Below are 72,089 nucleotides of genomic sequence, written 5' to 3'. Positions count from 1 at the left end.
CCCACTAAATAATCAAGTAGAACCCTGACTTGTGTCATTTTAGAGGACCAAGATGAGACTATGTCCTATGTACTGAAGGTTTGACATGCGGCACTCCCCTTTATTTCTCATTGTCTTTGAACCAAGTGTGACATGGTCCACTTCATTTCAACTTGACTTTTGCTAGATAAGTTGTTAGGTAACCTTAGCATTGAAAAAGAAACCTTCGTGTTCAGGTCAATCGTCATGGGTATAGATGGAGTTTCCCCTGAATAAGAAACCTTATTTCAAGTCGATCCTTGTCGTGGGTATAGAAAGAGTTTCCCTCACACAATAAGCTCAACTGATATCTAGGTGAAAACTTTGTGATAAACTCAAGAGATAGAAAGTGAGAGAGGGAAATAAGATAGAATAGGGAGAGAGAGAGAGAGAGAGAGAGAGAGAGAGAAAAGAGCATTAGAGAGATGGGAGAGCCAAGGAGAATATAAGAAGGGGAACCAATAAGGAGAGAAAAGAAGCATCCATCCTTCTCACACAACATCCCATCCTCCCACTCTATCCATTGATAAAGAGCCTATTAGTACTCAAAAACCAAGGATTTCCTGCACAAGAGGAAAAGCTTAAGGCAAGCTAAGGCTTCAAGATAGGAGACAACTCTTTGAAAGGACTCTAGTGTTTCCTAGACCCTTTTTCCACTTTATGATTTATTTCTAGTTGTAATGAGTTCATGGGTCATGGCTTCAATTCCTTAGTACCTAAGCTAGTTTCTATTGTATATAAACATTGCAACAATCATTGATTAAAGTGAATGTTGTTCATGGGTTTGAAAGGAAGAGAGTCTATGCATGGATTGTGCATGATAAAGTGTTGAATCATTTAAGAAAATAGCCTTTTATACAAAGAAAAACTAGAGATGTGTCATTTTAACATGTGATCTAAGTACTATGAAGAGGAGCTTGTATCACTCTATGTGATTGCACTCGAAGGAAGAATGCACTCTAAGGAAGCATAAGTTGTTGTGGATTGCATATTATTTTTCAAAGTATTCAAAGGACATTGTTTTGGTTTTGTCTTTTTAAGAGAAGTCTTATTGTCTTAGGAAAGAGATGGCCTTCCTAGTCAATATAAGTTGGTTGATTCATACAAAATATTCAAAGAGATGGCCTTTCTAGCCAATATAAGTTGGTTGATTCACATGGAATATTCAAAGGTACTATTTAATTGATGTTATGGAAAATGAATGTTTCGCTAGGCTAATGATATGATAGGCTGGTTGTCTTGGTTGCGTATTCTAAAAAGGTTAAAAGAAAGGATTCTACTAGAGCTTCCCCAAGGCTAGTTATGAAACCCCACACCAAGGGGGTTGATTTTATCACTTTGGATAGCTTGGAATGTCGGCCATGATTGTAAGAGGTTTCTCCATAGCGAGGCATTAGTTAGGATGTGGTAAAGTTGCTGGGGGGTTCGCGCTAGTAAATTCCTTATAAACTTAGGAATTGCATAACCTCTTTGTGACCTAGAGCGATATTCCAGGGAAGCCTTAGTAGAATCTTGGTGGGATTGAGCCTCTAAGTTATTACTTCCATGTGGACAGAAGGAGAAATTATAATACTCCTATATGGGTAGGAAAAGAAATCATAATAAGAAGATGAATAAAGGAATTGTTTGGAACTTCTTGATAAAGGTTTGTTTGAGTGTTGTGATATAAATTACGTGAATGAAACTAGTAACCAAAAAGCCTTATTAAGCAAGGTGCCTTTATGTATTGAAACTTAAATATGGCAGGTAATTAGACAACTAAATATGGTTTGTCTTATAAAGGGAGGTGGAAGGGTGTGATCGTTGATGGATTCATTCCTAAGGTAGGGTGGTCTCAATTAGCATAGAGCTTTCTTAGAAGCAATGATCGATAGGAATTTATAGGATGCCTAACCAAATAATCAAGTAGAACCCTGACTTGTGTCATTTTAGAGGACCAGGATGAGACTATGTCCTACGAATAGAAGGTTTGACATGCTGCACTTCCCTTTGTCTCTCATTGTCTTTGAACCAAGTGAGATGGTCCACTTCGATTCAAGTTGACTTTTAAATGCAATTGCTTAAAGAGTGATGCTAGATAATTTGTTAGGTAACCTTAGCATTGAATAAGAAAACTTGGTTAAGGTAAATCCTCATGGGTATAGATGGAGTTTTCCCTTGAGTAAGAAACCTTAATTCAAGTCAATCCTCGTGGGTATAGAAAGAGTTTCCCCTACATGATAAGCTCAAGTGATATCTAGGTGAAAAACTTTGTGATAAACTCAAGAGGTATAAGGACAATGAGAGAGGAAAAGAAGACATAATAGAGAGAGAGAGAGGGAGAGAGAGAGAGAAAATATCATTAGAGAGATGGGAGAGCTGGTGCATAAATCGGATGATGTATGCGTACGTAGTGAGTGCCAGGAGGTCCCCAAGAATAAAGAAGTTTACTTTTCGCTCAAAAACCAAGAGAGAAAATTTGCACGACATGAAGCAAGAAGAATAATTGGGTACAATCTCCCCCCATGCCTTGTGTGAGCGCTCCACAAAGCATGTATTTAATATATTATTCATCTCCAAGCTAAAAAATAGCCCAAATTTACAATTAGCACGCTTTAGCTTTTGTGTTTTCTTTTGTCCAAATAAAGAATAAAGCAGTTGGGCGCCCAAAGAGTCGGGCTGTGCCCAAATACAATGTCCAATAACGAATATTTAAATCATGCGCCCATGCACATACAAAATAATAAATATATGTCAAGTGCTTTAATAAATAAGCACGTCAAAATAAATATTGGCGCCATGCCTAAGATGCGTGCCCATCAAAAATGATAATTTCTTCTAAATAACTTGAATACACGCTATCCAATGCTTCCCAGCGCCACCGCCACATGCTCTACACATCAACTGAAGCATTCACAATTGTTAGAAAATAATAAAATTAAATCGACAAAAGTGAATACCTAGCAGTCTTTAGCTACAAAATAAATAAATTGGTTAGAACTTAGTCCTAACCTTAATTTATTACGAGTGCGCACTCTAAACTCATAAACGTCCATTAATTTAAATATGTATTTTGCGGAGTCACCCACTATAGAATCACCCACTGCACATTAATTAACGAGATGCCGAAAAGGACATGCATCCCTATCAACTTTTTGCACAAGGAATCCACCTTGTGTATGAGCCCCGGCAATAAATATAATTTTACGGAATCCACTGCAAAACCTCACGAAATCCACTGTGGAATATGCCTCCTGGCATCAAGAGCCAAGGAGAAGATAAGTACGGAAATCAATAAGTAGAGAAGAGAAGCATCCATCCTTCTTGCACAACATCCCATCCTTTCACTCTATCCATTGATAAAGAGCTTATTAGTACCCAAATCCCAAGGATTTCATGCATTAGATGCAAAGTTCAAAGAAGGTAAGAATTGGCAAGGAGACAACTCTTTGAAAGGACTGTGGTGTTTCCTAGCCCCTTCTTCCACTCTATGATTTATTGTTAGTCATAATGAGTTCATAGGTCATGGCTTTGATTCCTTAATACCTAAGCTAGTTTGCTAGTGTATATAGACATTGGAATGATCACTCATTAAAGTAAATGTTATTTATGGGCTTAAAAGGAAAAGAGCCTATGCATAGATTGTGGATGATGAATCATTTATGAAAATCACTTTTGATGTAAAGAAAAGACTAGCGATGTGTTATTTTAACATGTGATCTAAGTACTAGGGATAGCATGTATGATTTTATGTGATTGCACTCTAAGGAAGAATAAGTTATTGTGGACTGCATCTTCTTTTGTGCAAAGTATTCAAACGACATTGTTTTGATTTTGTCTTTTTAAGAAAATGCCTATTGTTTTATGATGGGAGCTCAAATGGGCCGGCACTGGCTATGGCACTAGCCGGACCTCATGCTCATAATAGACAAACGCACCCACACCACCTCGCGAGCCACGAGCGTCTATCTGCTGCTAAAGGACGAACTGTCCTAAAGCCTAATCTATGCGTTTATATTTTTGTAGTCCAACGTTTCCCTTTATATAAACTCCACAGAGGGAGAACCCATACACATTGGCAATAAATGCCATGATAATCACATACATGGGAGGCAACCTCTCGGTGGAATCACCGCGGCCCCACTGCAGCTCTCCTACATCGCAGGGATTAGCCCCTTGATGCGCTGCTCAACATATAGAACAAATGAACAAACTCCACTCTTTCATTTTGAACGTATTCCAGGAGATACCATGTGTCCTTACTAAATAATTCCCCAAGAAATGAACATCTATCCTACGGCTTAGGTTGTCTCTCCACACTCAAGCGTGGGTCGTCATAATCGAAAACAGATGCTATGTATCCAGTCTTTTGTATTCTGATACCATGGTTGACATGCACATGCAAAAGTGGATGATCCTAAAGTGCTCAAACATAATTTTCAATCAGAAACCTGTGGTGCACCTTTCCAATGCTCATTCACTAACCTGTTGCGGTGATGTAAGGATATCACCGAGACAACACTCGTACTACTATCCTCTTAATTAAAATACACAAACTCTATGTCATGATATACATCAGAAAATCAGCAACAATCAGCACGCAAATTGCACCATTCAAACATCCTAACCCCCTACGTTTAGATATTGCTTTCGTTGCATAGGTGTAGAGGTTCATTTTGTCATGTTTTGATGTATGAAAAGCGGTAAATCACAAACTTTGACAAGGAGATAGGGCAAACTGAGGCTAAACCTCATGCTTTGTCACTACCATATATCCACAAACAATCATTATATTTTTCCTTATTTTTGTGAAGCATATTTCTATTTTTTCCTTATTTTCCCTATTTTCTTGATTTATTTGTCAATAAAATATGCTATTTTCTATTTTTTCTTATTCCAATCACTTTAGCATACTAACATTCAATTTATTTTTCATTTCCCCCCCATAGGAACACATTTCACCCACCCGAAACGACGAAACTATCATTTTACCGCTTAAAAACCGCATTTCGGGTTTTACGGGAATTAAATAGCGCATGTAAATAATTACAAAATCAAAATTTTTTGATAAACAACAATTAATCATGATGTAACTAGCACTCAAACAAATTTTCATCCAATAAGAATATCATTACCATCATAAAATACCAAAAATCCTTCATTTTCTTCATAAAAATGGTCATACCGTGTTTTTACGAAACCCGAGACGCATTAAATGACTGCATGACTAGTGGACGGAGCCTCCATTGCTCTCAATCCAATGTTGCACATCAATCTTCAGTATCTCCATCAATCTCCATCACCGTTTGCTTCAATCTCCTTTCCGATTTCTCCTTCAAGATAGTGCGCATGAACAACCCATAGAGAGGAGAGAGAGGGAGGAGAGAGAAAGACTAGATTCTGATCTCCTCATTCAGCCAGCCATATCTCACGCGAAGACTGGCGATATGATCATGAAGGAGAAGTTGCCGGGTATTGTCTGATCCATGGGGTACTTGCAGCCCAAAATCGAGTTGGGGGGGGAGGGGTCCCGATTTTTTCGCCACCATTTTCTGATCAGCGTGCTGCCACCATATCCGTGAAAAAAAATGAGGGGGGGGGGGGGGGGGTGCCCCCTCCCAAAGGGCACCCCCTTTTGGTCCTAATTTTGTTGTCCACCTTTTCAGATCTTTGCCAATTTTTGGCCTCTTGCGCGTCCGGACTCTGTTTCGACCTCTGAAAAATCTTGCGTGTCCATTGTGGCATCCCGCACTGATTGGTAGCTCCCAGTATCCTGCACGGCAGTCGAAAAAATTATCAAAAATCAGCAAGTGTCGCTCGGGCGCCTTTTAAAATCTGTATTTCACTTGGTGCTTCAAATCGTCCTAGCTGCAGCTGCCGCCTTCGATGTCGTATATTTTTCCCCTAAATTCCAGATTTTTTGGCAAATTTTAGGCACATCGCGGGCTCAAAAATCCGCTCTCATTGGCGACCATGGGATAGGGCGACTCAGCCCGTCGAATCCCACAATAGGTCTGCACAAAACAACCAAAGGAAGCATCAAGCTGATACAAAATAGATATATATTAAACCATAGCACAATGCTCACCCTACCTCCTGACAAAACCAAGGCATGAAATCCACAAGGAGTAGGCCTAACATAATCTGATCGAAGGTCCGAAGCTAGTCACTAATTGAATGCTCCAACACGGCCAAGCTAAAAAGAACTATCAAAGAGGTTGCCCTAAGTGGTGGTCTGAACTACCAACCTAACTAAGGACAACACAACCAGGAGCTCCTACTAGGCAAGGACTCCTATAGCCTAGTCAAGAAGTATTTTCTTTTAGCACATTTCTTCTTTTAGGTTTTTATTTTTCCCCCCATACTCGGGCGTGTAAAAAGGAGGGAGCTGAGCGTAGTGACCCAAGGAGAACAGGGCATCGGTCTCGGGTCCTGTCTCGGTACCCAAGAACCTACCAAGCCTTCGCCAGGCGACACTTAATCCTTTCTTGACACTCACTTTTATTTTCGCTCCAACCTTCCTTACTTTCTTCTTTTCCAGCGAGATGCCATCCCTAGGAAGCCAAGGCATCGGCCCCGGGCCTGACTCGTCCCTAGGAACCTACCAAGCCTTCACAAGGCGATGAGCAACTGTTTCCAAATTTTCCTTTCTTTCCTTTTCTATTTTTATAGGGGTTGGAACCCCTTTTTACACACCTTTGTATATATTTATTTTCTTTGAGATATTCATGTTTTTATTTTCCCTATCTATCATCATCATTTTCCTTCGGCAGGCTTCTCTAACTGCCTCTCAACTAACAAGAACTCCTAGAACGGCTGCCTAGTAGGCTAGCAGAACAGGGTTAATAGGACTGCTTTCTAAAACAGGTCTTTCGATGCTTGGCAATGACTTTACAGGAGGCAACGACTACTCAGCCCTCCCTCAGACATACCTAACCTAAACCTGGGACTTCATGCCTTGGATACCGGTCCCCAACAAGAAAAAAAACTCCCCTACAAGTACATAGACACATATAGCATAAAAACACGTTACTCATAAATGAGAGATATCACCTGGATAGGGCCACGAGAAGTCTCCGCGCGACATAGGCTCCTTCCAAGCTCTTCTTTGAACCTGTCTGGCACAAGACTAAAACAAGAAACCATTAACCGCACCTGTACTAAACAGACGACCGGCCCTCTTGGCCTAATGAGATAAATCACTTCACTATAAAAACTGATCTGCCCTCTTGGCCTAAGGAAATAAATCATTAAAACCTCGCAAAACTGGCCCTCTTGGCCTAACGAGATCAAACAGAATAGCACCTACACATCCCTCCCCGAAATAGTACAGATATACAATAATATCCTCCTTTCCAAAACCCTTTTACTAACAATCACCGAATACCACCTTGCTTGGCAATATGCAGTCCCATAATCAAGGCTTTATACTCTGCCATGTTGTTAGTGAATCCTACCCCGAGATAAGCAGCTAACTTTATCATAACTCTACGTTGGGGATCTCGGATTACTACTTCAACACTCCCTTTTTTATTAGGGCCCCTGGACGCTTCGACAAAATATAATGTGTACGTCCACAATGGGTTTACACAGCCTGCCATCACGAACTTCTCTATTCGTAATTATGATAGTCAAAATTTAGCATGTTTAGAGGATGAACTGACGGCTCCATCCCACCTTCTTTATTAAACTCAATAGGGATACTTGTCAACATTCGTAAGTAGTTTTGGCAGAAGACTTTGATCTCCCACACAAAGGTTCTGTCTTCTTGCTTAATCACTTTGTATCCTTTGCTCCACCAGATAAGTTTCCCCTAATGGTATCTCTGCTCTAGATATGAGTGCTCCAAATAAGGAATTAATTGCCCCATCAACTAGCTTTAAGCTCTTTTGCAGGTCTCAAATCAGCCCCAGCATGGACCTGCAATGCATTTCTCTGTGTTAGCATACTTAGAAATAATAAGGTTTAATCTTATTAAGATTAACCTTATTTTAAAATTCTACTCCCTGCAGATCAGCTAGTAGAGTCGTAGACCTATTTTTTCCTATCCTGACAATCTTGTAGGGGCCATCCCATCTAGGTTCCAGCTTCCTTGGAAACAGCTCCCTACGCACATCGTAGTACATAACTAATTGCCCTTTTTTAAAGGTATACTTCTTTGCTTTAAGGTCGTGCAACTGCTTCATCCGACATTTAGCTACCTCCTGGTGTAATAAGCTCTACAATTTCAGCTCATCCAGGTGGGCTATGGTCGTGATACATTCAAAGAGTGCATCCTCGTCTCCCAACAAGTGGTTAATTGCAAACCATATGGTTGGCAACTCGATTTCGAGGGGTAACACACACTCTTCCCCATAAACTAATTTAAATGGAGTATGGCCGGTAGCTCGCTTGAACGTTGTATTGTACGCCCATACAACCACATACAACTTCTTGTCCCAGTCTCATTTCTTCTCAGAGACTATTTTAGACAAGATACCCACAAGCTGCTTATTAGTACTTTCGACTTGCCCGTTGGCTTGCAGATTATAGGGGGTCGTTTTGTTGTGCTTGATTTGCCAAGCGTCAGGCTTTTGATCACTTTATTCAAAAAGTGGATTCCACGGTCCGACACTAGTTTCTTCAATTGACCGAAACGGCAGATAATCTGCTCTAAAAGAAAACTTGCAGTCTCTTTTGCATTGTCCTGCCTCGTCGCCTGTGCTTCTGACCATTTTGTGAAATAATCAGTTGCTAATATAATGTACCTCTTCTGAGTAGTAGACGACAGGGTGATAGGACCCACAAAGTCAATGCCCCACTTTTCAAATGGAAGGATAGCCATGATAGGCGTAAGTGGGCGTTTCCTATTCTCTCTGCTGTCATGTCTTTGACAGGTATCACATCTCTTAACGTACTCAAAGGAATCTTGGAAGATGGACGGCCACCAATATTCAGCTCTTAAAGCTTTCTGTGCCGTCAACCGTCCAGCGAAGTGCCCTCCACATGCAGAGTCATGGCACTCTTCCAAGATGAAAGGAACCTCGTCAGGCATCACACATCGGTGATAGATATCATCAACACCCAGCCGATATAGTGTTCCTGCGATCAAGGAAAACTTCAAAGCCTGTTGTCTGATTTTTCTCTTTTCAGATTTTGATAAGCTAGCTCCAGTCTCTCCCATTGATAGATAATGCGTGATAGCAACATACCAAGATGGGATACAAGCTGTATCGATTTTAAACATTTCTTCGATATCACTTCCTTCAGCCAAAGTCTCTTTCGGCTCCCCGAAATCCACAAGGCATTCCACAATACCTTGCAACCTTGGTGGCTTACTCTTAATCTCATAATCGAACTCCTGCAAAGTGATTAACCACTTTGCGAGACGATCAGGCGGTTGCAGCTTGTTCATAAGCAATCTAAGCCCTTCCGCCTTCGTATAGAAAACTACCTTCTCATAGAGGATGTAGTGCCTGAATTTTTTAGTCGCAAAGACCATCGCAAGCACAACTTCTCCATGTAGGTGTATTTGATTTCTGATACACCCAATTTTCGACTAGCAAAAGCTATTGAATGATACCACTTTTCCTCCCAGATTTGGGCTAAACAGCAGTTGATACTATGCATGGTGGCTGCTGAAAATATGTAAAATACCTCGCCTCTTTTAGGTGCTTTTAAAAATGGTGCTTTTACAAGCTTCTGTTTCACATCCTCGAAAGCTACCTTACAAGGGTCACTCCATACAAATAGACAGCTAAAGGATAATAAGTTCGTTAATGGCAATGTCCTTTCTGCCAAGGCATTTATAAACCTCCGATAGTACCCTACCAATGATAGAAAGCTATGTACCTCTTTCGGAGTGTGTGGTGGACTCATAGCGACTATAACCTTGATCTTTTCAGGGTCAGTTGCGATCCCTACTGAACTGACCACATGGGCTAGCAATAGCCCATAAGGCACTCCAAAGACACACTTCCATGGGTTAAGAGCGATACAAAATTGTCTACAGCGCTCAAAACACTTTCTTAAGATAATCAACATCCTTTCCCTTACAGTGGCTGCCCCTAGGTCATCGATAAATACTTTCAACTCATCTGGGGAGATGTCACCAAAGGTCTTGTCTGCTGTTCTCTTTGCCATGATCCAGGTGCATTGCACAATCCAAAGGCCATCACATGGTATGCAAAAGTACCAAAGATAGTAATGAAAGTTGTTTTCAACTTGTCCTCTTCTGCAATTGCTATCTGGTTGTATCCTGCAAAGCAATCCATAAACGAATATATTTCCCTACCCACTAATTGATCCAAAATCTGGTCAATAAATGGAAATGGGTAGTAATCCTTAACCGTCTGCTTATTCAGCTCTCTAAAATCTACACATAGTCGGATCTGGTTGTTTTTCTTCTTCCTGATGACAAATGGTGAACACCATTCTATGTGCTGTATAGGGAAGATTAAACCAGTTTTCCGTAACTTCTGTAACTCCTCAAATAGTCCGTCCCTCAATTCAAAAGGCATACGCCTTACCTTTTGACGCATAGGACGACTGCCTTCTTTTACAGGAATAGTATGAACAGCCAGGCTGGGAGGAATGCCTCTCAGCTCGTCATAACTCCAAGCAAAGATGTCGCAGAATTCTCGGATCAAGGACACATAGTCCTCCCTTTTTGCTGAACTGAGCATGGAACCAAATTTAATTGGCCGCGAATCATTCGGCGTGCCAAGGTCCAACTCAATCACATCCGCATCTCTTATCCTATCTTGCGGCTCTATCAGCTCATTTAGAGTTATCTAATAAATATCCTCTGTAATGGACCCCTCTTTAGATTCATCACTGGATAGTCTCACTACTAGATGGATCATCTGCTGTCTCTAATCCAGTAGAGGATAAAGGAGCTCTATCACTTTGAGGAGACTCAGGGTAAGCATCGACTATTACTCGATTAGCACCTCTACCTAGAACCACTCGACTGGCGGGTATATCGACTTGACAATTTGTTCGTAAGATCCAAGGCCTACCTAGCAAAACTCGATAGCTCAGACGTCCTGCAAATCTTATCACCCTAAAGTCCAAGAAGCATCTACACTTGCCACTGTAACATGGACTTTTTTGTCTCTCCACACTCAAGCATGGGTCATCATAATCGAAAATAGGTGCTATGCATCCAGTCTTTTGTATTCTGATACCATGGTTGACATGCACATGTAAAAGTGGATGATCCTAAAGTGCTCAAACATAATTTTCAATTAGAAATGTGTGGTGCACAACCAGGCTTTCCAATGCTCATTCACTAACCCGTTGCGGTGATGTAAGGATAGCACCGAGACAACACTCGTGCTACTATCCTCTTAATTAAAATACACAAACTCTATGTTATGATATGCATCAGAAAATCAGCAACAATCAGCACACAAATCGCACCATTTAAACATCCCAACCCCCTATGTTTAGGTATTGCTTTCGTTGCATAGGAGTAGAGGTTCATTTTGTCATGTTTTAATGTATGAAAAGCAGTAAATCACAAACTTTGACAAGGAGATAGGACAAACTGAGGCTAAACCTCATGCTTTGTCACTACCATACATCCACAAACAATCATTATATTTTTCCTTATTTTTGTGAAGCGTATTTTTTTCATTTTTTTCTATATTTTCTTGATTTATTTGCCAATAAAATATGCTATTTTCTGATTTTTCTTTTTCCAATCACTTTAGCATACTAACATTCAATTTATTTTCCATTTTTCCCCCATAGGAACACATTTCACCCACCCGAAACGACAAAACTATCATTTTACCGCTTAAAAACCGCATTTCGGGTTTCACGGGAATTAAATAGTGCATGTAAATCATTGCAAAATCAAAATTTTCTGATAAATAGCAATTAATCATGATGCAAACAGCACTCAAATAAATTTTCATCCAATAAGAACATCATTACCATCATAAAATACCAAAAACCCTTCATTTTCTTCATAAAAATGGTAATACCGTGTTTTTACGAAACCCGAGATGCATTAAATGACTGCATGACCAACAGACGGAGCCTCCATTGCTCTCAATCCAATGCTGTAGATCAATCTTCAGCATCTCCATCAATCTCCATCACCGTTTGCTTCAATCTCCTTCCCGATTCCTCCTTCAAGATAGTGTGCATGAACAACCCATAGAGAGGAGAGAGAGGGAGGAGAGAGAAATACTAGATTATGATCTCTTCATTCCGCTAGCCATATCTCCCACGAAGACCGGCGATATGATCAGGGAGGAAGGAGAAGTTATCGGGTATTGTCTAATCCATGGGGTACTTGCAGCTCAAAATCGAGTTGGGGGGGGTCTCGATTTTTTCACCACCATATTCTGATCAGCATGCTGCCGCCATATCCATGAAAAAAATTGGGGGGGGGGGGGGATGCCCCCTCCCAAAGGGCACCCCCTTTTGGTCCTAATTTTTTTGTCCACCTTTTCAAATCTTGGCCAATTTTTGGCCTCTTCCGCGTCCGGACTCTGTTTCGACCTCTGAAAAATCCTACGCGTCCGTCTCGGCATCCCGCACTGACTGGCAGCTCCCAGAATCCCGCACGGCAATCGAAAAAATTATCAGAAATTGTCACTCGGGCGCCTTTTAAAAGCCGTATTTCGCTTGGAGCTTAAAATCGTCCTAGCTGCAGCCGCCGCCGCCTTCAATATCGAATATTTTTCCCCTAAATTTTGGATTTTTTGGCAAATTTTAGGCACATCCCGAGCTCAAAACTCTGCTCTCATTTTAGGAAGGAAATGGCCTTCCTAGCCAATATATGTTGGTTGATTCATATGGAATATTCAAAGTGATTATCTGATTGAAGTTATGGAAAAAGAATGTTTTTCTAGCTAATGATATGACAACCTGGTCACCTTGGTTGTGTATTTTAAAAAGGTTTTAAAAAAGGATTCTACTAGACCTCCCCCAAGGCTAGTCATGGAACCCTACACCAAGGGAGTTGATTTTATTACTTTGGAGAGCTTGAATTGGCCATGATTGCGAGAGGTCTCTCCATAGGGAGGAGTTAGGTAGCATGTGTCAAAGGTGCCAGAGGGGGGGTGGGGGGTGGGAGGTTCTCACTGGTAAATTCCCTATACACTTCGAAATTGCCTAATCCGTTTGTGACCTAGAGCGATATTCCTTGGAAGTCCTGATAGAATGCTGGTGGGATTGAATCTTCAGGTTGTTACTTCCATATGAGTAGAAGGAGAAATTGTGATACTCTATATGGGTAGGAATGTTGAGAAATACGCAATCACAATCTTATGATAGCCTCTTTGTATAGAAAAGTAATACAAGGATCATGCAATAGCTTAGAAGAATGTACTTGACAATCATTTGAATATGAATGCTATTGTACTTTGTACTTTCAATCTTGTCCATGTCTACTCAAGATTGTGTTTATGAGTCCAAGCTAATCTATCTTGGAACCTAATTCAATTGAGTAATACACTAAGTCATCATCTTGGAACTTAATTCACTTGAGTAATACTCTAAGTCATCATGCTTCTTGTCCATGAATTCCAACCACCATAGCTAAACCTTGCTCAAGGATCCATGTTTCTCAACAAGGAAAAGAAACCATAATAAGAATATGAATAAAGGAATTGTTTGGAACCTCTTGATAAAGGAATGTTTGAGTGTTGTGATATAAATTACGTTAATCCAGTGACCTAAAAGCTCTATTAAGTGAGGTGACTTTAAGTGTTGAAACTTAAATGTGGTAGGTAATTAGACAACTAAAGATGATCCATCTTATAAAGGGAAGCAGGAGGGTGTGATTCCCAATGGATTCATTCCTAAGGTAGGGTGGTCTCAATTAGCATAGAGCTTTATTTCAAGTAATGATGGATAGGAATTTATATGATGACCCACTAAATAATCAAGTTGAACCCTAACTTGTGTCATTTTGGAGGATGAGGATGAGACTATGTCTTATGGACCCAAGGTTTGACATGCTGCACTCCCCTTTGTTTCTCATTCTCTTTGAACCAAGTGCAACATGGTCCACTTTGATTCAAGTTAAATGCAATGGCTTAAAGACTACTAATGCTAGAGAAAATATTAGGTGACCTTAGCATTGAATAAGAAATCTTAGTTCAGGTCAATCCTCATGGGTATAGATGGAGTTTTCCTTGATTAAAGGCTGATGCTAGATAAGCTATTAGGAAACCTTAGCATTGAATAGAAAACCTTAGTTCTAATCAATCCTCATGGGTGTAGATGGAGTTTTCCTTGATTAAGAAACCTTAGTTCAAGTCGATCATCACAGGTGTAGATGGAGTTTCCCCTACAAGGTAAACTCAAGCAAAGCCTAAGCGACCATATTTGTGATAAACTCAAGAGATAGAAAAAAAATGAGAAAGGGAAAGAATGTAGAATAGGGGGAGATAGAAAGAGAACACAACATTAGAGAGATGAGCGAGCCAAGGAGAAGATAAGAAGGGAAACCATTTAGGAGAGAAGAGGAGCATATATGCTTCTTTCATAACATCCCATCCTAACACTCTATCTATTGATTAAGATCCTACTACTACTCAAAACCCAAGGATTCCCTGCACAAGAGGCAATGCTTAGACAAGGCTAAGGCTTCAAGCTAGGAGATAGCTCTTTGAAAGGAATCTAGTGTTTCCTATTCCCTTTCTTCTCTCCATGATTTATTTCTAGTCATAATGAGTTCATAGGTCATCATGGCTTTAATTTGTTAGTACGTTAGCTAGTTTGCTATTATATACAAACATTCAAATGACCACTTATTAAAGTGAAGGTTATTCATGGGTTTAAAAGCAAGAGAGTATATGCTTGGATTGTGCATGATAAAGTGTTGAATCATTAAAATAGCTTTTGATGTAAAGAAAAAACTAGAGATGTGTTATTTTAACATGTGATCTCAGTAGTACTAGGGAGAGTAGCATGTATCACTTTATGTGATTGCACTCTAAGGAAGAATAAGTTGTTTTGGATTATATCTTCTTTTACAAAGTATTCAAAGGACATTGTTTTGGTTTTGTCTATTTAAGAAAAAGCTTATTATTTTAGGAAAGAAATAGTATTCCTAGCCAATATAAGGTGGTTGATTCATATGGAATATTCAAAGTGATTATTGCATTGATATTATAGAAAATGAATGTTTTTCCAATTGGTGATGTCATAGGCTAGCCACGTTGGTTGTGTATTCTAAAAAGGTTAAAAGAAAGGATCCTGCTAGACCTCCCCCAAGGCTAGTTATAGAATCCTATACCAAGGGGGTTGATTTTACCGCTTTCAAGAGCTTTGGATTGGTCAAGATTGCAAGAGGCCTCTCCATAGGGAGGAGTTAGGTAGGAGGTGGTAAAGGTACCAAGGCAAGGAAATTCTCGCCTAGTAAATTCCTTATATAGTTAGGAATTGCCTAACCCCTACATAACCTAGAACAATATTCCTAGGAAGCCTTGATGGAATCTTGATGGGATTGAACTTTCTAGTTGCTACTTCCATGTGGGGAGAAGGAGAAATTCTAATACTCCTATATGGGTGGAAAAAGAAACTATAATAAGAAGATGAATAAATGATTTGTTTGGAACTTCTTGATAAATGAATTTTTGAGTGTTGTGATATAAATTACATAAACAAATTGTAACGTACCCACCTTGATTATGTGATGGATAATGCTTTAGCAGTTACCGATAGTTTACCTTCCGGTCGTCGCCATCCATACTCTAACCAGAATGATCGACGGTTAGTTAACCCTAGGTCTAGCCCAGAGGGGAAGCATCCTGTCGTTACCCACAGAGGACCGATCTGAAGGTTCCTAATTGACCTAACATTCACCTATCAACAACTAGCCCACATCTGGAGGTGTCCTTCGAGAGGCTTCTTATTCGGAAGGAGCGATTGCCATTACCCCTGGTTCATGGAGTACAACACTTTTTTCCAGTAGCAGATTAACGATTTATGAAATCCCTCGTAGTGCTTTGGCACATCAGTAGTACCTTTTCCCTAAGATAATTTATAGTTCGGGTTCTGAGACCAAACCCTAGGTGAGTCAACGAATCCGCCCTTCCTACAGTTTCTTCCTAGTGTTTGTTTTTAGGGAAACCTCTCGGCTAACCAAGACCACCCTGCCATAGGGCTAGATTCATCGAGAATCCATCCACCCACTTCACTCTATGGAAGGTCTTAGTTATCTAATTACCTACCACATTACGTGAAACATATAAAAATGGCTTCATTAATTTTAAAAAATCCTTTTATGCATAGTTGTTTGTTTATGTAATTTACTCATGGAGATATAATTAGAATAAAACAAATTCATTGATTATGTTCCATAATGTGTGTTCTCCCTCCTATATAGGAGAAAAATTACAATTTCATGTGCTCCCTTATCCGACGCATCTGTATGTCACCAAGATCAAATCCACCTATAGCTAGCATTTTTAGGTGTCCTAAGTAGAACTTGGGCCATACAAGGGACCAAGTAGTTCCTAGGTGTGTAAAGGATTTACTAGCAAGAGCCCCCTTGGCACCTTAACCACCTCCTACTTAATACGATCCTTGCTGGGAGACCTCTCTCACCATCGGAGCCGATCCATGCTTCCGCAACAGTAAAAACATCTCCTCTTGGTATGGGGATTCAGACCTATCCTTGGGCTATAGGGCTCCTCAATTTTTATCTGTCCCAATACTTAATTCAATGAGAATCTAATCTAGAAAATCACAAACAAGATTGATGTCTATAAGCAGTTATGACTTCAATCAATCATGCAACTTTTAAGTGATTATTAGTCTTGTAGCAATTGACCTTTGAAATTCATGCAGTGTGCACTTCCCCTAGGGTATCTAGATTTTGGGGTCTCTAACCTCTTAGTTTAAGGTTTATAATGACATTCTTGTAACCAAGTTTCTTGGCCTTAAGTCTGTTTCTTCAACTTAGAGATATTTGTGGTCCTAAAATCTTCTACCAAAGCTTCTAGATTAAACTATATCATTGACTAATTTCTTTGGCGTTTGTTCTTAATAAATCCGTCTTGAAAAATTCCTCATGATTTCTCTTGAGTTCTAGAATTTTGTAGTTTCCCTAATAGTTTCTAGCCTATAAGATGTTCTAATAATTTAGTAAGTGAATACTCTAAGATCGTAGTATTTCTTAAGAGACTTATCTTATTTCTATTGAATTCCTAAAGAAATTTTTAGAAAAAACTTGTGGTATTGAAATTGGTAAAGGGTTGTTATTCGTGCCCATGACTCCATTAGTGACTCCCGAACTCGCAACTCCAATTGTTGCTTCCACGTTAATAGGGTCATTCATGATTTGCACTTTTGAATTCTTTTTCTTCGGGGCCATGACAAAAATATGATTTGTAGAAGAACATGGCAGTAATACCAGCTAGCAAAGGTGTAAGACTCACAATGATGATAATGGTTATTACAAGATTCGATGATGAAGGCCTCATGGATGGTTCTTCTTGCTTCATGGAGAGCAATACTTCTCTCTCTCTCACCTTGGCAAGCAAGAGTAAGAACAATGATAACTCTTTCTTTAGTATAGAGCAAGAGCGAGAGAATAGGTATGATCTCTCTCTCTCTAATAGACAGAATAGGGATGAGAGTAGAGGTATGAATTCTAACCAGATTGATAGAATAGGATAAAGTTCTTCAGTGTCTTCTCTTTTTGGATTAGAGTAGAAGAGGATGAGAGACCTTCAACATATCCCCTTCCTTGGGTTGAATGGAATGATGCCTCTTCATCTCATAGAATAGAGTCTCCTCCTTCTCGATCAGTGTATTGTCCTCATCAAGATTGCTCTTGTCTCTCCTCCTAGTTATCCCCAAGTTTTGCAAGGGGGTAAAAGAGAGGATCCTTGATTTTTAGCATTTTTCAATGACATCATCGATGACAAAGGGAGAACGCTTTCTTTTAGCGCTTCTGATGACATGCTCCATTTTGGTAGTGCGAAGATAAACATTTATGAATATATGGGCGAGCACTGTGTGGCAGGTCATTGGGTGGCCATCACTCCAAGGTGGCAACTAAGGCGGCGACCAAGGCATAGACCTTGGCATCTTGGGCTTGACATACTTGGAAACAAGCTACAAAGGCTTCGTTGGCTGTGTGCAAGAAGCTCCCACTAGCTTGTAGGAAAATCTTCCCGAGAGGTCACCCATCTCAGTAGTGTCATCACCCAAGTGCACTTAACTGCCAAGTGACTATCCACAAGGCTAGTTCTTTTTGTTGTTATATACTACAAACTTAGTTTTAATACGCTAGTCTTGGAGGGTCTGCCAAGTCTTTATTCCATGAACTGGCATATTATACCTCATTAATAATAATGATTATCTTCATAATGAGAGTTAGTTTCACACATTAAAATAAACTAAGTAATGGGGACATTACATGAATCCAATGACCTAAAAGCCTTATTAAGTAAGATGCATTTATGTGTTGAAATTTAAATGTGGTAGGTAATTAGACAACTAAATATGATCCATCTTATAAAGGGAAGTAGGAGAGTGTGATCATCGATGGATTGATTCTTAAGGTAGGGTGGTCTCAATTAGCATAGAGCTCTCTTTCAAGTAATGATCAATAGGAATTTATATGATGACCCACTAAATAATCAAGTAGAACCTTGACTTGTGTCATTTGAGAGGACCAGGATGAGGCTATATCCTATGGACCCAAGATTTAACCTGATACACTCCCCTTTTTTTCCTCATTCTCTTTGAACCAAGTGGAACATCGTTTGCATCAAGTTGACTTTTAAATTCAATGGCTTAAAGATTGATGCTAGATAAGCTATTAGGTGGCCTTAGCATTGAATAATAAACCTTAGTTTGGGTCAATCCTCATGGGTATAAATGGACTTTATTTTGAATAAGAAACCTTAGTTCTAGTTAGTCCTCATGGCTATAGATAGAGTTTCCCTTACACACGTGATAAACTCAAGTGATACCCAAGTCACAAACTTTGTGATAAACTCAAGAGATAGAAAGAAAATGAGAGAGGGAAATAAGATAAAATGGGGGGAGAGAGAGAGAGAGAGAGAGAGAGAGAGAGAGAGAGAGAGAGAGAGAGAGAGAGAGAGAGAGAGAGAGAGAGAGAGAGAGAGAGAGAGAGAGAGAGAGAGAGAGAGAGAGAGAGAGAGAGAGAGAGAGAGAGAGAGAGAGAGAGAGAGAGGCATTAGAGAGATGGGAGAGCCAATGAGAAGATAATAAGGGGAACCAATAAGGAGAGAATATAAGCATCCATCCTTCTCACACAACATCACATCCTCCCACTCTATCCATTGAAAAAGAGCCTATCAACATTGAAAAGAGGGAAAGCTTAAAGAAGGCTAAGGCTTCAAGCTAGGAGAGAGCTCTTTGAAAGGAATCTAGTGTTTCCTAGTCCCTTTTTCCACTTTATGATTTATTGCTTGTCGTAATTAGTTCATAGGTCATAGATTTAATTCCTTAGTATCTAAGCTAGTTTACTATTGTATACAAACATTGGAACGATTACTCATTAAAGTGAGGGTTATTCATGGGTTTAAAAGGAAGAGAGCTTATGCATGGATTGTGCATGATAAATTGTTAAATGGTTTTGGAAAATAGCTTTTGATGTAAATAAAATACTAAAGATGTGTTGTTTTAACATGTGATCTAAGTACTAGGGAGAATAGCATGTATCACTTTATATGATTGCACTCTAAGAAAGAATAAGTTGTTGTGAATTACATCTTCTTTTGCAAAGTATTCAAAGAACATTGTTTTGGTTTTGTCTTTTAAGAAAAAACTTATTGTTTTAGGAAAGAGACTGCCTTCCTAAGCAATATAAGTTGGTTGATTAATATGGAATATTCAAAGTGATTATTGGATTGATGTTATGGAAAATGAATGTTTTTCTAGCTCATGATGTGATAGGCTGGTTGCCTTGGTTGCATATTCTAAAAAGGTTAAAAGAAAGGATTCTACTAGAGCTTCCCCAAGGCTAGTTACGAAACCCTACACCAAGGGGGTTGATTTTACCTCTTTGGAGAGCTTGGACCCGGCCATGATTGCGAGAGGTCTCTCTATAGGGAGGAGTTATGTAGGAGGTCGTAAAGGTGTCGGGGGGGAGGCACTTTCTGGCTTTGAAATTCCTTATACACTTAGGAGTTGCCCAAACTCCTATGTGACCTACAATGATATTCTTGGGAAGCATTGATAAAATCTTGGTGGGATTGAAACTTCAGGTTGTAGCTTCCATCTGGGTAGAAGGAGAAATTGTACTAATCATGTATGGGTGGAAGAAGAAACCATAATAAGAAGATGAATAAAGGAATTGTTTGGAACTTCTTGACAAATGACTATTTGAGTGTTGTGATATAAATTACGCGAACGAATCGAGCGACCTAAAAGATCTATTAAATGAGGTGACTTTATGTGTTGAAACCTAAATGTGATAGGTAATTAGACAACTAAAGATGATATGTCTTATAAAGGGAAATAGGAGGGTGTGATTCCTGATGGATTCATTCCTAAGGTAGGGTGGACTCAATTATCATAGAGCTTTATTTCAAGTAATGATGGATAGGAATTTATATGATGATTGACTAAATAATCAAGAAGAACCCTAACTTGTGTCATTTTGGAGGATAAGGATGAGATTATGTCCTACAGATAGATAAGGTTTGACATGCTCCACTCCCCTTTGTTTCTCATTCTCTTTGAACCAAGTGCCACATAGTCCACTTTAGTTCAATTTGACTTTCAAATGCAATGGCTTAAAGACTAATGTTAAATAAGCTATGAGGCGACCTTAGCATTGAATAGAAAACCTTAGTTTAGGTCAATCCTCATGGGTAGAGATGGAGTTTTTGCTGAATAAGAAACCTTAGTTCAAGTTGATCCTTGTGGGTATAGATAGAGTTTGCATTTGCAAGATAATCTCAAGTGATACCTAGGTGACAAACCTTGGTATATTCCAAAGGATTTTTTGATGGCATTGCCTAGGGCTACCAAATTGTGCTGACAAGGGTGATTTAGTCAGGCACATCACATGTGTGCATCACATGTTGTGTAGGATTGACTACCAAATCCTGCCAAAAATAGTTACTTAGTTACGTAGCTCAAGCATAGTATCATAGAAAAACCTAATGATGTTTTTTATGAATTTGAGGAAAAGGGATCTAAAGACATCCTAAAGAGATGTTCTAAATATTGTGATCTTAGTTGCCATCAAGTATCTTTTTTAACTATGAGCACTGATCTCTAAGAAAAGAAATTTCTCTTCAAGAAAATTAAGTCGCTTGTGTTCACTGAAAAAGGATCCAATGTTAAGAAAAATGTTGAAGTTTACATCAAAACCCTTGAAGTTTGTTTTGATGCGATAAGAACAAGTGTAATTAACAAGGCTATGATTAACAAGCTTAAAGTGATAACTAAGGTATGCTTATGACAAAAATAATACTACTGAGACAATACTACCATCAAAATTCTTATAAGTTGGGAAGATATCAAGAAGACCGTAAGATAAAGATACTTGTCAGCTCCCTATTGTATCATCAAGATGAATGAGGTTTTTTTCATTGCGCTATCTAGGATTAAGCTTAGAGGTCCTAATTCCTAGCTTGTGATACTTCAAAAATATGCACCATCAATGAATCTTTTACCCAATAGGTGGTCAAATTCTACCATGGATTGAAACAACCTTTGGATACTTGTCTAGAGTCCCTAAGACTTAGAAGGCACTTTTATAAAAGCCAATGCTTTGATCAGGCCTAATGGAGATCAATTTCTTAGAGATAACTACCTCATACTAGATGTCGAAGAAGAGTATGATTATTCAAAGGGCTAAGGAAAAAAGTGCCACAACTGCAGTGAGGTAGGACACATTCAAAAGAGATGCCCAAATCACCAGTGCTTCCTTTATAATGAGCTAGGGTGTATCCAAGTTCATTACCCTAATTTAGATCAAGAAGATGAGGAACCAATATAGAAACAAAGCCACATAAGTTCAACATTCGGCTTTCCTTAGGAATTAGAAGATAATGAAGACCTAGAGTCCACTAAAATCCTAAAAGATCATTAGGATCCCTAAATCTTTTGAATGTGCAATAAAACTTGTATTAAACATTTTCTTGCAATGGTATGATATCATGAAGTATTGCAATAAAAGTAACATTGAAATCATTGTATCACTTTGCACTTTGAGTCCTTGTGTAATCAAAGCATCACAATCAAAGCATGGTGGATCCTAAGCCATAGGTCCTATGATACAACTTATTCTAGAAAACAAGATCCTAGCTTCTTTCAAGATGAGGATATGTCCATTTCTCTAAGGGGGAGAGGATATAATGTCCTTGCCCTTGCCATGTGAAGGAGGGCTTGAAAAGGGGGGACTAAAATTTCTAAAAAATCTTACCTTACATGTCCTAATCTATTGCCACTGTCTCACCACCATGCACTCTCACATCCACCAACCACCACTATAATGCATCATAGATGCAACTTTGCCATGTCATGTAGTTCGAAACATGCGGCCAGCCATCATTGAGGATGAGAGAGAGGAGTCGACAGCATTGAGGGTAACAAGGAGAGGAAGGAATACCCCCCATTTCCAAAGGCTATAAAAGAGTCTTATTCACACAACTACTAAGGCAACCATTATCAAGAGAAAAGCATTGTGTGTGTGTGTGTGTGTGTGTAGATGATTTTGAGAGCCAATGTATACTTTCATGTTATAGAATATGTGGCGAAACTTGTATTTTAGACTTTCGAAGGTGTGGCGATTTGTTCTCTAAATCAAAGATATCCTATAATTGGTTGGCAAATATTTTTTGTGAAAATAATAAAGTAATAAAATGTTTAAAGTGTTATTTTTGAACTCAAGATGGTAAAGTTTTCTTAATAATAACGCAGAAAAACATTGATTGAAAGATAGTTCACCCAATGATAATGTTATTGCAAAGAAAATAGTATAACTAAAGCAAGGTGAATCAAGTCAATACACATTGATTAAAGCTTAACTTTCCTATGAGAAAATACCTATAAATAATGTATTGATGAGCCACAATGCAACATTCACTTGGATTGTTTATACAAAAGCTTCGCCAAAGAGCAACTCTTTTCCTTTAGCACCTATTTTCAGCTCATCAAACCACTCACCATGTGGTGTCATATGATTTGAGGCACCATAATCTATATACCAAACATCATCAGACTTTCATTGGTGCTTGCCTTTTTTGCATATATAAGTCATGGCAAAAAATCTCTCACCAATCTCACGCTCTGCACGACTAGAAGATACACAGTGTCCCTACTGTCTACCCTTTTGATCAACTTACTTTTTCCAATACTCTTTTGCAATGTGGCCATGCTTGCCACAATAATGGATATCTTTATCCTTATTAGCATTTTCATGAGTAGACTAAGTATACCAAGATTTTCTGCCCCCCTAGACTAAGATCGCCCCCTCGCACAGGAGTATCCACCATCGCTACTAGCAAATCCATGCTGACTCTGCCCATACAAAGATGCATGTTGTTGGGTTCCCTTGTGCCATGGCTAGAATCTTTGCCACGATGACCATGGCCTCTCTCATTAGAGTGAAAAGCTACATCTCTATTTTTAAAGTTACTTGAGATCGTAGTTAATCCCAATTTCACTTCTTCATGGATAAGGAAGGATACCAATTCATTAAGGTCAAGCATTTCAACCTGACTAAAATTGACATATCGAAGGACTTGTATTCAGGCCACCCTAGACTATTTAGGGTCATAGCCATCGAATCCTTATCATCTACCTCAATCTCAATGGATGCTAGGGTTGATCCACAAGAGTTTTTATCTCAAGCGCATAATTTTGAATGGACCATCCTTTCTTGTCCATCGTGTTAAACTTTTGCTTCAACTATATTTTTCTTGCACTAGTAGTAATACCATAGTATCTCATCAAAATATCCCATGCATCCTTCGGTGAGGTGAAAATAATTTTTTACATAACCATAGCATAAAAAATAAATAGGGATAGCCAATGCAATATCCTTTGAGCTCTCTCAATCCATGCTCAATGTGCCCTAAGTTGATCTGGAGTTGCATTCATATTGGGGAGTTTGGGCTCAGTCTCTATACCTATAACCAAGTCCCAGTAACCCTTGTTGATGAGAAAGTTCTTTATGTGAACTTTCGAGATAGCATAATTGTTATTATCGAGTTTCTCACAAGCATACCCAATCATGAAGATGAAAACCTTTATAGGAGAGAGAATCCTCATGAAACCCAAGATGTAGAGAGAACTTCCAAAATCAAGGTGACACTCAATAGGTAAAGGTAAACCTTGATCACCAATGAAAAACTTCTTAGGAAACCCGATAGCTAGAGGTAAACATTGATAAAAACGAAACTCTGAATCCTCACAAAACCCAATATTCAAAGAGAGCATCTAAAATCAAGGTGACACTCAATAGGCACATGTAGTCCCTGATCAAAGAGAAACTCCTTAGGAAACCCAATAAGCATGAGGGATAACCAAAATTCAAGATTACACTCAACAAGCTCTCAAGGAAGCAAAGTAGTCATAAGCGACACAAGGCACACTATTCAAGGACTCAAATTCTCCAAAGTCTAGCATCCTAACCTTAGATGACAAGACTCACTAAGTTAGAAACTTTAGTGTGAGCAAACAAGGGGACTTTATCCATGCATTATCTAGTTAGTCACCCTAATAAAATGTTGATCTTTTCTGGCAAGGCGATAAGAACTCTAATCAATGGTCATGCCCTTGAGCACCTATTATAGAAGTAAAAGACAAAAATTTTGTGAAAAAGATGGTCACTTAGCAAATAAATGCACTAAGAAATAAAAAAGTCCCAAAAATACTTCAATCTCTTGATTCCCAAAGCTCCATTCCTACTACTTGCGAAGAATTTGTGTCAATCCATAAAGTTGACATCAGGACCTATGAGTTTTTGAATATTCCCAATAGAAGAGTGCTAAGAGAGTCCAAGAAAGCCATGGATGCAAATGCCCACATTGAAGAGCTAATTGGGGTTAAATCCAAAATAGACAAGGAAGAAAAGAACAAAGAAAAAAAAGGGCAAAGGATGGAGAGAGAGAGAGAGATGTAGGAGGAGGAGGAGATGGAAGATGACAGTCAAAGAAAGGAAGAAAACACTTTACCAAGCTTAGGGGATCTAGAGAAAGAGAATGCAAGAAGACTAAATTAGATACCAAGGTAGGTGGTGGTTGATGTTGGAGTGCTAGAAGGCAAGTCATAGTACATTACAATTTCCTAGACAATGCAATATTCTTTCACACGAAGGACAAGGAGATAATGACACAATTATGGTGGTACACTTGATGTATGCTTAAATTTCATCATGTTCCTTTGCATAATATTATCCATTGAGGGCTTTGTGAGAAACATCTTGGAAATTTTCAAGTTTTACTAATCACTAAGATATTTAGATGTTGTGTTTAACACCTTAAAATCTCATTAGGTTGACCTTGTGGGAGCTCTCGCTCAATCGCTAGGATGACCCACGGACTGCTTATTGCTTCAAGCATTCCAAGCCGAGAAATAATGGCTACCTCTCACATAGCCGATGCGCCATCCATATCTACGGGTGTAGTGAGCTTACCTCCATGCCGATTGAGTTACCTCCTCTCTCGCGCACCCCGGTAGCTCCACGATCCAAGTGCAGGCTTCAAGAAAGCTCCATCCTCAAGCTCCACGCTCCAAGCTCCACTGCCGCAAGAAGAGAAGAGAAGAGAAGAGAAGAGAAGAGAAGAGAAGAGAAGAGAAGAGAAGAAAAGAAAAGAGAAGAAGAGAGGAGAAGATGGAGAGCTTCTCCTCCCTGGCCCCTCACCCTCACACACTCACTCCCTCACACTCTCATGCTCCCTCTCTCAAGCACAAGCTCAAGAAGAAGAAGAAGAAGAAGAAGAAGAAGAGAGCTCCTTTTGGCCACACACAAGAATGAGCTTCTCATTCACTTTTCAACTTTATATACAAACCCCTAAATCCATCTTGGGCGGTCATCCCCTTATCCCCTTTTTTACATGACCTAGGCCCTTTTTCCCATTGTCCTCCTATCTTCCTAGCCTCCTTCCTACCGCCCATCTACCTTTATAAATTGCATGGGTGAGAGCTTGGTGCTTTTAAAATCATGGTGCACCTTGCGCTTTTTTACAAAAGTATAGACTCACACTTTTTCTCGTGAGTCTTCTTCCTCGATTTAGGACTTTTCTGCACTTCTTGTGTTTCTAGATTCTTCTTGGTGCACCTTCACCTTCCGTTTCTCTTTTGCCTTGGACTTGTCTCCTGCTTCAGATTTTCCAGATTTTCCACCTTTGTTCATTTGAGGGTTAACATACTTTATCACTTAGATGTATAAGATGGTTAAAATTTATCAAGTGAATTAGGAACACAATAGTGTGCAATAGTTGACCCAGATTCCATGGCACATAGGCACACTATGGGGTTTGGTGCACACTTTTGTGCCTAGGATTTATGCTTTTGTTTGCTGATTTCAACATGGATCCTCTAATTTCTACAAAGACAAATGAAAATCGTATGGGCTTCTAGTTTCTACAAAGAAAAATGCAAATCATATGGACTTTTTCTTGGAGGAGTTAAACCTTGAGGAAGTCTAGTATGCCATTATTCCTTATAATCGGGGTAACGTGAATGTTTGTGTAATGCTTTGCTAACATGTTCGAATTGAAAATTGATTTGGAATATCTAACTTTTATATTTTAACTCATGCTGATCATATTTGAGTACTTCTATCTTGGACCTAAAACTCACAACAATTCGTTCGGTAAATTTCTTGCATGGTTTCCATGAAGATGTTAGACTACTTTATACATAAATTTATTTGTGGTTTTGAAGTTTTTGCCAAAATTCTAGAAGTATAATGATAAAATTTTGTCATAGATTTTCAAATAGATCCCTTATTACTCTACAGGAAAAGCTCCTCTCATTGGAAGGGGAAAGCTCCTCTCATTGGAAGGGAAGACAAAATTTCTTAGCCTCCTTCAAGTCCCTCGGTGTTGAGGGTTGATATGATTGTGTTCCTGGCTATTTTTTGTTGAACTTTTGGGTGATTTTTGTATGATTTGAATGAAAATTAACTAGTTTGGAAGTGAGAGAGTTTTGGATAAGATTGAATAGGTTTGAGAAGCTCATGATGTTTTTCAATGGTTATATGATGTGCCAAAAGGTTCTGTTGAGTGCCTGATAGGTTCTATTTAGCTTCTATTTTGTTTTGATTTCTTTCTGCGTGAGAGGTTGGAATGGTGATTGATAGATTTTAAGGTTGGTTGGAAGTTTATTGAATGATTATTAATGGTTTTTAATGGTTTTACTTGAGTTGAATGCTTTCTGATGACCTTCTGTATGGTACTATAGACCTTCTATTGAGCTTTTGTAGAGCTTGTATAGATCCTATATATGCCTCTATAAGTGTTCTATGGGATGAATTTGTAGCTTGGGAAAGTTTTATCATCTTGGGAAGAGATGAATACAAGTTCAAAATAGCTCAAAGAAGTGGAAGAAGTAGCTGCTAAAGATTTAAGTAAAGACTAAAGTGACAGTGACACTGTTGAGCTACGAAAGGACATTGTAGTGGCTCTACTGACTCTTCATATTAGGAATACCTCTTGGAAGGGGTGTCCACAAACAAAGAGGGATTATGGAGTGTTATTATTCATTATTCCAATGTACTATTGGGAGAGAGAATATGTGAGAGAGATAGAGTATGAGAGATAGCCAATTTTCTATAAGAAACATTGTATCTTAATGAGAGAGAAAAGTAGATTTGGCAATGAAGATCTCCAATTCTTCAATAGTAACAAGGATTCTCTAATCTTCCATTACTTTTCTTCATTTTCAACAGTGCCACTTCTTCCATTTTCAGCCTTCTGTTGGTGCTTATTGATGATAGTTTTCTTTGGCTGTGCACCAAAAACATGGAGCCCCAAGAGGAACACCAAAAAGATGGGTAATCTATTGCAAGAAAATCCATCTTCTATTCATCAAGAAGTTTTTTTTCATCCTTTATGTAACCACAACAAAAAAGAGAACACAAGGCATAACAAATCTTCATGTAGCATCATATAGCAATTCTCCCACAGATTTATCACAATAGAACTTCAACACATTCTTCATACTCTTTATAGAAACCATCAAAAGAGCCACAATAAAACAACTTTGAATGGAAATCATCACATCATATTCATCCTTCATAATTTTCATAGTCTTCAAATTCAGCTTGTGCACTCATTGTTGGTTTATCAACAACCTCATCATCCCAATCCTCGAGTACTATCATGCTATGCATCCCTCAATGGCAGAAGCACGTCACTATCTTGATGCGAGCTCTATGTGACAGACTGATTCCACCGTCTTCTCTAAAGATGCAAAGAGTTGTATCACAATAGCCGATTCATGCATAGGCTCTCTTCCTTTCAATTCCATGAATAACCTTTTCTTTAAAGAGTGATCGTTCCAATGTTTGTATACATTAGAAAACTATCTTAGGTACTAAAGAACTAAAGCCATGACCTATGAACTCATTACGACTAGCAATAAATCATAGAGTGAAAAAAAGGGACTAGGAAATACCGAATTTCTTTCAAATAGCTATTTCCTACCTTGATGTCTTAGCCTTCTTTGAGCTTTGCCTCTTGTGCTCAAAATCCTTGGGTTTTGAGTACTAATAGGTTCTTTATCAATGGATAGAGTGGGACAATGAGATTTTGTGTGAGAAGGATGGATGTTTCTCTTCTCTCCTCACTAGCTCCCCTTCTTATCTTCTCCTTAGCTCTCCCATCTCTCTAATACTCTTTTTTTTCTCTCTCTCTCTCTCTCTATTCTATCTTCTTTCCCTCTCTCATTGTCTCACCTAGATATCCCTTGAGTTTATATGGCAGGGAAAACTTTATCTATACCCATGAGCATAGACTTGAACTATGTTTCTTATTCAGGGGAAACTCCATCTACATAAATTCCTATTGATCCTTACTTGAAAGAAAGTTCTATGCTAATTGAGACAACCCTACCTTAGGAACGAATCCATCACAGATCATAAGACAGATCATCTTTAGTTGTCTAATTACCTACCACATTTAAGTGTCAACACATAAAGGTATCTTACTTAATAAGGCTTTTAGGTCACTAGATTCATTTGCATAATTGATATCACAACACTCAAAAAATCATGTGTCAAGAAGTTCAAAACAATTCCTTTATTCATCTTCTTATTATGGCTTATTTTCCTACCCATAGAGGAGTACTACAATTTCTCCTTTTGCACACATGGAAGTAACATTCTAAAGGTCCAATCCCACCAAGATTCTATCAGGGCTTCCCAAGAATATCATTTTAGGTTCCAAGAATATCATTTTAGGTCACAAAGGCTTTTACCGGCTCCTACCTAGGTCCTTCCTATAGAGAGACCTCTCACAATCATGGCTAGCCCAAGATCTCCAAAGTGGTAAAATCAACCCCCTTGGTGTAGGGTTCCGTAACTAGCCTTAGGAGAGGTCTAGTAGAATAATTTCCTTTAACCTTTTTAGAAGGCAACCAACCTCTCACATAATTGGCTAGAAAAACATTCCTTTTCCATAACATTAATCAAATAATCAGTTTGAATATTCCATATGAATCAACCAACTTATATTGGCTAGGAAGGCTATCTCTTTCCTAAAACAATAAGCCTTATCTTTAAAAGACAAAACCAAAACAATGTCCTTTGAATACTTTGCAAGGGAAGATGCAATCCATAACAACTTATTCTTACTTAGAGTGCGATCACATAGAGTGATACATGCTATTCTTCCTAGTACTTAGATCACATTTTAAAATAACACATATCTAGCCTTTTCCTTACATCAAAAGCTATTTTTCCAAATGATTCAACACTTTATCATGCACAATCCATGCAAAGGATGTCTTCCTTTAAAACCCATGAATAACCTTCACTTTAATGAGTGATTGTTCCGATGTTTATATACAATAGCAAACTAGCTTAGATACTAAGGAATTCAAGCCATGACCCATGAACTTGTTGTGACCAACAATCAATCAAGAGTGGAAAAAGGGACTAGGAAACATCAAAGTCCTTTCAAAGAGATGTCTCCCAGCTTGAAGTCTTAGCCTTCTTAGAGTTTTGCCTATTGTGCAGGAAATCCTTGGGTTTTGAGTACTAATAGGCTCTTTATCGATGGATAGAGTAGGAGGATGAGATGTTGTGTGAGAAGGATGGATGGTTCTCTTCTCTCCATATTGGTTCTCCTTCTTGACATCTTCTTGGCTCTTCCATCTCTCTAATGCTCTTTTCATATATCTCCCTATTCTATCTTCTTTTCCTCTCTCATTTTCTTTCTAACTCTTGAGTTTATAACAAAGTTTGTCACCTAGGTATCGTTTGAGTTTATCGTGCAGGTGAAACTATATCTATATCCACAAGGATTGACTTAAACTAAGGTTTCTTATTCATGGGAAACTCCATCTATAACCATGAGGATTGATATGAACCAAGGTTCCTTATTCAATGCTAAGGTCACCTAACACCTCACCTAGCATCGGTCTTTAAGCCATTGCATTTAATAGTCAACTTGAACTAAAGTGGACCATGTTGCACTTGGTTCAAAGAGAATGAGAAACGAAGCAGAGTGCAACACGCAAAACCTTTTACCTATAGGGCATATTCTCATCATGGTCCTCCCAAAAGACACAAGTTAGGGTTCTACTTGATTATTTAGTGGGGCATCATATAAATTCCTATCTATTATTACTTGAAAGAAAGTTGTATGCAAATGGAGACCACTTACCTTAGAAATGAATACATCTGGGATCACAACCTCCCACTTCCCTTTATAAGATGGATCATCTTTAGTTGTCTAATTACCTACCACATTTAAGTTTCAATACATAAAGTCACTTTACTTAATAAAGCTTCTAGGTCACTGGATTTGTTTATGTAAGTTATATCACAACACTCAAAACATGCCTTTGTCAAGAACTTCCAAATCATTCCTTTATACATCTTCTTATTATGATCTCTTTTCCCACCCACATAGGAGTATTACAATTTTTCCTTCTGCCCACATGGAAGTAACAACCTGAAGGTTCAATTCCACCAAGATTCCATTAGAACTTCCCAGGAATATCATTCTAGGTCATGTAGCGGTTATGCAATTACTAAGTGTATAAAGAATTTACTAGCGAGAACACCATCCCCCCCCCCCCCCCCCCCCCCCCCCCTCCAATCACCTTTAGCACCTCCTACCTAACTTCTCCCTATGGAGAGACTTCTCAAAACCATGGCTAGTCCACGCTATCCAAAGTGGGAAAATCAACCCCTTTGGTGTAGGGATCCGTAACTAATCTTGGGGGAGGTCTAGTAGAATCCTTTCTTTTAACCTTTTTATAATACAAAACCAAGGCAACCAACTTGTCACATCATCAGCTACTAGAAAAACATTTATTTTCCATAACATCAATCAAATAATCAATTTGAATATTCCATATGAATCAAGAAACTTATATTGGCTAGGAAAGCCATGTCTTTCCTAGAATAATAAGCCTTTTCTTAAAAAGACAAAACCAAAACAATGTCCTTTGAATACTTTGCAAAAGAAGATGCAATCCACAACAACTTATTCTCCCTTAGAGTGCAATCACATAGAGTGATACATGCTACTCTTCCTAGTACTTAGATCACATGTTAAAACAACACATCTCTAGTTTTTCTTTATATAAAAAGCTATTTTCACAAATGATTCAAGACTTTATCATCCACAATCCATGCATAGGCACTCTTCCTTTTAAACCCATGAATAGCATTTACTTTAATGAGTGATCATTCCAATCTATGTATACAATAGCAAACTAGCTTAGGTACTAAGGACTTAGAGCCATGACCTATGAACTCATTATTACAACTAGTAATAAATTATTGAGTGGAAAAAGGGACTAGGAAACACCAGTGTCCTTTCAAAGAGTTTTCTTGTAGCTTGAAGCCTTACCTTCTCTGAGCATTGTCTCTTGTGTAGGAAATCCTTGGGCTTTGAGTACTAATAGGCTCTTTATCAATGGATAGAGTAGGAGGATGGGATGTTGTGCAAGAAGGATGGATGCTTCTCTTCTCTCCCTATTGGTTCTCCTTCTTATCCTCTTCTTCACTCTCCCATCTCTCTAATGCTCTTTTCTCTCTCTCCCTATTCTATCTTCTTTTTCTCTCTTATTTTCTATCTACCTTCTTGAGTTAGATGCAATGGAGCTTCTGTTTAGAGATGCAGAGGTTGAGAGAGAGAAGAGACAGAGACACAAGGTTTGTGGTATTGAAGAGTGTACCTCAACAATGATCTTAGATATGTATATGTACTATGTACAACCTAGCCCTTACGGGCGAACACATGCGCTGCCCTTTATCCCAATAAACTCCCCCCTAAAGGCAATGTTCCCAAAGGTAGAGGAAAAGAATCAGCTGAATCTAAGTATGTACAAAGATGAAGAGACTATACCTATCCACCAATACCCATCATCTACTGGCAATGGGCAAACCTCTCTGTTCAAAGACCTTTTGTGAGAAGGTCTGCAGGGTTATCATCAGTGCGCACCTTGACTAGCTCAATGCTTTTACTGTCAAGTACCTCTCTGATGAAATGATACTTCATATGTATGTGTTTTTTCTTTGCATGGAAGATAGGTTTTGTGGTAACATGATAGCACTCTGACTATCACAGTGGAGGACATGAACCTTAGTAATCCCAAGCTCAGCAACCAAATGTGACAACCATAAGGCCTCTTTGCATGCTTTAGTGTGGCAGCCACATACTCTGCCTCTGTAGTAGACAGTGCAACACACTTTTGCAGCCTAGATATCAAGAGGCAGATCCCCCTCTGAAGTTAAACACATACCCTATAGTAGTGGACTTCCTGCAATCCGCATGTCCAGAATAGTCTATATTCGTAAAGACAATGATAAATGTCTTGTGCTTACCAAAGTAGATGCACAAATCCTTTGTGCCCTTGAGGTATCTCATAATACCTTTCACTACTTCCCAATGCTTCTTGCAAGGGTTTGCCATGTACCTACTAACCACTCCCACTGCAAAGGCAATGTCAGGACGTGTAGCAACCATATCATGCATCAAACTGTCAATAGCTGAAGCATATAGAATATTGGCTATTTCAACCTTCTCATCATTAGATGTAGGGTTTTCCTCTGCACTGAGTTTCACATGTGGAGGCAATGGAACTCCAATTGCTTTCCCCCTCTCCATATTGAAACACTACCAAATCTTGGAGACATATTCCTGCTAAGATAGATAGAGTAACTCCTTTGATCTATCTCTGAGTATTTGCATCCCAAGAATGTGATTGGCATGGTTAATGCACTTGCATATGTAGCAACAACAACACACTAACCTTGGCAGTGTGTTGACAAGGTCATCCAATGAAATAATCTTAGATTTGGTTTAATGCATTTACTTTTTTATTTTGCAAGTTCTAAATCTACATTTATGTGTATTTCAGATTATTTATGACTCTCCCTACAAGTTGTTGTTGGAGGTGAAAGTACTAAAGTGTCTTCATAGTGGTAGATAGAAGTGAGAGCATTAGGGCCAAAAAACATAAAGACGGAACTTTTGTTAATTCGTGGATTAAGGAAAGGGCCAAAGAGATTTTGCCACGTGGACAAAAATATGGTATTCTTGTCTCCTCTACTTTTGAGATAGTAGAGTTTAATTTGTGGTTCTCCCCTCCTATTTAGCCAAAATATTCAGACCTTGACAAGTTTTGGTAGTCCCAACGGCCCCTATTAACTAATAAAAGCTGACAAAACCTTTGACAAAGACATGAAAAAGTTAAGTTAATCAAGACCATTTTGAGAATCAGGAGAATTTTCAAAGTTCTTGGCGCTCATAGTATTTTTAATATGTCTCCTGGACCTCTCTCTTTAGGTTTCCGAAACGACTTACCACAGAGTGATATGAGGTAGTTGTTCACTTCTTATTCATTGGTTTTAATTGACCAATATGTTCTTGTGAGGCACAACTTGAAATATTTTTTGACACACATTATGGAAGTCAATCTTTCGATAAGCTCTATAGCTTCTATGAGCATCCATGGGGGAACTTTGTGCAAGTTGCACAAGGAAATATGTAGAGTCATGCACTTGCTTCTAAAATAGTCCAACTTGCTTTTGTTCGAGGGGGATTCTAAATGAAGGTAAGGCATCCAACAAATAATAGGATGGGTTAGGGATGGGCCAAAAAGATCTTTTTCTTAGAATGTTTTTGCAACAATTTATCCTGCTTACTTCAAATTTGGGATGGGTGAAAAAAAGCAAGCCAAGTAAGTATTTTCCTATTCTCGTAGTTCGGCTACGGTGTCCACTGGCTAGCAGGAGTAGTACGGAAACAAAAGCACAAAAGACTTCCAACCCAATAGACAAAAAGTGAGAGAAAGAAAAAGAGGAGCCTTTGGAGTCCACGCCACCAGAAGATGGCCGCGAAAAGGGGTCAGAAGATGGGGAGTCCACATCCAAGATGAGATCCTTGTCCCTCTCCAAAGAGGCCTCCAAAGATGAAGAGGCCTCTAAAGACCAAACCTTCACAGGTGATGATGTTGATACTCTTGAGGTCAAATTGAAGTTAGGCAAGCTTGATTTCGTGGAATTGTCAGAAGCTTCCATTAAAGCTATAAGTCATCCTTGTTTTCTTGCTGTAGTTCTATGAAAATTAGGCTTTTTTAGGAATATCTTTATCTCACAATAAAGAATTTGTGATTTAGGACAATAGAGAGCTTGGATTCAATGGCAAACGATGGATTGAATTGGACTTTAAGGACAAAATGTGTTGTCGTATCTCTACTAAGTTAAGTTTCTCATTGGTCATTGATACATGTCAGGTCTTGGCAGGCAAAAATACAATTTATGCTTCTGCAAATACATTTGAGGATCTAAACCTATCATGCAAGCTCCTGCAAGTGCTCTACTCCGAGATGAACTCTGTGAGACCTAAGCAAAATCCAATCAGTTGCTCTACCTATGATCCTAACTCCACCATACCACCATCTTATTGCACAGGCTCATAATGGGTCCAGCAAGACTACATGTTTCATCCTCAAAATGTTGAGCAGGGTTGATCCTGCTTCGAAAAGTACCTCAGGTATTCTGTGCTTGTCCAACTAGAGAATTGGCTATCCATGTATTTTCATATGTATTTTGAAGGAATTTCATTTCTATAATTTGCTCATGTTGTCTAACGGTGTGATTTCCTAGCAGAATGATTAGGTGCTTCAAAATATGGCCAAATTTTTGGGCATCACTTCTATTCATGCCATCTCTTCATATTTTGCCAATAGCAACTCTTCTTCAAGACCAAAGCATGAGCAAATTGTTGATGCAGTTGTGATTGGTACACAACCAGGGACCATTAAAAAAGGAATGACTGTAAAAATCAGGAGCACCAACCACATAAAAGTGTTGGTTTTTGATTAAGCTAATCATATGCTGGCACAGGTTTGCTTTATTATGTATATGATTCTTTCTTTTCTGCATTATTCTCTCTTATAGATTGGGGTTATCTCCTTGATAACAATGTTTTGACAATAATAATGGTGAACTTTTCTAGAAACTATGGGTATCACATTTAGAATTTTTGGCTGTATAGTTGCGGACCTGAGCATGTTTTCTCTGTGTTACTATTGGTAATGGTTTCCAAGATGATTCTTCACATATCATTAAGTACATCACAAAAAATAGTGGTGGGTGTGAGGTGCATATATATGGATATTTTCCTTAATAGCATGTAGAATAAAGAAATAACCTTTCTCTTGTTGTATCAAGTCTCTTGGGAAGGAGATTTGGTGTTATGTCTACCCCTCTAGCTTTATTTGAAACCATTTGTCATTTCATACGTTGATAACCATTTGTCACATCATCAGTTGATAACCAGGCTAAATATGCTGACTTAAGTTTGTGTATTTGTATTATGTTACCTTATGTGCATCATCATAACTCATAATGGGGTCAAGTTTACACTTCTTGAATATGCAAGTGTTGTTTTTTTCTACAACATTCAATGATCAAGTGAGGGAGTTCACAATAAAGATAGCCCCCAAGGCAAACATTGTGTTTGTAAACAAAGAAGACCTCTCTCTTGATGTTATCAAGCAATATCATGTAAAGTGCTAAAATGAATTAACCAAAATTTCTATGCTTATTGATCGAATATTTCCTACTACCAAAAAGTTTAGGCATGCAATTATTTTTGTCAAAACCCAAAGTAGTGCAAGGCAATTACAATTACATGGTAGACCGGCAGCAATGAGACAACATGCACATCCATTAATGGTGGCATATCTTTTGAGGATTGTGACCTTTTCATAAATGAATTTAGGTCTGGAGTGACATGTATTTTTATAACAACAGATGTGCTCGCTCAAGGTTTTAATCAAGTGCATTTAACTGTAGGTTCCTTTTAGATGTAAACTATTAGGTACAAGATTCCTCAAAATGGACCTGAAAATGGACCAACAGGTTTTTTGGTGTAACTTTATTTGGCTTTCTTAGTATTGTTTGGTTTCTTTTTATTGTGAGGCCTTTTTGTGGTGGGGAGCTCAAGTCACTCTCGTGGTCAACTATGATCTACTAGTAAAAAAATGAATACCCCCACGAGCCAGACTATGAATTGTACCTGCACAAAATTGGAAGGAGTAGTTGGTTTGGCAAAAAAGGTATGCATTGATTTTCCTCAATCAAGCTGATTTAGATGATATGGAGAGGATTGTATTGAGTGAAAATTTCTTGTAGGTGTTGCTTTCAATCTCTTTGCAAACAAAATAGATGAAGAAAATTTGAAGAAGATAGAAAGATACTTCAATTGATCTATTCCTAAGGTGCAACATCTCGATGGTTGCATTTTTTAACTCTTGTTTTAGTATGGTGATTGTTGTCCTGCTAGATGAATAATGGCATGTTTGTCATGTGATCATATAAAGTTGCAAGTTGCAAAAAAAAGCTAGTCATGTGTGAAGTTGGTGTTGGAGCTTTAATAACAATGCACTATTCATGTGCAAATGTGAGTGAATAACATGCAATTTGTGTCACCTTCCATCTTGAGACTTGTTCTCTAGTCTAAGAAACAAACAAAATCTAGGGTAGAGATTGCTTTGCAAGTGGTGATTTGTTATGGTTTGCAAGTGTAGAAGCACACATATGTGAGGGCCATAAGGGTTGGGGCAGGAATCACTTTAGAATGGAGAGACTTGTGTTGGTTAAATCTGACTTGGAAACTTTACCTCTAATCTTCCTTACTTTCAACTTGGTTCCTATTAGGATAGTTCCTTGCCATGTGTCCCTCCTATTCACATGTAAAGCATGTATTTGCAACCATTAACTCCTTGGATTGTGCAAGTGTTTTCCATGTTTTTCTATGCTGGGCCCTATTTTCATATTTGCTCCTCTTTTTAGCCTTTGATCATTTCCCCTTTCAAAACACTAAAAACCCTATTTTATTACAGATACATAGAAGTACTACAGCTAGGGATGGCAGCTTCTTGAAGATCACACAAGCTATGGCATGGGGCTTGGACAAATCTAGAGACAAGGGGACAAAAATGGTAGTTCATTTTCAAACCCCATTCAAATTTTAGAGGTAAACTTGCCAAGAAGGACTCCTAGAAGTTAGTGACAACCTAAAACTCTATTAATTTTTGAAAGGAGGTTTTCTCTCTCTATTATTGCCAAACTTTTTCTCAAACAACCATGGAGGATAGCCTTCCAACATGTCTTGCTCTTTATGCTTCAGATTTGCCTACACAACCTTGGGGCAAGCATCCCACATACCTCGTTGAGCACATAGACTACCATATTTTCCATTTTCAAACAGGGATTTGGGCCATGAGATCAATTCATTTTGCTTTGCAAGGTTTAACTAAGAGCTTCACACAAGGCTTCAAGCTCAAAAAAATGGGGCACTCAAGAAGATGAGAAGCAAAGCTAGAGTGGAAGCAAGATCTATGGTCCAATCATTGGGGATTTAGATACCCAAGAGCTATCGAATGTTAACATGGATGATGTCTGATTTGGGTGCTAGCCCAACAGAGGGATGAGACATTGAAATTCCAACTTGTGAAGCCATAGGTGGTGGACTTGGCGGAAGGGGAGGCTGCAAATCCTTTGTAGCCATGAAGGGTTATGAAGCATACGAAGGAAAAATCCCAAACATTTAGCTAGAGTTAACTGATTGAGATTGCGCAACAGGTGGAAATAACGCCACATTTTCCCCTCTAGAGGAATACAAAAGAGGGAGTGACCCACTTGGTAGTGGTGGTTGGACTTGCACTGGTTGAGAAACATTGGGTTCAGATGATCCTAATGAAATAGGTTGATGAGTCTGACCAGGTTGAAGAATTTGAGAAACATGCGATGATGGCATGAAACTAGTCTGTAAAAATGGTGCTAGAAAGTCGTTAGCAATTCCATCAATAGGCGGTCCCAATGAAGATGCGGTGGAACTATCAGTAGCATCAGACCTTCCTAAAGTGTTTGTTGCAGTTAACTGTTGCTCCTATGTGGTTGGGACACAGCTTTGTATCACCATTGGCTGTTGGGGTGTCTAAACAGATTGAATAATTGTAGGTGGTTGCTAAAGAGGCTTGATAGCTGTAAAAGGAGCTCTTGAAATAATTGGCAAAGAAGCTATAGAAATAGCTGGAAAATAAGACCACCAGTTAAGATTTTATCACCCACCCCTCTAGTCTCAATAGATAGCCCATCTCCACCACAACAATGATGATGTTGCACCTCTTTTTAGCCTACTGAACAAGTGATCAACATGAAGGAGATCATAGTTCTGGGATAGTAGCTGAAAGACTCACATCATATTCCTGATCTTCTTCCAATTGATGCCCAATCCTGTAATGTAAAACTTCTGGACAACACACTGCTTTGCCATACACTCCCTTTTGACCTTCCAACCATGTTGGAGCTTGTCTTGAGCCACTTGGGCCACTCCAAGGGCCATTTAGTTCCGCACACATCGTCATCAGAGGGTAGCTTGTAGATGCAAGCAATCATTGTTACATACCATGCAACATCGCCTTTATTATTTGGATCATAGATAGGAGGGAAATTCTTTTCTTGGGTCTCATAGCAAGAATTTGACACTGGCTTCTGAAAGACAACGATATCAAATACCCGTGGCCCACCAAATCATCAACGAAGGCATTGAATGTTTCTCACAAATTCATTAAACCTTCAGCTTTATCTTCATCAAAGTTTGTTAAGAATCGCGTGGTGGGGGGACTTGCTCAAGATGCTGCGCCGAACACACATAGAATGCACAAGGATAAGCTCACTCAAGAAACAAGAAGAGAGATGGAGGCCAAAACGTTTTCTTGCCAGTTTCTTCTTCTTCTTCCACACACTTTACAATGTACACAAAGTATAGATAAGATACAACATAAAGGAAAGTGGCCTACTAAGTCAAACAATGCATAACTGACTACACTAGTCGACTGGCGCTATAACTATGCCCGCTGTAAATAGGTGTAACAACCTGAATATAATAAGTAATGAGTCAGTGGCAATATAAGAGTCATAATGACCACCCACGTGCTAAGTGTAGACGTGTGGACCCATCTAACCAGGCGGTCCATCATTAATGTCCGCATGTGTTGAGCTTGTCATCTCAACACTCCCCCTCAAGCTCAACTGCATCTCTGCAACTCCAAGTAAGCTTCGAAACTTTTGAAGCTTCTTTGTACCCAATGCCTTTGTGAAGATGTCAGCTATCTGATCCTATGTGCTGACATACACCAAGTCAATCTCACCTGCTAGTACCTTCTCTCTCACAAAGTGGTAGTGTACCTCAATATGTTTTGTCCTAGCATGGAACACAAGGTTCCTAGCCAACTGTATACTGCTCATGTTGTCACAATAAATGACAACTGGACCTTCCACTTGCACATCTAAATCAGCCAATAACTTTTGCAGTCATACTACCTCACATGCTGCAACAGTAGCACCTCTATACTCAACCTCTGTACTCGACAAAGCAACTGTAGTTTGCTTTTTGCTGCTCCAAGTAACTGCTGCACTACCAAGAGAGAACATGTTCCGCTGGTAGATCTTCTATCAGACATACTACCAGCCCAATCTGCATCTGTGTATCCAAACACATGTACATCTGTACCTGCCTCATAGAAAAGTCCATAATGTAATGTGGACTTCACATATCTCAATATGCATCTGACTGCATCCAAATGTGGCTTTCTAGGTACTTGCATAAACTGACTCACAAGACCAACAACGTAGCTCAAGTCTGGCCTTGTAATGGTCATGTAGATCAAACTCCCCACTATCCTCCTGAACATAGTAGGGTATTCTATCTCATCCCCAACATCAGTACTCAACTTTACATTCTGCTCCAACGGGACTGAAAGTGGTTTGATGCTGTCATACCATACTTGGACAACATATCCAAGCCATACTGTCTTTGGGACAACCATATACCATCATCACATCTGATCACCTCAATGCCAAGGAAGTACCTTAGCTCACCTAAATCCTTCATCTCAAACTTCTTCTTCAAAAAGTCCTTGACTTCAGCAATCCCACTATCACTATCACCTGTAATAATCAAGTCATCCACATAGATGACTATGATGACCAAACCTGCATCTCCCTTTCTCACACAAAGTGAGTGATCAGCATCAGAAACATAAAAGACAATATTGACAAGATACTCTCTGATCTTGTCAGACCATGCTCTAGGTGCTTGCTTGAGCCCATAGAGCACCTTCTTCAACCTGCACACATACGTGGGGTGCTCTAAATCTTCATAACCTGCTGGCTGATCCATATACACTTCTTCCTGCAAATCACCGTGCAAGAAGGCATTCTTCACATCCATTTTCTGCAACCTCCAACCTTTGGCTGTTGCCAAAGCAATCACACATCTAACAGTTGCCATCCTAGCAACTGGACTGAAGGTTTCTTCATAATCTATGCCATATGTTTGGGCATAGCCTTTTGCAACCAGCCTAGCTTTGTACCTACTAGTAGAACCATCTGCATTGTGCTTAATCTTATAAACCCACTTACATCCAATAGCTTTCTTGCCCTTCGGCAATGATACTAGATCCCAAGTCTTATTGGCCTCTAATGCAGCCATCTCCTCCTCCATTGCTGCATCCCAATGAGTATGACCAACAGCATCCTCAAAATAAGTGGGCTCAACATTCTCAACTAGTTTCACCATATAAGCATAATGGTGAGCTGCATAACCTTCAAAACCAAATCTTTTAACAGGATATCTGACCCTGCTAGATCTGCGTACCACTGAATCACTCAATGGAGCCTTTACATTGCTATGAGCTCTCTGTACACCCGGTGTCCTGATAGAAGACACTTTCAAGTGTGAGACATCAGGCTTCTTACATGTAAAACATTCTTCGAGGGTCATACCATGAACTGCAGCTATGGGAGTTCTATTCATTATATAAATAGTAGTATGAACAGCCTCAGACAAAAAATGCTTAGGCATATTCTTTTCAACCATCAAGGCACGTGCAACTTCTGCAATATGCCTATTTTTCCTTTCTGCAACCCCATTTTGCTGTGGGGTATACCTACATGTGAATTGTCTCTTTATCCCATGAGACCTCAAAAAATCACTGAACTCATTCGAGAGGTACTCTCCCCCTCCATCTGACCTCAAGCACTTTACTTTCAAGCCTGTTTCTCTTTCAACTGCAGCCTTGAAAGTTCTAAAGTGCTCAAATGCTTCACTCTTTTCCTTCATAAAATATACCCACAGCTTTCTAGAACAATCATCAATGAATGTGACAAAGTATGAACTGCCTCCAAGAGATACATTTTGTGTAGGCCCCCAAATATATGTATGCACAACATCAAGGATATTTCTGCTTATATCTCTGTCATGTGAAAAGGGTTGTCTTGCCTACTTACCAAACTAACATGCTTCGCATACCTTATGAAATTCTGCAATTCTAAATGTAGGCAAACCTGTAACTAACCCTTTGGACTGCATTAATTTCAGCCTTTGTACATTTGTATGTCCAATGCGTTTGTGCCAAATTTCAATATCTGCAACAACACCTTTTCCTTTAGCATACATAGCAGCATTCATAGTAGGAATTCCAACATCTAGAGTAAACATACGTCCAACTCTACTTCCCTTTGCAACCAACCTACACTTGTCATTGAAGTCTTCTACAAAGCAACCCTTTGCATTAAATCTAATTTGCAGCCCTTGCTCTACCATCTGACCAACTGACACCAAGTTCTTTGTAATAGATGGCACATGTAATACATCTGAAAGACTCTTTGTCTTACCATCATGCAAGGACAAGGTAACTTTTCCAATGTGTGAAATTGGGTGGCATGAATCATCACCCGTCTGCACATAACCTATATTTTGCAAATCTTACATCTCTCCAAACCATTCTGCATGGCTGGTCATATGATTGGATGCACTGAATCAACATACCAAACATCATCATGTGTTCCCTTTCCTGTAATAGCATTCAGCATATGCTGCATAACAAACAGACGTTCATTTTTGTCTTCATTCTGTCATGAAGATGATGCATAGTTTCCTTGTTGCAACTTACCACTGCAAATATCATCTTTCTTAGTATAACATTAGGCTACAATATGACTTTTTTTGCCACAGTAGTGACACACAATACCAGAGTTGTCTGCCATCCACCTCTTCCTCTAAACCTCCCCTTGCCTCTAAAGTTACCACGACCTCCTGAAACCTGCATATTGCCAAATTGTTGATTCAATCTGTTTTGATGGTTGTCACTACCACATCCTGTAACACGGCCTCTTGAAGAGGACGTGCCATGTCCCTTCCTGAACTGGGAGTAGAAAGCTTGGACCAGTTCACCACTTTTTTCAGATGTCTCACTCTGCATGTTGATCTCTTCAGTGATCATAAGGGAGACCAACTCATCGAAATCTGGAAATGGCTTTCTGACATATACGGAAGTTACAAAATACGTCCAAGCCTTTTCATTGTTAAGTCCACCCAAGGTAGATGACACCAAATCATCATCATCGGGCATTGCATCAATCGCTGCCAAGGCATCTGCAATGCTCCTTACCTTCAGTGCATACTCATTGATAGACATCTTCCCTTTCTTCAATGTATTCAACTCTTGCTTGAGTTGAATCTTTCGTGCCTTTGTATTTACGGAAAACATGCTTTCAAGTATGGTCCAAGCTGCATATGAATTCTCTGCATTTCTAATATGTCCCAGCATATTATTGTCAATTACTGCAGACAGCCAATACATGACCTTTTTGTCTTTTGCATTCCATTCATTTTGTGCCTTTGTCTCTTTTGCAATTGGAGGATCACTCACCTCCGGCTCCTTTTCTTTACCTGAAACAAACTTGTAGAGGCCTTTTCCAATAAGGAAGTTCGTGACATAAAACTTCCATGAAGGGTAGTTGTTCTTGTCAAGCTTCTCAATGATGGGGTTTCCACTGTTCTTTGCCATTATTATAAAACTAATACCAAACAGCAAGCAAATATTCTGCAACCCTCGACCTGTAGTGCAGATCAATATACCAGACAGCCTTTTTCACTGTCTGCTCAACAATACATGCAATCTGCAACCAGTTTGCAGATAAATCTTGTGTTTATTTGCTGGTAAACACCTTGAACTTACAGATCTGAAATCTGTAACCTGTGCACTTGTATACGGCAGACACAGCTGAAATTGCAGGATACCTCGAATTGTTGTCCGCAACCTTGCGAGTCTAAAACGGGGCCTAAAATGACCTCGGATGGCCAAAATAGTAGCGGCAAAAGCCCTAGAGGGTTTTTTTTTGCAGAATACATAGCGCTCTTCGCGCACACCAAATCTCATTGCAATATGAGATTTTTGCTCTGCCTTGCTTTCGGTGCCTCCACAGGCACTGTCCAAGAGAAGAAGTAGAGAATGGAATAGCTTCTTACCCGTTGCTTGCTTGGTCTAATCCTTGGCTCCTCTCCTTTGCTTTAGCCTTCAAAACCACCCTCAATTAGTGGTGCAGCTCTGATACCATGTCAAGAATCGCGTGGTGGGGGGACTTGCTCAAGATGTTGCGCCGAATACACACAGAATGCACAAGGAGAAGCTCACTCACGAGACAAGAAGAGAGATGGAGGCCAAAACGTTTTCTTGCTGGTTTCTTCTTCTTCTTCCACACACTTTAAAATGTACACAAAGTATAGATAAGATACAACATAAAAGAAAGTGGCCTACTAAGTCAAACAATGCATAACTGACTACACTAGTCGACTGGTGCTATAACTATGCTAGCTGTAAATAGATGTAACAACCTGAATATAATAAGTAATGATTGAGTGGCCATGTGAGAGTCATAATGACCACCGACGTGCTAAGTGTAGATGTGTGGACCCATCTAACTAGGCGGTCCATCATTAATGTCCGCATGTGTTGAGCTTGTCATCTCAATAAAGTTGAACAGGCCTGATGAGCTATGGCCCTCTAACGGCCATGGGAAAAAGCTTGACCAACAGAATGGGCTGTGGATGGGTCATTGCCTCAATAATTTTCTTGAAGAAAGTGAAAATGCATGGTCTAAATTTGATGGCATTGCTATAGCATGGGTACAATATGTGTGCCAAAATTTTCAAATGTCTTTTTTTAATAGAAACAACAACTCTTATGATACAAGTTTTCTATGTGAGTCTCTTCTAAAGCTGGTCATGGTAGTACTTGATGAATGACAGGACACTTGAAGAAGTTCCTATGCTTGTTGAATTCATGCTAAAGACGGTTATTGAAGAATGTGAGCAACGACTATGTTTTTGAGAAGGGCAGAAAAGAAGTCACTCGAAGATCATGGAAGATCTTAGTGATAGGTGCAAGTTCTTCTCAGGGAGTTATAGCAACTGCGTAGTATGGATCAGCATCGGGTCCTTTTCAAGAAGCCATGGAGCTTAAAACAAGCCCTTCCTGAGCTAACTCAAGCCCTCCATTGAATAGCAATTTTCAACAACTAAACTGCATAATAGCAAATCAAAAAAGATCAAGAGCCCACTTGTGCATATCTTGCTTCTACTTCGACAGCTCATAGAATTGCTTGAAGTCCATTCCAAATACCTTTTTGAAATCTCATGTGAAAGGTACAACTCTCTTTAGTGGATCTATTCTAGGAGTTGGGTTTGCAAATCTTGCTTTAATTCTATCATAGCTATAAAAAGAAGATTCACCCACATCTCTATTTCTTCCACTCTTCTACAATATCAAAAGGCTATTAGGAACTACAAAGTGGGGAATTTTGGCTCTAGACCTTCATTCTCATTGTTGAGCTTCTCTCATAGTGCTGCTTGCATCTTAGGCATTCCTCTTCCTTGAGTATTGGATATCTTAGCACTTTGGAACCATTGAGGCTTCAATCTTCCTTATGCACTCTTTGTCAAGTAATCGAAGTGCACTACTATGGAGCATTGCAACTATGGTATACATGGGAGTGCATGATAGGTGTTTTGATTCTAATTGGACTATGGATGTGGTATAATTATGCCTTAGAGATTCTATCATAATTGCAAATTATATTGATACATTGAATTTTGTTAGCAATGACACTTATGGTGACACTCATCTACCCATTCTGACATTGAGATGTCTATGAACTTGACAATGGTACTCATAGTGGTATGCCTATGTCTATATTGGCAAGTATATGCCCTTGTTTGGAAGTTATACTTATGTTGGATCATGTTTGACAAGGTTATGATCTTGTTGGAAATGCATTTGGCCATGGTGACAATGGTTTGGATCATATTGGTAGTGACTTCCAACCCACAATGATTTATAGGATAACTTTCAACTCATAATTGGCTTATACATGTTATTGTAGACTTCCACAAGTGTTTATAAGGGTATTTGTAGTTTGGGGAAGTATTTGCAAGTCTCCTAGGGTGCTCATAGGTCTCCCAAAGGCCCTAATTTAGTTTGATAACTTGGTTAGACCCTACAGGGTATGACTATTCAAAACAGGCCTCTCCCAGTTGTAAACAAGGTGTTGGATTGCACAATTTAGCCACACATTTCTTAATATAAAATTTCCATATAAGACTTGTTATTACATAACTATACTCATTGTGTAGAGGGGATTGCCACCTTCGACTAGAGCTAGAAAACTCTCCAATTGGAGCTCTCGTTGGAGAGTTACAACCACGTTTGTGTGCAGTGGTCCTGTGGGACAGGCTGCAATCCCCTTCTGTACAGACACAAAAAATTGTTCACAGCCAATTCTGAATATTTTCTATCATAAATTTTTTTACATAAGCCGGAAAACAAGGACAGGGTAAAGCAGCTACTCCAGGTACTCATGGTTTCACAAATTCCAGCTATATGGCGCCATCGATATATTGGATTAATGTAGTTAGGAGACAGGATGCTTTATAATAGACTCGTGGTTCTTCTAATTCTCCTTGGCCTGTGCTTTCGCAGGAGCTTCTTGTGGGAGTGATTGATTCAGCAAGCTCGACATTGGATTGGGCAATGGCGGAGCTCATGGCCAACCCAGAGGAGCTGGCGAAGCTACAGAAGGAGGCGGACGAGGCGGTGGGCAGGGAGAGGATGGTGGAGGAAGAGGACATGGCGAGGCTGGGGTATCTGAGGGCTGTAGTGAAGGAGACGTTGCGCCTGCACGTGCCAGGACCGTTCCTGACGCCCCGCATGTCCAGCCAGGCTTGCGTGGTGGGCGGCTACCACCTCCCCAAGGGCACTCGCGTCATGGTGCATGCATGGGCCATGGCCCGGGACCCCAAGCTGTGGGACCGCCCGGCACAGTTCCTTCCTGAGCGCTTCCTCCTGTCCGGCGATCAGGGCAGTGCATTGGACTTTCGAGGCCAGCATTTCCAGTTCCTGCCCTTCGGAGCCGGCCGCAGGATCTGCCCTGGCCTGACTCTCGGCGCGAGCATCGTCGAGTTTGCCCTCGCGCGCCTCATTCACACCTTCCATTGGGAGTTGCCGCCCGGCCAAGAGCAAGTCGACCTGTCCGAAAGCTTTGGCTTGGTAGTCTCTCGCGCGACTCACCTCGTTGCCATCCCCACTCCACGCCTCACCATACGGACATAAAAACTTTATTTAGTCGTAGTCCTTCCCTCCAGAGCTACGAGATGGTTGCCAATCTCTCTTTTCAAGGGGAAAAACTCTTTTCTATAGAATGCTAATGTCTTGGACTAAAAGTTACGTGACACATGATGATATCCTAACTACTCGTAGAAAAATTATCCTTTTACATATATCCGAGCCTAATAAGCAAGCGCACTTGTATGTGCTAGGTAACTTTGGAGTAAGCTAGTAAAGGGAATATCTCTTTGTGTGTGTGCATGTTCTTTCTATAAATACAACCAAATGTATGTAGAACTTTGTTTTATGAATGCACCCTTTCTGCATTCGTAGGTCATAAAAATCAAAATGATATTGTTACGAGTGTGGAGTGTTTTTTGGAGACCCAAATAGAGTTTAAGGAAGATGTGATGACACTAGAGGAAGCCAGAACAAGGAAGGAAAGGCTAGGTTTTGTGCAAGTTGGCATACAAATTCTAATTAACTTTTCGTACCCAAACCATAAACTTGGCCTGGGTGGAAGAGTGGTCTAGGATTTCTTTCATGGAATAGCCAATTTTGCGACGAGGAAGTGTACATATCCATGGTGTGGAAATATTTGAAGCGTTGATGATCGCAGACTATAATATCCACTTGCTCAAATTAGATGGGTGGAGCACATAATGCATGGTAAATAAGAAGAATATATAATCCATCATTACTTTGTATCTTGGAGATAGAGTACTTGTGTGTGTAGTGAGTGCCAAAAAGATATATAAAGCACATTTCTAGTCATTGATTAGCAACTAGCTCATTTGGAGTATGCACATTAAGAAATATAGGACAAGCTCAAATAGCTCCATTTAACCACTTTTGTCTATAAGTGTGTGTGTGTGTATATATGACACCTGTCAAATTGCAACATGGTATTAGAGCTCATAAAGAGTTCAATGGTGGGTGCGAGGCTTTTCGAAGGAGACATGGATGCTCATGAAGAGTATGATTGGCTTTGAAGTTTTGCCAAAACAAGGTTTCATGATGACTAGCAAAGAAAGAAGATGGAGGATGTTTCAAGAAATCATTTTGGGGTTATCTTCCATTGTTCTTCATCAACAAAGAGCATCTTGTGGAATTCATGTAAGGAAATGAAAGCTTGGCATGCCCTTCACCAATGTCACCTTGAGGTGTTTAGGAACTTAAGTTGAAGAGCACAAGCGTTACACATTTCTATGGTTACATATTTCATTTTGTGAGGCTTACATGTCTCTATTTGACATAGAATAGTCTAGACCTATTTTGGGACGGCTACTCATTGAAGGTTGCTACTACACATGCATTTCGTACTCCGGTAATGCACTATGTGTATACCCTCTATATCACGTGCGTGCAAGGTCTATTTAAAAATATCCTTATCTTGAATTTTTTCTTTATAAAGAATAACCCTTTTCTATTCAATCTATAAATAACCCCTTTATATGGGACCCTTCTGTATGTAAAAAAATGTGTAAAAAATGGTATTTTAAAACACCTTATGTTGAACCCATGTGATACATACATATATGTATGACTGGCCTACTCGGGATTTCTTATTCATTTGAAGTGGTTGATGGTTTTGTTTCAAAGTTTTGGAACAAAACTAAAGAAAGAATGTGTTGATTTATAGTCAAAATTAGACTAAGTTTGTAACATCATAAGAAATGGCTACTAGCTTGCAAGCTACACCTTATGCAAGACTTACATGATGTAGAGAGGGAATCCTTGAGTATTCAAGACTATGCATTAATGATCCAGAAGATTATGTACTAGTTGAGGAGTATTGATGTATGTCTTGATGATGATAGCTTAGTAGCAACTTGCCTACATTGGAAAAAGAGTATGAGTCCTCTCCCACTAGTATAAATATTGTAGAGAATATAACAACCTGTCCCTTAATTCAAAAGGCATACGCCTTACTTTCTAACATACAGGGTGGGTACCTTCCTTTACAGGAATAGTATGCATAGCTAGACTGGGGGGAATGCCCCTAAGTTTGTCATATCTCCAAGCGAAGATGTCACGGAACTCCTGAATCAAGAACACATAGTCCTCTCTCTCTTCCGAACTGACAATGGAACCTAATTTAATTGGTCGCGAAGAATCATTAGGCGTACCAAGTCCAACTCAATAACGTCCACGTCTCTTATTCCATCTTGAGGCTATATCGGCTCATTCAATGTGATGTGATAAATGTCCTTTGTATTGGACACTTCTTTAGATCCATTGCTCGATGACGTCTAACTACTAGATGGATCATCTACTATTTCTAGTTCAGTAGAGGATAAAGGAGCTCTCTCACTCTGAGGAGACTCAAGGTAAGCATCCACTATTACACGATTGACACCTCTACCTAGAATCACTCGACCAGTGGGTATATCGACTTGACAGTCTGTTCATAAAATCCATGGCCTGCCTAGCAAAACTCGATAGCTAGGACGTTCTACAAACCTTATCACCCTAAAGTCCAGATAACATTCCACACCTACAACAGTAACATGGACTTTAGTGATGCAACCTTCTGGTTGTCTTAGATTGTCATCTGCCATCTTGAGAAGTGTGGAGCCATCTTTTTGAATTTCTAGACCTAGCCTCTCCATCAAGTCTGAACTCATGATATTGACAGAGGATCCAATGTCCACGATGTTGGGAGTAAAGGTACCTTTGCCTAGCCGTGCTGCGTGTATTACTATACTGATAGTACCCACCACTGCACACTACAGGTGGCAGGCACCCATCACTGTCACTTTATTCTTTATTCTTTTAGTGACAGTTTGAATAAAGGAAGGCCCGGTCACACATTGTGACTGTTGAAGTTCCCATTTGTGTCTCTCTCTATTCTTGCTCTTGCTCTCCACTATAGCTCACTTCCAAGAAAGCTTCGATCCTTCTCACCTTTCAACTGGTATCAGAGCTTTGGATTAGAGCTTGATCATGGAGCTTGGCCCGGCATTACTTCAGCTCGGATTGAAGACCTAGAGCTTGGAGCTTCAATGCCAGCCATGGCTTCTTCCCCCGAGGTAAGATTTCATCTCCCGCCTCTCCTTGACCTTCATAAGCTCTTTGTAGGTGTTCCTTGGCTTCATTGGGCACCTTGTATGCCCCCATTTGCCCCCTTATCCTCAGCATAACCAGTAGGCCCCACAATCAGCTCACATTTTTTTTGCGCATGTTTCAAAATCTAGCTCAAAAATCTAAATTTTTCTCATATCTCGGGCATCCGAAACCTGATTTAGGCAATATAAGAGTTTAACTTGGGGTTTTGGCATGCTCCGGACGTGATGGCGATGTCGGATTTGCCAAATTTTGATCACATCATTTTCTGCAACAGATGTGAGTTGATTTACAATAAGAAAATGTCATGCTCCCAAGGCTTGGTATTTGATGCCTAGATACTTTGGGGATGTTTGCTTAATGTTTTGAGATGCTTTGGGACTTGGTTTGAGCTTCCATAGCTCGATTTATGCAAGGATTTACTGTTGTACATTTTTTGGGCAGCAATGTTTTATTAGGGACTGCTTATGTATAATGCTCTTTGTTGACATTCGGGTAACCTGTTGGATGTATTGATGCTTGGTCATCATTGGTTATGCCCGGATATGCTATTTGAGAGCTATTGAGCCTTAATTTGGATGTGAACACTTCATTGTTGGTTGAGATTTATGCTACCTTGGTTTATAGGTTATTTTACCTCCAGTTTGGTTATGTCTATCGGTTTCGGGCTATGTCTTTGGGATATGCAATGAAGTATTGACCTTCGAGGTACAACATTGAGCTTGTCTTTGGTTCCAAATCTTCATTTGAGCTTGAGCTCGGCTTTGGAATGCATTTGATGCTCTGTCTTGGATGTACATATGGCATGTATGTCACCTATGTCTAACCGGTCTTGACATGCTTGCCCTATGCCACTACTACATGCTACTTACATTGTTTGGTGTCGATTGCTACTAGTGCCTTGTCTTGCCTTGCATCTAGCTTTTGGGAACTTACTTGGGATATTTCTTGGTTGGCCAAAGTTGTACTTGGGATACAGTTGATATCTATGGATGCTCTATTTGGAGGCTACAGAGCCTATATGCTCATGATGTCTTATTGATGTCTGGTCTTGGATCGTTCCTCACTGGTGCTCTCATATGCCTTTCTTGAGCTTATTGGCTTGATCCATACAGCTTTTGTGTTAGTGAGAGCATCGTCGGATGTTTGACAGTCATTGAGTAGGTGGTTTATGCTATTGAGATTTGAGTCTTCTGAGACTAGGATCGTCTTCACTTTGATGTTGCATGGTTGATATGCCATGGTCCCCATACATGTACTTGGGCTGATTTGGGCTTCGCACTCCCTGAGCATACACCTCTTTGTGTCAGGTCTTGCTAGTGTTGTGTACACTTTGCCCTTTTACACAGGGGTTGTGCTGGCTTACTGACGGATTCGTTTGACATGCTTAGGTGTTTGCTTGATGTCCGTATGTACTTTTGATGGTACTTGGTGGGCAACATCATTAGCTATCAATTTGTGGTCATTTTTCCTTAGTTTTGGTGGTATTTTAGGCTATTTATAATAGAAAATAGCAAGCATTTTTGAACTGTTTGCACTGTTTTGGACTGCATTATGGATTCTTCTTCCATTGACAGTACTATCTTCAACATCACTAAGCTTAATAGTGTGAATTATGCCTATTGGAAGAGCCAAGTTTGGTAGGTATTGGTGCAGAAATCATAGATAAAACCACTAAGAATACATGGCGAGCAGCCTGAAACTATGACTGATGACGAATGGAATGAGCTTGATGAGTTATGCAAGTCCACCCTCAGTTTTTCTCTCATTGAACATGCGCATTACAATGTGGTTGAGGAAGCATAGAGTGCTTGGCAGCTTTGGGATAAAATTAAAAACCTCTATGACAAGAAAAATCCAGCAAGTCAGAGATGTATTGGCTGAAGCAGCTTATGGACCTGTGCATGAAGGATAATATGACAATGTTTGCTCATTTGATCCAGTTCCATGCTATTCTCAAGAACTTGACTTCGCAAGGTATTACTGAAAGGTGAGAAGGATCGAAGCTTGCACTCGAGAGCTATGGCGGGAGAGCAAGAGCAAGAAAGAGAGAGACAAGAAATGGGAACTCCAACAGTCACAATGTGTGACCGTGCTTTCCTTTATTCAAACTGTCACTAAAAGAATAAAGAATAAAGTGATAGTGACGGGTGCCCGCCACCTGCAATGTGCATCCCAGAGACGGTAACCCATCTTGCCTGCATCCCCATAACCAAGGAAAATGCATTTGACACTCTTAGGATCCAGCTTACTTCTCTTGTCCCTGGGCACATGGCAAAATGCCTCACATCCAAAGACACGGAGATGCACATAAGAGGGAGGTTTTCTAGTCCATACCTCCTCTGCAACCTGGAAATCCAAACCACTAGAAGGTGATCTGTTTATGACATGCACAGTTGTACTAACTGCCTCAGCCCAAAAGCTCTGTGGTAGGCCTGCATGGCTAAGCATACTATGTACATACTCCTGGATGGTTCTATTCATCCGCTCAGCCAAACCATTCTGGGGGGGTGTAGGGGGTAGTCAACTGACGCTTAATACCCCTCTCATCACATAACTGCTTAAAATCACGTGAGAAATACTCACCCCCATTATCTGTCCTTAGGCATTTTAGCCTATACCCAGACTGGTTCTCAACCAATGCAAGCCATCTTTGAAACACAGCCAAGACATCGGATTTCATCTTAATGGGATAAGCCCAAACTTTCCGTGGAAAATCATCTATGAACGTAACAAAATACTTTGCACCACCCATAGATTGGCAAGGCATGGGCCCACAGACATTCGAATGTACCAATGCCAAGGGCTCACTCATGCGTGGCCTACCAGACTTCTTATGCGTAGACCTAGTCTGCCTGCCATAAAGACAATGCTCACATGAATCAAAACATGCATAATCAAGGGGCGGTAAGTACTGCAAACTAGAAAGCATTTTCATTCCCTTCAAAGACATATGGCCCAAACAGGCATGCCAAAGAGATACATGTGGGATAGAACCCACAGACAAAACATGATCAAGAGAAGAAGCGGATACAATCAAGGGATAGAGGCTGCTAGCCTTGGCACCTCTCGCAATCACAAGTCTGCCACGAGTGATCTTCCATGTAGAGTCTCCAAAAGATACATGATATCCTACGTCATCAAGATGTCCAGCTGACATGAGATTGCGTGTCAAAGTAGGTACATGGCGTACAACTTGCATAACAAAACTACTGCCAGAAGGAAACTACAGTCTAACATCACCAATGCCCACAATATCAAGAGAGCTGTCATCACCCAAGCGCACAGAACCCAAAATAGTACGGTATGAATGAAACCACTCTTGGTAAGGTGTCACATGAAAGGACGCACCTGAGTCCAAGAGCCAATACTGTGCATACATAGAGTGTATCTCTGTCATCTGCAAAGCACTAGAAGAAGCTGCAAGGATATAATCGTCATCAATATCCTCAGGTTGCATAACATTGATCTTTTGAATTTTAACACTGGACTTTGCAGGCACTATGCTGCAATCAGAAGACTTATCCTACACTTTGTCTTTCCCCTTATCTTTGCACCTTTCATTGATCTCTTCAATTTTAACACTGGACTTTGTAGGCACTATGCTGCAATCAGAAGACTTATCCTACACTTTGTCTTTCCCCTTATCTTTGCACCTTTCATTGCGTAGTTCATGGCATTGTGGCCTAATATGGCCCTTTTTCCCACAATGGTGACAAGTAACATCTGCATTCTTGCCATGAGATTTGCTACGTGACTTCCCAGGAGACTTGGACCGAGATTTCCGAGAATCCCATCCAAGACCGCTGCTGTTGCCGCTGCCACTGCCACTGCCACTGCCACTGCCACTGCCACTGCCACTGCCACTGCCACTGCCATGCTTTCCATATCCATCATTTCTGCCTCTAACTATCATAGCATGCGACACACGAGAGGCATCCAAATTCTTACGGTTAACCTCTTCCTACAGAAGAGCACTCTCAACATCAGATAATTTCAAGGTAGCAGTAGAGGCACATAATGCAGTGCAGAATACATCCCATGACTCATTAAGAGTACCAAGCAAGAAAAGAGGAGTGACATCCTCTGCAAAAGTGATGTCCTGCGAAGTCAAGTTCTTGATGAGTATAGCATGAAACTGGCTCAAGTGAGCAGACATAGTCACATTCTCCTTCATGCGCAGATCCATAAGCAGCTTCAGCCAATACATCTAACTCGCTGGACTTTTCTTGTCATAGAGATTCTTGATTTTATCCCACAACTGCCATGCACTCTGTTCTTCCTCAAAGACATTGTAATGAACTTGTTCTGTGAGAGATAATACAATAGTGGACTTGCATAACTCATCAAGCTCAAGCCATTCCTCATCTGGCATAGTTGTAGGTGGATGCCCGCTCAACCTCAAAGGTTTAATATGTGATTTCTGCACCAACATCTGCCAAATCTAGCTCTTCCAATAAGAGTAATTCGTACCATCAAGCTTAGTGATGTTGAAAATAGCATGATCGGTGGACGAACTCGCCATAATGCAGGCTGGAAGACTGTAGATAATTCAAAACTGCTTGATGTTTACTGCAGAAAATGACAAAAAAATCACCAAAATTGAGAGAAAATGGCGAGAAAAGTATAACCAAAGCTGCTGTCCACCAAGTACTAGTGAAAGTACATCATTTCAGAATATTTTAGTATGAAAATTCCATGTCAGTCCATACATAAATGCTTGCTGTAATAAATTACAAATTTCAGTAAATGAGAGCTAACAGTGCCAAAATCGAATCCCAACAATCAAATACTACCAAGACCAAAGCCTGCATCATGCGGGCATAACATAGGCATATGACAGTCGATAAGCATGACTCCAACACCCAAACATGTCATACAAACATCTGCCAGTGAGTAGGCACACCCCCCAGTCAACGGGGCAAAGTGTTCCTGCCACTACCAAAACTTGACACAAGTAGGTGTCAGCTTACAAAGTTACGGATCCAAATCTGAGACTCAACTCATAAACATACAATGAACCAAGACATATAAACCATGCATCATCCCAAAGGGTAAGAAATCCCAAAGTCTCAAGTGTCTATAACTGCTCAATAGCATGTAACTGCTCAATGCATAAAAGCACCGCCATGTCTGATAAGCATTCAAGAATGCTCCCATTGGCACAAAAGCCATATGTATGAGCTCAAGAGCTCAAATCAAGGCAAGACATAGTGCCAATGACATAAGTCCAAGACAGTACATCAATAGTACATCCCGAACATGTAGGCGGTAGAGCATCCGTATGTAGCATCCATAACCATGTAAGACATCAAGTACATCCCAATAAACTTTGAAAAGCCAAGTAACATCCAAGACAACTCTAGATAATCCAAAATGCATCCAAGATAGAGATTCAATGAGCACTCAAGCTCAACATATGCATAGGGTAATCAACTGAGACATGAGCATCAAGCAGTAGGCAACGGGTATGCATAGACCCAAAGAGCATCACTGTCAAAGCATATACCACTATCAAGCATGAACCATATCAATGAGTGTGTAATTTCAAATCTCTTCCAAAAGCATCCGGAATGGAATCCAAGCTCGAAGTCGTACCCCGAAGATCAATACTTCATTGCATATATCCAAGTCATAACCCGGAATCAATACACATAACCCAAAGTAATCAAATGAGCTTCAGCCCACTGTTATTACAGCCAAGAATGACTGTCAAAACTAAGAAATTTCATTATGCAAATCAGTCCAAAAATGATGGCATAACATGTGCAATCCATCCCCAAGTCAATCGGCATCCAATAGCCATCAAACCGGTTGACTATGTATGCCTAGACAAGCATAGCATTTATTGCCAATGTAGCATCAACATAACGTGATTGTGAACTACTGTAAACAGTCCCAAACAGTGTTTTGAATCAGCCCCAAATCAATGTCCAATGCTCAAGCCTTGAAGACCAAGCCATAGACCATGTCAAGAGTGCATTATGAAGCCCAAACATCATGCTAATGACCACTAGGAAGTAGAGGGCTGCTTTGGTGTTGTACACAAGCTACAAGAAAATGGCGCAAACTATCCAGATCTGTAGGGGAGGCCTGCTGCTCACGTGGCTGAACTTTGAGGTGTTGGGGGGCAAGAGAAGTGGCCAATGGTGGCCCACAATGAGCCCCAACAAGTCTTGTTCAAAGGCAAGTGAGATATGAAGCAAGGGAGCTTCAATGGTGGCTGCCCCAATCTTGTTTACAGCTTGTAAGACCGGAGAACTGAAGTAAACCCTGAAGAAAATGATCAAATACCTTTGCTTGAATGCCCTAAGGGTGCCTCAATAGGCCGGGAAGAAGCTTGGGAAGCTGGGGAGTGACGGGAGCTCGGGAAGGTCGGATATGGCTGCCGGGAAGGAGACCCAATGTGAGTGGGGAGTTGATGGGAAGTTGAGAATGCCACGAACAAAGCTCAAGAGTCGGGAAGTTGAGCTCTGATACCAGTTGAAAGGTGAGAAGGATCGAAGCTTGCACTCGAGAGCAATGGCGGGAGAGCAAGGGCAAGAAAGAGAGAGACAAGAAATGGGAACTCCAACAGTCACAATGTGTGACCGGGCCTTCCTTTATTCAAACTATCACTAAAAGAATAAAGAATCAAGTAATGGTGACGGGTGCCCACCAGCTGCAGTGTGCAGTGGCGGTGACTGTCAGTGTAGTAATACACGGGCGGCTAGGCGGAGGTGCCTTTATCCCCAACAATTACCTTTAATGATGAGGTTGCTCCATTGTTTTTGCTTGGGACTCTAAGTGAGTCATGGGATGTATTCCGCACTGCCTTATGTGCTCTTGCTACTATTTTAAACTTGCTTGATGTAGAGAGTGCTTCATGTTACACCATGCCATGAGTGGTTCCACTCCTACCGCACTATCTCTGGTGGTTCAGTTCGCTTGGGTGATGATAGGTCACTTGCTATTGTTGGCATTGGGGATGTATGGCTGTAATTCTCTACTAGCTATACTTTTCTGTTATTACAGGATGCACATCATGTACCTGCGCTTACATGCAGTCTTAAGTCTGCAGGGCAGCTTGATGACGCTGGGTTTCATATTTCATTTGGGGATTTTTCCTAGAAGATCACCCGTGGTAGACTTGTGCTTGCTAGAGGTGCCAAAGCTGGCAACCTCTATCCTCTTGTAGTTGATGGATCTTCTGTTGACCATGTTTTGTCAGTGGGTTCCATCCCACATGTATCTCTTTGGCATGCCCGTTTGGGCCATATATCCTTGAAGGGAATGAAAATTCTTTCTGGTTTGTAATACATACCGCCCCTTGACTACACATTTTGATTCATGTGAGCATTGTCTTTATGGCAGACAGAGTATGTGTAAAGTATTTTGTTACGTTCATTGACGAATTTTTGCATAAAGTCTGGGCTTATCCCATTAAGCTTAAGTCCGATGTCTTGGCTGTATTTCAGAGATGGCTTGCATTTGTTGAAAATCATATTAGGCATAGAGTGAAATGCCTTAGGAGGATTGACAATGGGGGAGAATATGTGTCACATGCTTTTGAGCAACTATGTGATGAGAAGGGTATTAAGCGTCAATTGACCGCCCCCTATACCCACCCCAGAATGGTTTGACTGAGTGGATGAATAGAACCATCCAGAAGCATGTACGCATTATGCTCAGCCATGTAGGCTTACCACACAGCTTTTGGGCTGAGGCAGTCAGTACAGCTCTGCATGTCATAAATAGATAACCTTCTAGTGGTTTGGATTTCCAGGTTGCAGAGGAGGTATGGACTGGGAAACCTCCATCTTATGTGCATCTACGTGTCTTTGGATGTGAGGCATTCTGATTTGTGTCTCAAAGACAAGCATAGTAAGTTGGATCCTAAGAGTGCCAAATGCATTTTCCTTGGCTATGGGGATGCAAGTGAGATGAGTTACTGCCTCTGGGATCTGCAAGCGTGGAAAGTCATCCGCAACCATGATGTAGTCTTCCATGAAGACAAGATGAATAGGTAGCCTAAGAAGGTGGTAGAGATATGCAAGGTTATATTCCAAGAGGAGCCATGTGCTCCTACACAGCCAGTTGGATAGCCTACAACAGCAATTGGTACACATGGCCAGGTTGTTGGATCGGCCATCGCAAAGCCTGTTGTGAGATGGTCTACTAGAGATAGATGTCCACCTGATGGATTTGAGCCCTCAATGCATTATGTCCTGGTTACAGATGTAGGAGAGCCTCTCACCTATGATGAGGCTATGCGTCTTGGTATGCACATTAAGCACAACAGGCATCAGGGACTACTCTACCTCTCACATAGGGAGTGCACTCATAAAGTCCTTGAGCGTTTTCGCATGCAAGATGTAAAGCCTATTGGTTGTCCATTACCTTCTTATGTGAAGGTTTCACAGACCGATTGTCCACAAATGGATGAGCAGAGGGCCGAGATGGTCAAGATCCCTTATGCATCAGCCGTGGGTAGTTTGATGTATGCCATGATAGCCACTGGTCCAGATATTGCCTTTGCAATTGGTGTTGTGGCACGCTATATGGCTACATCTGGAAAAAAGCATTGGGATGCCGTAAAGGGTATCATGAGATACTTGAAGGGCACAACAGATATGTGTTTTTTAATGGCAGCCAGGATACAGGAGTTGTGGGCTACACAAACTCTAACTATGCAGGACATGCAGATAGTAGAAAGTCCACTTTCTAGCTATGTCTTTATCTATAGAGGTGTTGTTTCTTAGATGTCCATGGTTCAGAAGTGTACGACACTCTCTACCACTAAGGCCGAGTATGTTGTGGCCACTGAGGCTTGTAAGGAGGCCATATGGTTGGGCCTTTTGGTTCATGACCTTGGGATTGATACTATACCTACACTGCATTTGGATTCTATGAGTGCTATTCAGCTAGCCAAGAATCCGATCTTCCATGCGAAGACAAAACACATTGAGGTGATGTATCACTTCATACATGGGGTCGTGGAGGACAAGATTATTCACCTTGTCAAGATCTCCATTGGCGAAAATCGTGCATATCTGCTCATGAAAAGCCTCACTACTGAGCGCTTTGCCTTCCTCAGGAGATTGATGGGTATTGGATGAGATGACGTTTTTCCTCATTCTATTGTATATGTGTTCATTGTACTATCTTTTCTTTTTCTTTTCACTTCTCACTAGGGTAGATTCACCTTTAAGTGGGAGATTGTTGGGGATAAAGGTGCCTCTGTCTAGCCGCCCATGTATTACTACACTGATAGTAACCGCCACTACACAGTGCAGGTGGTGGGCGCCCATCACCATCACTTTATTCTTTATTCTTTTAGTGACAGTTTGAATAAAGGAAGGCCCAGTCACACATTGTGACTGTTGGAGTTTCCATTTGTGTCTCTCTCTCTTCTTGCTCTTGCTCTCTTCCATAGCTCACTTCCAAGAAAGCTTCGATCCTTCTCACCTTTCACACAATAGCGTGCTCCACTAATATTCCATCCACGTACGCTAGAACCCTAGGGCAATGCTTTTCAGCATGATTCGAACCAATCTTCTCCCACTCATGCTATACCCAAAGGTTCTACAATATACCCAATACGCATTATTTTTTTGAATTCCTTGTATACCTGGAGAAAGTTTAATCAATTGCAAGAGATTCATGTATGGTTTAACTTCGCAAAGAGAACTTGCTAGATCAAAGTCGTGGTACTTAGCCAAAGTTCTCTTCTCATGCCAAACCATTCTCTTCTTTTAGGTCTTTGGACCGGCTTTGGTGCCTCTTTTTTAACTTTTGTCTTCTTTCTTGGCAATTATTTATTCTTCGCGGAATCCACTTTACTATCAACAGGTCTTAGAGGTCCACCTTCCATATCTGGATTCAGAACTTGCTTTCCCCTAGCATCTTGCTTAGGGTTTTCCTAGATAGGTTTTACAATTCCTTTATCACCCTCTTTAATCTTTTGATCCCTTGTTACAGCTCGTAGATTAGAAGTTTCAATGGCATTGACACATACGGCCTCAATAAGCTGACTCCACTGCCATGAGGCAACTCCTCTAAATTAGCCTTTCCTCGTTGGAGTATTTGTCTTGGTCCCTCATCTTGCTGGAGATTATTCCCTTGTGCGTGATGGTTAACTGGACGTGGCAATTTACTCCCTTATTGGAGAGAACTAATCTTACTTCAACAGGTAGCAACTAAGTGGCCAGACTTTCCGCAAATATTGCATTTGACATTCGGACAATTCCTAGGGAAATGTTGGCTACCGCACCACTTACAACTGAATCTTGAGGGGGCACCCTGTTTAGGGCATCGACTCCTTATTAAATTTTGATGCTTCTTAAGGAAATTAATATCCACAGCTATTTGTCTGTACTGTTCACTAATCATGTTGGTGTAGTGCTTCATCATGTCCTCAACTTCACCCAGGACATTAGAGACACTCGACTCATAGCTGGGATCATCTGTTTGTCATTCCCCCATCAGCCTAACCACTTGATTAGGAATTGGCCTGCTGACCTATTGGGACAATGTTAGGATTCGTTATTTCGCCTCCACCATCTAGTGGGGCTGTCTAACTAGCCATAGGCATAGTCATACTACTGGGACGAGCTGGTAATATAGGCAAATTTAGCATAATACTCCCTTTGCCATTCGCATTTGACATGGGGTCCCCTTGACTCCCGTTGTTCAATGCCAAATTATTACCATTCCAATTTACCCTTGCTGTGTAAGCCGCTTGTAAGCACGACTCTACTTCTTCTACTTCGATATTGAAATCTAATCCATGTAGGAAATATTGTAACTGTGCAGTCAGTGGAATGGGGATATAAGTATTAAGTTTGCGAAGAACTTGCTTTAGCTTCTTGGCATAGGCCTGAACATTCTCATTTGGCTCTTGGCATGTTACATTCAAGACACACAACCAATACTATCCACCCTCTGAGGAGCAAACTCTCTACAGAAGGCCATGAAGAATTGGTCAGTGCTAGTTATGGTTCCGGTCTCTAGACCATGATACCATACTGTTTCCCTTCCTTTTAATGTCATATTGAAGAACATTATTAGGTGTCCTTCGTCTTGGATTTGGTACTTGAACATGAGCGTTTGAAACTCCTTAATATGGAGTTCTCTATCTTCTATTAACCCATGGATGATGGGCAAAGGTGCTCCTAATACCATTAAATCTGGTGTCCCTGTTGGAATTGCGATGGGTTATGCCATGGTTACAACTGAATTGAGAACAGGAGTTTGTGTAGGTAAAACTACACCCCCACTTGAAGTGGGTTGATTGACTGGAAGTGAGGAAGTACTAAGACTTCCACTTGCACTCAAAGGGCTACTTATGTCACTTAGATTATTAGCACCACTACCGCTTATGTGTAATGGGTTGCTCCTTTGAGGAGAATAACGCCTTAAAATCTCCAACCACCATCTAGCCCTCTCAGCATGTTCCGCATTTTGTATTTCGGCTTGACGGTTCCGGTCAGAGGACATAAACCAACTATTTCATCCCTAGAAACCCTAGATTTGGAACCACCACTTATTGGTGGCTCCCAGCAGATGCACCACTGATGGGACCTAAAATAGACTAGCATTGGCTATGGCACTAGCCGAACCTCATGCACACAACAAACAACCCCACCACACGGCCTCGCGAGCTAGGAGCATCTGAGCCTCACTCTACACTAATCGATTCTGCATTTGTATTGAGTCATAGTCCAACCTTCACCATCTCTTCTCCTTAGAGGGAGATCCCATAACATATAGGCATAGTGACTCATAGCACAAACATAAGAAAGCACCTATCGGTTGATTGCCACGGCTCCACCGCGACTCTCCTACACCTCCGGGATTGGCCCCAAGATGCATTGCTTCAACATAAACTACACATGATATAAACTCCACTATTTCATTTTGAAAGTATTCCAAGAGATACCATGTGTCGTTACCAAATAATTCCCCAAAAAACCCGATTGACTAGCCTATGGATTAGGTTGTCCCTCACACTCTCAAGCATAACAGGTGCTATGCATCCAGTTCTTTATATCCCGATACCATGGTTGATGTGCACATGCAAAAGTGGATGATTCTAATGTGCTCAAACATAATTTTCAATCATAAACGTGTCGTGCACAACCAGGCTTTCCAATGCTCATTCACTAACTCGTTGCCGTGTTGTAAGGATAACACCAAGTCAACGCTCATGCTATTATCCTCTTAATTAAAATACAATGAGCTCTATATCATGATATGCATTAGCCAAATCAGCAATAATCAGTACCCAACTTGCATCATTCAAACACCCCACCCCCTACGTTTAGGTAGTGCTTCCGTTGCATAGGTGTAAGGGTTCATTTTGTCATGTTTTGATGTAGGAAAAGTGATAAATCAAGAACTTTGACAAAGAGATTGAGCAAACTAAGGCTAAATCTCATGCTCTGCCACTACCATACATTCACAACACCCATTGTATTTTTCCTTATTTTAATGAAGCGTATTTCTATTTTTTTCCTATTTTTCTTATTTTTATGTATTTATTTGACAATAATCACTATTATTTTCTAATTTTTTCATTCCAATCATTTCAACATACTATAATTCATTTTTATTTTTTATTTTTTTCCATAGAAACACATTTCACCCACCCGAAACGACAAAACAATCATTTTACCCTTAAAAACCGTATTTCGGGTTTTGCAAGATTTAAATAGCACATGTAAATCATTATGAAATCAGAATTTTCTCATAGACAGCAATTAAACATGATGCAACTAGCACTCAAACAATTTCTCATCTCATGAGAACATCATTTCCATCATAAAATATAAAAAAAGCTCCATTTCCTTCATAAAAAATAATCATATCGTGTTTTTATGAAACCCGAGAGGCATTAAATAACTATGTGACCAGCGGACGGAGCCTCCATTGCTCTCAATTCCATGTTGTACATCAATCTTCAGCATCTCCATTAATTTCCATCATCATTTGCTTCAATCTCCTTCCCGATTCCTTCTTCAAGGTAGTGTGCATAAATAGCCCATAGAGGGGAGAGAGAGGGAGGAGAGAGAAAGGTTGATTTCTGATCTCCATGCCAAGGCAGCCATTGGAGGAATGGAGAGTGGTGATGGAGGGAAAAAAAATAGAGCATCAGGCTGTTGTAGTCGCTTCATAGTGTTGTATAGAGGTGGGAGATGGCCCCTCTCCCTCTCTCTTCGTCCATCACCATGGTGCCTCCTTCCCTTCTTCATACCATTCCAAAAAGCGCCCCTCCTCCCCCCCTGCCTTTGCATGAATTTTGGGGGCGGGAGACCCCAAGGGTCACCCCCCTTGACCCTCAAGTCCTCTTCACACTAAACCTCCTTAGTCTTTGGACCTCGGGCATCCCCATTCGATTGTCTGGTATCAGAATTGCGATCTATTAAATCCGGTATGTCCATCTTGAAGTCTCCCATTGCCTGGCATCTCTCTAGATCCAATCCCACATCATGGGAAATTATTAAAATTCCCCAATCTTTGCTCGGTGGGTTTTTAAAGCACTTTTTGGAGCCTGTTGGCTCCTTGCTACTTAAAATCGTACTATTTGCGGCTACTGCCTTCAACGAAGTCTATTTTTCCCTTGAAATTCAAAATTTTTGGCTAATTTTAAGCGCTTCTTGGAGTCAAAAATCAGCACTTGCAATTCTCGGACTTCCAATTGCACTCAAAGTTCTACTTATGTCACTTAGGTTATTAGCACCACTACCGCTTATACGTAATGTGCTGCTTGCCTTAAAATCTCGAACCGCTGTCTAGCTCTCTCAGCACGTTCCACTTTTTGTATTTCGGCTTGACTACAATTCTTGTCAGAGGACATAAACCAACTATTTGGTCCTTAGAAACCCTAGATTCGGAACCACCACTTATTGGCGACTCCTCTTGGCAAACACACCACTGATGGAACCTAAAATGGGCTGGCACTGGGTATGGCACTAGTCGGACCTCATGCACACAATAGATAATCCCACCACATGGCCTTATGGGCCAGGAGCGTCTGAGCCTTACTCTACGCTAATCGATTGTGTATTTGTATTGAGTCATAGTCCAATGTTCACCATATCTTCTCCTCAGAGGGAGATCCCATAACATATAGTTATAGTGCCTCATAGCACAAACATAAGGAAGCACCTCTTGGCTGATTGCCGCAGCTCCATCGTGACTCTCCTACACCTTGGGGATTGGCCCCAAGATGCGTCGCTTCAACATAAAGTACACATGATACAAGCTTCACTCTTTCATTTTGAACATATTCCAGGAGATACCATGTGTCCTTACCAAATAATTTCCCAAAAGACCCGATTCACTAGCCTATGGATTAGGTTGTCCCTCACACTCTCAAGCATAGGTTATCATAACAAAAAATAGGTGCTATACATCCAGTTCTTCATATCCCATTACCATGGTTGATGTGACATGCCAAAGTGGATGATCCTAACGTGCTCAAACATAATTTTCAATCATAAATGTGTCGTGCACAACCAGGCTTTTCAATGGTCATTCACTAACTCGTTGCGAGGTAAGGATAGCACCGAGACACGCTCATGCTACTATCCTCTTAATTAAAATACAACGAGTTCTATATCATGATATGCATTAGCAAAATCAGCAATAATCAGTATCCAACTCGCATTATTCAAACACCCCATCCCCTACGTTTAGGTAGTGCTTCCATTGCATAGGTGTAAGGGTTCATTTTATCATGTTTTGATGTAGGAAAAGCGATAAATCATGAACTTTGACAAAGAGATAGTTACATTTCCATTTCAGACACCTCATGTTGCACTGCACATCACACCGGAGGCTTATGGAAACATAGCACATCCTTTAAGACCTCATCCTTCCCTCAGCCAGGTGGTGTTCCACCTACCTCATACACACTTTCGAAATCATTGCAGCCTGGGTATCCCTCTCAGTCTCTCCTGAGTGTGGATCAGTTGCCTCCACAATTTGCTTCCATGGTGTTACTAAATTGATTGTTTATTACGCATTCTCTATTTAATAAATTTATGTCAATAAATTAATGACTCACTTTTCTTTAAGTGTTGATGATGATCTAGGGCAAACTGAGGCTAAATATCATGCTCCGTCACTACCTCACAAACAGTCATTGTATTTTTTCTTATTTTTTAAAGTGTATTTTTGTTTTTTTTCTATTTTTCTTATTTTAATGTATTTATTTGACAATAATCACTATCATTTTCTAATTTTTTTCATTCCAATCATTTCAACATACTACAATTCATTTTTATTTTCTATTTGCCCCCATAGGAACACATTTCACCCACCCGAAATGACAAAACCATCATTTTACCCTTAAAAACTGCATTTCGGGTTTTGCGGGATTTAAATAGCACATGTAAATCATTATGAAATCAGAGTTTTCTCATAGACAGCAATTAAACATGATGCAACCAGCACTCAAACAATTTTTCATTGCATGAGAACATCATTTCCATCATAAAATGTCAAAAAAGCTCCATTTCCTTCATAAAAAATAGTAATATTGTCTTTTTATGAAACCCGAGAGGCATTAAATGATGGTGTGACCAGCGGACGGAGCCTCCATTGCTCTCAATTCCATGATGTACATCAATCGTCAGCATCTTCAATAATTTCCATCATCATTTGCTTCAATCTCCTTCCTGATTCCTTCTTCAAGGTAGTGCGCATGAATAGCCCATAGAGGGGAGAGAGAGGGAGGAGAGAGAAAGGTTGATTTCTGATCTCCATGCCAAGGTAGCCATTGGAGGAATGGAGAGTGGTGATGGAGGGAAAAAAAATAGAGCATGAGGCTATTGTAGTTGCTTCATAAGGTTGTATAGAGGTGGGAGATGGCCCCTCTCCGTCTCTCTTCGTCCATCACCATGACGCCTCCTTCCCTTCTTCATACCATTCCAAAAAATGCCCCTCCTCCCCCCCTGCCTTTGCGTGAATTTTGGGGGATGGGAGACCCCAAGGGTTATCCCCCTTGACCCCCAAGTCCCCTTCACAGTAAACCTCTTTGGTCTTTGGATCCGGGGCACCCCCGTTTGTTTGTCCGGCATTGGAATTGCGATTTGAAAAATCTGGCACGTCCATCTCAAAGTCCCCCATTGCCTGGCATCTCCTAGGATCCAATTGAACGTCATGGGAAATTATTAAAATTCCCCAACGATCGCTCAAGGGATCTTTAAAGCACTTTTTGGAGCCAGTCGGCTGCTTGCTGCTTAAAATCGTATTGACTGCAGTTGCCGCCTTCAAGGAAGTCTATTCTTCCCTTAAAATTCAGATTTTTGGCTAATTTTAAGCACTCTCAGAGTCAAAAATAAGCTCTAAGTCTAGATGCCATGGGCCAGCCGGTCAATCAAAACATGTGGATAAGGACCACAAACCTAAGAGAGAGACAAACAACCAGCAACCTCCTCGCGACCTTATTGACTACCCCAGTGACCTTGAGTTTAGGAGACCTGCTTAGACAACACCCCATGCTATGGCAGGAATTGAAACACAGGATAGAAGAACTGATGGAGCATGCTACTGCTGACTTGCAAGATCATGATGTAGTCACGCAGATACCTGAAAAGAGAGGGGGAGAGATCCGCAACAGAGAGTGGATGGCATGGGATATGGAGACTCAAGCTCTCTTCATGTTCATCTTCTTCTTCCTTCTTCCATTCTCATAGTCACACACAAGTGGTATCCTCAAAGTGATAGATACCCTCAACTTAAGGACACTTTACATATGCTTGTACTTTGGATACATACAACCATAGGATATGACTTAGGATATGTCATATTTATCAACACTCCCCCACAAGCTCAGAATGAGCTTGCACACATAAGACTCCAAGTGTACTCCTGAAGAACTCAAACTTATCTTTACCTAATGCTTTGGTAAAGATATCAACAACTTGGTCATTTGTTTTCACATGGACCAAGTCAATCTTGCCATCAATGACTTTTCTATGTGAAGTGATAGTGCACTTCTATGTGTTTTGTCCTTGCATGGTAGACTAGGTTCTTTGCCAACATAATGATGCTAACATTGTCACAATACATAATGACTCCACCATCAATCTCTATCCCCATGTCATATAAGATCAATCTAAGCCATGTTTCCTCGCATGTTGCCAATGCAATGCCTCTATACTCTGCTTCAGTGCTTGATAGAGCAACTGTAGGTTGCTTTTTACTGCTCCAACTTACCATGGCTGATCCAAATGAGAATGCATAGCCACTAGTAGATCTTCTATCCATAGAGCTACCTACCCAGTCTGCATCTGAGTATCCAAACAATGTAGGCTTGATTCCTTTTTCATAAAACAAGCCAAATCCAGCTGTCTTCTTCACATATCTAAGAACTCTTCTCACTACATCCAAATGTGATTTGCATGGTTTCTGCATAAACTGACTTATCAATCCAACAGCATAACTCAAGTTTGGTCTTGTAATGGTCAAGCAGATAAGACTACCAACTATCTTTCTGAACATAGTGACATCCTCAACACAAGATCCATCATCCATCAACTTAACATTTTGATCCAATGGTGTATCAACCGGTTTGCATCCTGTCATGCCATATTTTTCCAACATCTCCAATGCATATTGCCTTTGTATCAGTCATATACCATGAGGCGTGTCAATAACCTCAATACCCAAGAAGTATCTCAACAAACCAAGGTCCTTTATATCAAACTCTTTATGTAACCCATGCTTGACTTCAGTAATCTCAACAAACCAAGGTCCTTTATATTAAACTCTTTATGTAACCCATGCTTGACTTCAGTAATCTCCTTCTCAAGTGTACCTGTAATAATGAGATCATCAACATAGATGACAACAACCATACCATCTTTTGTATGCCTCACATAAAGTGAATAATCAGCTTTGCTTTGCTGAAATCCCATACTGCATAAGAATTTGTTGATTCTATCACACCATGCTCTTGGTGCTTGCTTTAGTCCATATAAAGCCTTCTTCAACTTGCATACATAATGTGGGTATTTTGGATCCACATAGCCCTCTGGTTGATCCATGTACACTTCCTCTTCTAAGTTGCCATTCAAAAATGCATTTTTCACATCCATTTGATAAAGCTTCCAACCATAGATAGAAGCCAAAGCAATTACCGATCTCACTACCATCATTTTAGCTACTGGACTGAATGTTTCTTCATAGTCCAAACCATAAGTTTGTGCATATCCTTTTGCAGCTAGCCTTGCTTTATACCTCTCAAGAGAACCATCTGACTTACCTTTGACCTTATAAACCCATTTACATCCAATGGATTTCTTGCCATGAGGTAGTTTCACCAAATCCCAAGTCTTGTTTTTCCTTAGTGCATCCATCTCTTCATCCATTGCTTGTCTCCACTCTTTGCTCTCTACTGCTTCTTCAAAGCAAGTAGGATCCACATGTTGTACATAAGAAACCATGTATGCATAATGCATCTTCATGAACAAATTATAAGTCAATCTATCAATTGGATACCTTACCCTTTCTGACCTTCTCAATTGAGGTGCACTACCATGTGTCTCATCTGATCTAGCATGTGGTGGCACATACTTTCCTGCACTTCTAGTGCCAGGTGTTTTAACATGCGGAATGCCATACTCGTCATCTATAGATTCATCTTCTGAACTTTCAGCCCATAGGTTTATTTCCTTTTGCAACTTCTACACTCCTTTGTTCATTTCTCAATCTGCCACTCCATGGACTGTAGCTGCCACTGCTTTCCACATTCTCTTGAGGTCCTGAAGCATCTTCCACATGCTGATTTTCAGCCTTGTTGTTTGCTGAAATTTTCCTTCCATAGCCATCATCATCATTGCTTTCATAGGAATCAACATCCACTGCAATTTTGGGCTTGTACCATGATTCATATTCACTGAATCTGACATCCCTTCTTCTGTATACTTCCTTACTCACTGGATCATAGCATTTGTATCCCTTCTTCTCATTAGGATATCCAAGGAAAATGCATTTTGCAGCCTTAGGTTCCATCTTCTTTCTCAAATCATCCGTAACATGAACATAACAAACACATCCAAAGACTCTAAGGTATGCAATAGTGGGTGTCCTGCCATACATTCTCTCATATGGTGACATATTATGAGTCAAGGCTGTAGGTATTCTATTCATAATGTGAACTGCAATATGCATTGCTTCTGCCCAATATGACAATGGCATGTTCATTTGGTTCATCATTGCCCTTGCAACCTCTGCAATAATCCGATTCTTTCTTTTAGCCACGCCATTTTGTTGAGGTGTGTACATGCATGTTAATTGCCTTTTGATACCATGATCTCTCAAGAAGTCGCCAAACTCATATGACATGTACTCTCCACCATTATCTGACCTCAAAATTTTTATGTAGCATCCAAACTGCTTTTCAACCATAGATTTAAATTCCAAGAACTTTTCAAATGCTTCATTTTTATGCTGCATAAAGTACACCCAAGTCATTATGCTAAAATCATCAATGAAAGTGATATAGAATCTACATCTTCTGCTCATGGAAACATTCTGACATGGGCCCCAAATATCTGAGTGTATTATTTCCAAAGGATAGCTACTTATTCTCCCCCTCTTTGGAAATGGCAATCTGGATTGCTTAACAAATTGACAAGCCTCACATACATGATCAAAATTCACATATCCAAAATGCGGTAGACCACGGACTATCTGTTTCAATTGCATTTGCTTCAATCTTTGCAAATTAACATGACCAATCCTTCTATGCCATAATTCCACATCCTTATCTTGCCCATGTCCTCTCTCAACATACATAGAGTTTTGAATCACTGGAGTACCTGCATCCAAAGCAAACAATCTCCCTTTCTTTCTACCATGAGCAATCACCTTGCTAGTTCTCCCATTATGGAACTCTTCAATGAAACATCCAAACTTATTGAATCTCACTTGCAATCCTTGATCTATCATTTGACCAACTGATGCTAAGTTCTTAGTTATTGTGGGCACATAAATTACATTACCAAGCTTGTTCTCAATCCCATCTTTAGTAACAAGTGGCACACTACCAATATGAGTAATTTTATGTAAAGTATCATCACCAGTGTGGCAACATATTCCTCATTCTGCATTTGTCCTTGCTATCAAACCACTTAGCATGATGAGTCATGTGGTTTGTAGCTCCTGAATCCAAAAACCAATCATTCTCACGAAGAGGGTGAGTCATGCTCCCAAGCACATGCTCCATAGCAAATAGGTGACCTCTAGGTGATCCACCTCTAGGTCCATAACCTGTACCACCATAAGTGCTTGCATAGTGGCCATATTGGGTTCTTCCACGACCCCTAGACATGACATTCTGTTTTTGATAACAATCCCTCTCAAAGTGACCAAACTGCCCACAATAATGACAAGTGCCATCTCTTTGTGAAGAAGGACTAGACCGTCCTCTACCTCTAGGGAAAGATCTCCCCCTGTCTCTATGCATGAAGTCACCACAACCAAAATTACCTCTTCCACGAGCAAAACCATAATTACTAGGACCAAGTGAAGAGCCTCTAGCTCTAGATTAGTAGGACCAAGTGAAGAGCCTCTAGCTCTAGATGAGCTGCCACGACCTCTCTGGTGATAGAAAACACTGTATCCACCTGCATTTTTGCCACTGCTAGATGCATTCAATCCCAACTTGGTTTCTTCTGTAAGTAGCAATCCAATAAGCTTCTCAAAGTCAGGCATAGAGTCTCCTCTAAACTGAAATAGAGGTATCCAAAGATTTGAAAGCTTGTCCAAGTCCATTTAGTGTCACTGACACTAAATCATCATCATCAACAGGTGCATTAATGGATGCAAGGTCCTTTGCAATTTGCTTGATTTCTGCCACATAGTCATTGATACTGTGATTGCCTCTCCATGCACCATGTAATCTCTGCTTGAGTTGTATCTTACGAGCCTCTGTACATGTTCCATACATTTTTTCAATGATTTTCCATGCCTCCTTACAAGTACTTGCCTTTTTAATATGAGGAATCAAAGTCTCTGAAATACATATGGAGATCCAATGCAAAACCTTCCTGTTCTTCCCTGTCCAATCCTTCTACGCTTTCTTTTGCTCTTTAGTTGGATGTTCAGGAACTTCTGGACATTCATCATCACCTCTTATGAGGTCCCATTGACCTCTACCCATTTAAAAATTCTCCATCTTGTAAGACCAAACACTATAGTTGTCTTTGGTCAATTTGTTTCCCACGATCTGAGTGATCTGTGCCATGTCAGACATTATGAGTGCTGCAAATTCAGAAATAACAACAATACAAACTGTCCACAAATGGTATTCAGCAGCATGCCTCAATCCAAAACATCAATGGTCCAATTTGAGACAAAAAAAAACATAAAAAATAGTCCAAATTGCATGGGTTCACAACAAAAGTTGGTAGAGGATGTTAAGCCTGAAGTACCAACTATCACTGGACCATCTTATACTAGGCCTCCCTCCAAAAAATGATGATGACCTGAGCAATGCAAACAATTAGATGCTTGCTGGAAGAAAAAAAAGGGATGATGTTGGGATGCTACCTCTTCCTTGTGATAATCCATGTGTAGGAGAGCAACTAACCATACAGTGGAGGGTTGAAAGGCTTAAAGAAGGATTTCACAAGTCTGCCAATGCAAGAGCAACAAAAGAAATGAATGGATATATACATGGTGCAAAGGATACAAAAGAACTGGTTTATGAGATTGATGCAAACACATTTGATGTGCCAGTTAGTGAGCCTAGCACACTCGCAAAGCTGAACCAGTGGTCAAACAATGTAGAGACAGGAGCTTAACCATTGCAGACAGGGCCATCAACTGCTGTACCTGGGGTTATAGGTCGTAGAAGTGGATCTGATCTGGGAGCAATAGGTGACAACTTAACTAGCACTGCTATATATGACCAGATGTATAACCTGCAGATGTTGGAAGCTACC

General features: G+C 40.2%; 1 protein-coding gene and 1 pseudogene across 1 annotated transcript; both read left to right on the top strand.

The window, feature by feature from the left end:
- The first annotated feature begins 34,499 nt into the window (after window positions 1-34,499).
- LOC148028132 (DEAD-box ATP-dependent RNA helicase 38-like) lies at window positions 34,500-38,590 on the top strand (annotated as a pseudogene).
- A 7,713-nt stretch (window positions 38,591-46,303) lies between these two features.
- On the top strand, window positions 46,304-47,698 carry LOC148028131 (cytochrome P450 71AU50-like). The gene is made up of 2 exons (XM_087689001.1): window positions 46,304-46,333; window positions 46,462-47,698. Exon 2 carries the CDS (start codon window positions 46,513-46,515, stop codon window positions 47,089-47,091), a length of 579 nt encoding a protein of 192 aa, XP_087545127.1. The 5' UTR covers window positions 46,304-46,333; window positions 46,462-46,512; the 3' UTR covers window positions 47,092-47,698.
- The last annotated feature ends 24,391 nt before the right edge of the window (window positions 47,699-72,089 follow it).

This window comes from Lygodium microphyllum, chromosome 12, assembly GCF_053477565.2.
Source record: "Lygodium microphyllum isolate KBCC chromosome 12, Lygodium_microphyllum_v1.1.10, whole genome shotgun sequence".
NCBI classification, from domain to species: domain Eukaryota; kingdom Viridiplantae; phylum Streptophyta; class Polypodiopsida; order Schizaeales; family Lygodiaceae; genus Lygodium; species Lygodium microphyllum.
The sequence above is the reverse complement of the archived record's forward strand: the minus strand, read 5'-3'. Positions and strand labels throughout refer to the sequence as shown.

Bases quoted from the DNA above. Each gene is read 5' to 3' on its own strand.
- LOC148028131 (XM_087689001.1), top strand. From the start codon at position 46,513: ATGGCGGAGCTCATGGCCAACCCAGAGGAGCTGGCGAAGCTACAGAAG.